Source organism: Schistocerca cancellata, chromosome 3 (assembly GCF_023864275.1).
Source record: "Schistocerca cancellata isolate TAMUIC-IGC-003103 chromosome 3, iqSchCanc2.1, whole genome shotgun sequence".
Taxonomy (NCBI): domain Eukaryota; kingdom Metazoa; phylum Arthropoda; class Insecta; order Orthoptera; family Acrididae; genus Schistocerca; species Schistocerca cancellata.
Genome location: NC_064628.1, coordinates 831,416,618 through 831,488,706, shown reverse-complemented (window position 1 = coordinate 831,488,706; position 72,089 = coordinate 831,416,618). Strand labels below are relative to the sequence as shown.

The 72,089-nt window shown below is 39.4% G+C and overlaps 1 protein-coding gene across 1 annotated transcript; it reads right to left on the bottom strand.

Annotated features, from left to right (window-relative positions):
- Nucleotides 1-25,035: 25,035 nt before the first annotated feature.
- LOC126175882 (protein lifeguard 4-like) lies at nucleotides 25,036-63,215 on the bottom strand. The gene is made up of 7 exons (XM_049922922.1): nucleotides 63,024-63,215; nucleotides 62,701-62,830; nucleotides 43,604-43,712; nucleotides 43,075-43,180; nucleotides 35,424-35,575; nucleotides 25,984-26,116; nucleotides 25,036-25,880 (listed from the first exon to the last, which is right to left on the bottom strand). Exons 2-7 carry the CDS (start codon nucleotides 62,819-62,821, stop codon nucleotides 25,761-25,763), a joined length of 741 nt encoding a protein of 246 aa, XP_049778879.1. The 5' UTR covers nucleotides 62,822-62,830; nucleotides 63,024-63,215; the 3' UTR covers nucleotides 25,036-25,760.
- Between the last annotated feature and the right edge of the window lie 8,874 nt (nucleotides 63,216-72,089).

Here is a 72,089-nt window from a genome sequence, read left to right as displayed (position 1 = left end):
AACAAAATCAGACATAAATAAATAATGTAGTATGACACAGCATAGTTACATCTAATAACACAGAAAAAAGCTGACACAGTAAATTAGAAGGGTCTCAGCAATAGAGACATATGCATGGGGACAGAGCGAAGGATAGCTTGGTACTTTAATGAGAAGTAAGAAATGAAATGGAAGGTTCGGAGTGTGGGAGTTGAAGAAGGATAGATGACAGACCCCAACATAAATTATTATATAAACATGAAAATATGGAAATAAGTTAGCCAAATGCATCGAATTACAGCATATCTCATACCAATAAATAAACAAAGTCAACCACCTCATTGGGCAGATCATACAAGTGTTACAATGTTCACATTATGTGAAATAAAATAAGCGTCAAACGAAAAAACTACGAAGAACGAAACTTGTCTAGCTTGAAGGGGGAAACTAGATGGCACTATGGTTGGCCCACTAGATTTATTTATTTATATATTTATTTAAATGGCGCTGCCATAGGTCAAACAGATATCAACGGAATTTTTTAAAATAAGAACCCCCATTTTTTTATTACATATTCGTGTAGTATGTAAAGAAATATGAATGTTTTAGTTGGACCACTTTTTTTGCTTTGTGGTAGATGATGCTGTAATAGTCACAAACATATGGCTCACAATTTTAGACAAACAGTTGGTAACAGGTACGTTTTTTAAATTAAAATACAGAACATAGGTACGTTTGAACTTTTTATTTCGGTTTTTCCAATGTGATACATATACCTTTGTGAACTTATCATTTCTGAGAATGCATGCTGTTACAGCATGATTACCTGTAAATACCACATTAATGCAATAAATGCTCAAAATGATGTCACTCAACCTCAGTGCATTTGGCAATACGTGTAACGACATTTGTCTCAACAGCGAGTAGTTCGCCTTCCGTAATGTTTGCACCTGCATTGAAAATGTGCTGACGCATGTTGTCAGGCATTGTCGGTGGATCACGATAGCAAATATCCTTCAACTTTCCCCACAGAAAGAAATCCAGGGACGTCAAATCCGGTGAACGTGTGCACCATGGTATGGTGCTTCGACGACCAATCCACCTGCCATGAAATATGCTATTCAATACCGCTTCAACCGCATGCAAGCTATGTGTAGGACATCCATCATGCTGGAAGTACATTGCCATTCTGTCATGCAGTGAAACATCTTACAGTAACATCGGTACAACATTACATAGGAAATCAGCATACGTTGCACCATTTAGATTGACATCACTAAAATGGGGGCCAATTATCTTTCCTCCCAGAATGCCTCACCATATGTTAACCCGCCAAGGTCTCTGATGTTCCAATTGTCACAGCAATCGTGGATTTTCCATTGCCCAAAAGTGCATATTATGACAGTTTATGTTACCGCTGTTGGTGAAAGATGCTTCATTGCTAAATAGAACACGTGCAAAAAATGTGTCATTGTCCCGTAATTTCTCTTGTGCCCAGTGGCAGAACTGTACACGACGTTCAAAGTCATTGCCATGCAATTCTTGGTGCCTAAAAATATGGTATGGGTGCAATCGATGTTGATGTAGCATTCTCAACACCAACGTTTTTGAGATTCCTGATTCTCGCACAATTTGTCTGCTACTGATGCACGAATTAGCCACGACAGCAGCTAAATCAGCTACTTGGGCATCATCATTTGTTGCAGGTCATGGTTGACGTTTCACTTGTGGCTGTACACTACCTGTTTCCTTAAATAATGTAACTATCCGGCAAATGGTCTGGACACTACTGTGATCACTCACCTCTCCCTTACTATCTATTTCCCAGTTCGTTGCATTAATACTTGTATTGTTATCAGTAACACCTACGCTATTTTCCATTTTTCCATTAACCTGCCGATTATCGTCAACTTCCCTATTGTTGTTAACCTCCCTATTATCCTCCATAATGACAATGCAGACGAAAAACAATTTCCAAAAGTAGAGATTCAAATAAGTTTTGTACTTACAGTTGGTTCTCCAAGTTGCATTTGCACATAAGTGTCATTAAGTTCTTTGTAGTGTTACTTACTTTCTTCATTTTTCAGTTTTTGAAAAAATGGAATAATATTTCAACAGTCGAATTAACTCTGCAGCAAAATAAACGATTAGTTTACAGAATTACACTGCATCCCAGCTCCACACACCACTTAAAACATTACTATGCGTTAATTTACTCATCGTAGCTGGCAATCTGTCACAGCAAAAGTCCTGGAAAACAGTTACTGTGAAAAAAAAAAAAACTATAAAGTTATTTAAATATTTAATTTAATATAATGTTTCCGGTGAACATTTATTACAATCTCAAAGTAAATAAAAGCATCTTGACGAATCTGAAATAAGTTGTAACATACTTACAATAATGAAATAAATCATGGTCAACAAGCTACATGCTTTCTGTCCAAATACACTCAAAGTACTGACCCCTTTTGCCAACATGGCTGTAACTATTTATACTTTCTTAACAATCCCGAACAATCCTCGGCATTGTTTAGAATCATTTTGTGATAAATTAACAATTAAAATTGACATAAAAAACTGAAAATACACATATAAATGTATGTTTACTCCAGAACAGCTAGTACACTGTGATATTAGTACATGTCTGTTATTTTATTCGAGAATAACTTCTAGAATATGTATTTACAATAATACATTTACATTTTTTATTAATTACTAGAGACTCACTTCATGGGAATTGTTCCCCTCATTTACAGAGCTTCTACACATTAGTGTAATTAAGATTCCATAATTATTTTCTTCATAACTTTTCCACAAGTACATCTTTCCATACACCTCTATATCAGAAATTACTGTTTATGGTTAAAAAGTATGTGTTTAAATAGGTTTCAATTAGACTGTTACGTTTCAAAGTTGAGAAAGGAACTTTGAAACATTGAACAAGATATTGTACCTGTTTTGCTGTACACTGGCGTCAGTTGAGAAATACAGATTAATGAATGGTACTGCATTATGTACTGTAGTACACAGAGTGGTGGATGTGGATGCCGACAGGTGTGTACCTTTTCTGTGTCTGCCCGCAACCTCTAGGCAGTCAATGTGTTAAGACATGACTGAAGTTTCCTGAAAAATATTATTACTAATAAAGCAATAGTCACACACTGCCAACACAAAAATTTGTGAAATGTGTCTTAAGTCATAACCTGGCAGGTCGCTGCCACAAAAACTCTGAGCATGTAGAATCCAAGATTGATGCTAAGTCAATAGTTGAATACCTTATAGAGAATGAAAGCTAGAACCACAAGTAAATGAGCTTAAATCAGTACCAGTGAACAAACTAGAGTAGCTGTGAACAAAACTATATACAACCTGAATTCCAGGTCCAGACAGTGAGGCAGCAGTTATACACTACTGGCCATTAAAATTGCTACACCATGAAGATGACATGCTACAGACACGAAATTTAACCAACAGGAAGAAGATGCTATGATATGCAAAATTTTAGCTTTTCAGATCATTCACACAAGGTCTGCGCCGGTGGTGACACTTACAACGTGCTGACATGAGGAAAATTTCCAACTGATTTCTCGTACACAAACAGCAGCTGACTGGTGTTGCCTCGTGAAACGTTGTTGTGATGCCTCGTGTAAGGAGGAGAAATGGATACCAACACGTTTCCGACTTTGATAAGGTTGGATTGTAGCCTATCGCGATTGCAGTTTATTGTATCGCAACATTGCTGCTCACGTTGGTCGAGATCCAATGGCTGTTAGCAGAATATGGAATCAGTGGGCTCAGGAGGGTAATATAGAATGCCGTGCTGGATCCCAACGGCCTCATATCACTAGCACTCAAGATGATAGGCATCTTATCCGCATGGCTGTAATGGATCGTGCAGCCACGTCTTGATCCCTGAGATGGGGATGTTTGCAAGACAACAACCATCTGCACGAACAGTTCGATGACATTTGCAGCAGCATGGACTATCAGCTTGGAGACCATGGCTGCGGTTACCCTTGACACTGTATCATAGACAGGAGCACCTGTGATGGTGTACTCAAAGACGAACCCGGGTGCACGAATGGCAAAACATCATTTTTGTGGATGAATCCAGGTTCTGTTTACAGCAGCATGATGGTCGCATTCATGTTTGGCAACATCACGGTGAATGCACATTGGAAGCGTGTATTCATCATCGCCATACTGGCGTATGACCAGGCATGATGGTATGGGGTGCCATTAGTTACACGTCTTGATCACCTCTTGTTCGCATTGACGGCACTATGAACAGTGGACGTTACATTTCAGATGTGTTACAACCCGTGGCTCTACTCTTCATTCGATCCCTGCAAAACCCTACATTTCAGCAGGATAATGCATGACCGCATGTTGCAGGTCCTGTACGGGCCTTTCTGGATACAGAAAATGTTCGACTGCTGCCCTGGCCAGCACATTCTCCAGATCTCTCACCAATTGAAAACGTCTGGTCAATGGTGACCGAGCAACTGGCTCGTCACAATACACCAGACACTACTCTTGATGAACTGTGGTATCGTTTGAAGCTGCATGGGCAGCTGTACCTGTACATGCCATCCAAGCTCTGTTTGACTCAATGCCCAGGCATATCAAGGCTATTATTACAGCCAGAAGTGATCATTCTGGGTACCGATTTCATAGGATCTATGCACCCAAATTTGTGAAAATGTAATCACATGCCACTTCTAGTACAATATATTTGTCCAGTGAATACCCCTTTATCATCTGCATTTCTTCTTGGTGTAGCAATTGTAATGGCCAGTAGTGTATTTGCAAACTGGCATACAGAGGCTTCAAAAACTAGATATGAACTGACACAGCTACCAGGTTGTGTATTCCTTTTCTGTAGTGGAGTAATAGTGACCCCATGCGATGTGTTTCTCATGATCTGTGGAGTCACCAAACTATCTGCAGTACAGGTGCTACTGGCTCTACTCTCTGAGCCGGTTTCCATATTGTTGGAGTGGAGGGACATTTGAGCATGCATTTCTGTGCAACAGAACAAATGTTTGGTGTGCAATTCATGGAGATTGCATCATTCATTCATGCTTTATTTAAAGGTCACTGGCTACTTTTAAGACATTTCTCTCAGAGATATGAAAATAATACATAACAATCACATGTTTTGGAATGCAGTCTTAACACGATGACGGTCCTACATATTGCACAATATCACTAAGCTAGGCATTGAGCGAAATGTATTTGCTGTTTTGGTTAGGGTACAGTGGTTGGGTTAGGTGGTCTTTACTCTCTTCAGAGCTGATATGCAAGGATTTTTCCTATAGGGAATCTTTGAAAATCTTAATGTACTGCACACCAGAGACAATATCAGATGATTAAAAGAAAATCTGTGAGGCTTAGAGGATATTCAGTAAAAAATGCTTTGATATCTTCTTTGGTCTGTGTGTATTCATTTACCTATATGATTTGCTGTCTGTGGAAAATGCAAAAGACATAACAGTGTACAATGCATAATCAAGATATTATTCACTGTTATTTTATCGATGCTGGATTTTGTGAAATTCATGGCCATTAATGATTGTTGGGGAATAATGCAACCAGCCACAAACAATTTGTGGCTGATTGCATTATTCACCAACAGTTATTATTCACATTTGTTCCCTTATTAAGCATACAATGTACAATAAAGGACAATTTGGTATTTCTTTAAGGCTTTCTTTGTATCCATTTTATTTCTATTGTATCAGATTTTCCAACCCTCAGATTAAGTGGGTCTAGTCTCCTTGTGTTTTCTTACCTAGCGAACTACCATTTGTCAGTGTTATGCTTAATTTTTTTTTCTATCTTATATTTCCTATTATATTTTCCTTACTTCTCCCTCATCTTCTTTTAGTGCTTTGAGTGTAACACCCAAGTTCTGTTGCTGGACTAAGCCAAAATGAAGTGATACCCTCCAGATGATCTGTAACCATGATGCTATTCATCATAACTTTTACCTTAATTAGGCCTGTATCTTTTTTATAGTCATCTTTCAAAGTTTCTTGCAGTAGTGGATCTGTTGTGCAGTCTGGTATTATGCACCATGGAATTTGAATCCCTGCCAGACGTCATGGACGTCTAAGACCCCTAGAGGTCTCTGCACCATCACACCGTAACCTGTGGTGGCGTGCACCTCCTGGCCCCCATTCAGCGTGAGGGTGCCACAGTGGAATACGTGGTTGCAGCGGCCAATAGCAGCATCCCTGATAGAGTATTTAAGTGCCTGCCTCTCTCTCAGGCAGCCAGTCTAACATTGCGTACGTCTCTGGACATATTGCCTCGCCTTAGACAGCGTATTTACTTTCGTGTTTTGTTTACGAGTGGACGTGGTTGTCTAGTTAGGTTTTCTGGACTCTGTTGTCTTATTCTTGTTGTTGTCATAAGGTCCTTCATTGGTCATGTCCGTCCTCACCATTATGTTGTTGTTTGCGGGCCGCTCTGCAGGTCCCGCCGTGTTTTCCGTCACTTCAACCCTGCAACTGTTCTGGTCGCCATTACAACATGCAGTGCCACAAAATCTTGCTGTGTGATATCTGTAAAAGGGCCTCAAACTGTGCAAGCTGCTAAATGACATAAACATCTTTCAGTAACTCTTCTGTATTTTGTGTCCACTGTATCAGAATATTTACATCTGTGGGTGGACATATCCTTTTTTTAATCCATAATCTGCATAAATTGCTACACTTAACCATTTTTGATCAGAATAACAGAACAGAATGTCGGTTTTGTTTCTTTAAATGCTTCTGGACAGTGTCCTTATCACCAGCACCTCCCTCTCTGTGCCTTCCAAGATACCATGAATGATGCCAATGTACAAGCGACTCCACCACCACAAGTGAAGACACTCGATCATCGTCACACCTTGATAATGTTCTGCACTCATGCTTTTGTCACCACATCTGCACATACATCAAACCACAGCACACATTGTGCGAAGTTCTCTGCTTAAATACCACTAAACAATGTTTTCGCACACACATTTTTCATTGACTTGAGAGGAAGAAGTGTAACATATTATTCTGAATGAACAACACGTCACACCACACACTATGATGCATTTTATTGTCTTAATGGATCAGTATGATATTAATAATTCATTTGGCTTTAAAAAATGTTAAGTATACTTTTTATGTTTGTTTAAATACTAATTTAATATTTTATTGTGTTATATCATCATATTACTGTTGTGCACTAGGCTCTTGCTAATCCAGCTTGAAAATATGGTAGCCAGTTTAGCAGAAATGCCGGATTATAGAGAGTGTCTTAAATTTAGTGTGAACACATATGGATTATACTTTATTAAATCCAATGATACACTCATTTTCATAGAAAACTTTGCCCCTGAGCATGTACGTATAGAGCAGTATCACTCACTATGAAATGTGTCCCAGATTTTTAGTTGTCATAATGATAACATTATGATGATGGCAAAAAAGCATATCTGAAGAAGAAAAATCTGTTGACATATTGTACAGATTTAAGTGTCAGGAAGTCATTTCTGAAAGTATTTGTATGAAGTTTAGCCATGTATGGATGTGAAACATGGTCAATAAACAATTTAGACAAAAAGAGAATAAAATCTAGTGAGATTGAGTGCTACAGAAGAATGCTGAAGATTAGATGTAATCTTACCCTCCCACACATAAAATTCTCTTACTCTCTTCATTACTTTAAAAGCTTTGGGAGGCATAAGATATACAAAAGAAAAACTTTTGACTTATCTTCATTTTATCTTTTTGTTGTCGTTGGCTTCAAGTCTTGCGTCTAGGGGTACAGGTAGCTGAAATTTTGATTTAATGTTCTGGGTTCCTGATGACTAATAACTGATGAAGTACTATCTGTTGCTGTGATTTTCTTTTATATTATCCCATTCTTCTATATCACACTGACTCCATTTTCATAAAGCCATCAATTACATTGTTGTAGACAAAATTAAAAAGTACATCTATTTCCATTAGAGGCACACATGAAATAGTGGGATCTGGTGAAATACAGAAGTCAAGTCCAGACTACTCATGTATTTTACATAATCAAATTTGTGTAACAGCTCATCCATGTTCTCAGAATAGTCATTCTCTCTGATAAGAGATTTATTAACATGTCTAGAGTCCAAAGTAATTCTCACTCCACTGTTTCTCTTACTTACCACAACTTACGGATTATTGTAAGCACTCCTACTTCTCTCAATTACACCTCATGTTTCCATTTTCTGAATTTCTTTCTCTACATTTTTCCTTTTTTGAAAATGGTGTATTATATGGCTTGAGGAAGAAAGGTTGATTATTTTTAAGGTAAAGCATGCACTGACAGCCTATCACTCTCCCTGGTTTTCACTAAACACATTTCTAAATTCCAATAACAAATTCCTAAGTTGTTCCTTTTGTATGTCATTAAGAGTCATCCTTACTTTAGAATTTACTACACTTTCAAAATCCTGATCCTCTGTCTCATCAGAATCTATATCATCATCAAACACCAGGTACTCACCATGGTTCACAATGTTTTGCAAATAGTTACAACTTTTCCCACAGTTTAAAATACAGGAAATAGTGTTCACATAAGTATTACTTTTAGGTTCCAAAATAAACAATTCTTTAGCATTCCATCCAAAACAGGCCTCAACTTTCACTATCCAATCCATATCATGAATTACATTTTCTTCCAGACTAGGGATCGCTAAGCACCTGTGTTCAAAGGTTTTTCCTTCTATACTAAACATTAAAAGTACCTGAGATTTTACCAATTTGCTTTGCTTACCTGTAGCTCCTCTTACCTTTACACCTACAATGGACATTCCCACAAAATTCTTACTATATTTAATCTTGTCTCTAATTGATCAGATGTACCACAAATCGGGCTATCTGTATCAGTCAAACAGTTCCCTTCCCAAAGATCAATCTTAATCTTAATGTAAGGACATCCAAAGTCTGAGCCATCATCTCTGTTATTAGACACTTTCAATTTCATCAAATTCTGCATCCACAATGTTTTTGCAGGTTTTTATCAGCTTTACTGGTATCATAGCATTACTTTGGTTACACATATTGTCAGGTAAAAATTGAACACACTGAATGGGTTCCATAGCACAACTAACATCACTTATTGCAGAAGGAACACAAAATATATTACTGTCAAAATTACATTTTCTACTTACATCTTCTTTTACTTCATACCACCGATTTGGATACAAATTTTGACTAACCACAGCTAACTTACTCCAGGATACACATTTATCTATGTTGTCATCAATCTGGTCCAAAATAAATTTCAAAAAGTTTTCACCTTTATTCTTTAGGCTTACAGATAACTCACCTTTACTGTTTGGATCATTACTCTTCATGACATTAATGAACAACTGTTTTGACTCTCACTTGCATCATCACATACATTACTTACCTTGTCTGTATTCACAAGTAACTCTGAAACTTTATTATTCTTAAACTCCACATATACCTAATAATCACCACCACCACCATCATCATCATCACCATCACCACCACCATCACCATCTTCTTCTTCTTCTTCTTCTTCTTCCGTAATTACTTCATCAACAACTTCATTAACAACACAAGCCTCATCACCATCAAAGTCACACACCTCACATACATTCATTTGCAATAAACTACCAGTCTCAGACATACCAACCTCAGTCATATCACAGCTCTCATTCACATTTACATGAAAAATACTATGTAATTCAGATCCAATACAGTCATCACCTATATTACATATATCAATAACACTATTGTCTGACCAAGAGAAGAAATCATTAGTACACACTACATCAATATTCTCATTACTCTCACATTCTGGTTTGTGATTAGTATCTACATCACTATAATTAATCATAGTCTTCCAAAACTTTTTATCAAAACATAAATGAGAAATGAGATATTCCTTCAGTTCAACTTCAGATACCTGTACTACATTATTAATACTGTTTTTATTGTCTAATTGTTGGTGTAAACTGGGGGTCCTGTACTTGTAATTCCTTGCCCCAAAACTGTGAACCTTCATTGAGGTTGACTACTGCTTCCCAAATGGCCACCTCTATAGTTGTTTCTTCTATTAAACTGCCCGTGGTTATCCCCATTGTTCCTATTCTGCTGATGTTCAAAATTTCTGTCTCTATTACCATTTTGACCCTGATAGAAGTTACCACTATCTCTGTTTCTGTAGTTGATACCATTGTGATCTTTATCATTTCAATTGTTATGGTACATGCTTCTTTCTAATGCCCTATCCAGTCTGTCAACATATCGTAAAAATTGTTCAAAGCAATTGTCAGGTCCGTGTACTAAATCCGACTACAACATCTCTGGTTATCTCGTATTTAGTGCATCAATCAATGTGATTTCATCAAATGGCCTGTCAAGGTGTGCTAATTTTTTAAGTTGATTCTTACAAAACTCTTTCAGTGGACAATCACTATTCCTATAATTTGGACCATTCAGAAATTCACTTGTAATACTCCCTTGTTCAGCTTCTGACCAAAATTTATTTACAAAAACTTTTTTTGAAACTTTGATATATTTTCCACTGACTTAGATTTACCCTGACAGAGCTTCACCTTCAAGACATCTTTTAACAAATTTAATCTTTTAGTCATCACTCAAGCCCGACACAAAACTATCTCTACAGTGGTGTAGCAAACTCCACTGGAGGTAAATTGTCTGATGGAAAACTTCTGATTGGAATATTGAACCATGCAGTAACACTGTTTGAATACAGATTGTTGTGAATGTAATTTTCCTGAACTACTGAAATATTTTGATCTAAAACATTTACATTAGTTAGTATACTGTTTTCAAAATGATTAATGGAAAATCTCATATAAAATTGTGAAACAAATACTAACAAAGAGATAGAGGGGCTGGCCAGTACTTACCTCAGCTCAGTACAGCCGACAGATACAAAAAAAAAGAACCGAAAATTTATGTTCCTAGCTTTTGGAACAAATGTTCCTTGATCAGGGAGGAACATTTGTTCCGAAAGCTAGGAACATAAATTTTCGGTTCTTTTTTTTGTGTATCTATCGGCTGTACTGAGCTGAGGTAAGTATACTGTTTTCAACATTTAAAAATTTTTGATTTAAAGTTTTGTTCCATTTTTTCCTCTACAGCCTTCTGTTGAACTCTGACATGCTTAACATTCTCATTCTGGTTTGCGGATTGTGCAATTAACTCATTTTCCAAAACAATAATTTATTTTCTAAAACATCGACTTTTTCATTCACACTTTTTAATCCACCTGACAACCCATTTTTTAGTTCAGAAACAGTGAGCTCTACAAGATGAAAGCCACCAACAAACAGTGTGGGAAGTTCTCAGACTTTTGGGCAGATGTCAACTGTAGGAGAAATCCAGCACTATTAAGACCGTCATCAACCTAACAGAGAGAGCACTGGATGAGTCAACAATCTCTGTGCTGTCGAAAGGTCTGAACTTTGCTCAGATTCCAAGAATGTTACTAAAACATGACATCATCAGCAATGTTGAGCAAGCCATATGTGGACTCCAACCGAGAGCAGCTGATGAAGTGAGGAGGGAGACCAGCAGGGTACTCAAGAAAGCAAGAATGCCAGAGAACAACATTACGACTGAAGAGCGCAAGGCACTGTTGAACCTTTGCGATGACAAGGATATAGTGGTCTTAGCAGCAGACAAAGGGATTGTGACAGTCCTACTGAAGTCAGTGGCAGAAGATTGACACCTTACTACAAGATCCAGCATACAAAGAAGTGGGGAAAGACGCCACTGCTTCTGTTACCTGCAAGATCATCAATCTTTTCAAGAGCTCAGGGCCTGACAGAAACACCATCAGGAAGCTTTACCCTTGGGCAACAGCTCCACTGCGACTGTATGGCCTCCCAAAGATTCATAAAGAAAATGTCCCACTAGGTCCTGTACTGAACACCATAAATTCTCCGACGTATGGTATAGTCAAGCACCTAGCACAGCTGTTAAAACCCCTCTTGGGTCACTGCCCTCACCATGTCAAAAACTCTACCGAATTTGTTAAGGTACTTCAAGGGTTATGCCTGGATGAGAATGATCTACTAGTCAGCTTTGATGTCACTTCTCTTTTCACCCAGGTGCCGCTGGATGATTCCTTAGCTCTACTCAAAGATCACTTCAATGAGGACACACTCAGACTCTTTTGTCTCGTGTTAACCACAACATACTTCAAATGTGGTGGGAAATTCTATGAGCAAACAGATGGTGTTGCCATGGGTCCCCCCCCCCCTCCCCCCTCCTTCTGGCCCCAGGTAATGCCAACTTGTACATGGAGCACTTTGAAGATGTGGCACTGAACACCACCTGCTATAAACCAAAGGTGTTCTACAGATATGTAGACAACACTTTTGTAGGGTGGCCCCATGGCAAGGAACAACTACAGGAGTTGCTACGCCATCTCAGTGGCATACACAATAGCATCAAATTCACTGTGGAGGTAGAGGAAAATGGCTGCGTTGCCTTCTTGGATATTTTAATCAAGAAAAATCTGGACAGTATGTTGGGACACTCGGGCTGCAAGAAGAAGACGCACACGGATTTATATCTCAATGCTCGGAGCTGCCACCATCCAGCACCATGTAACTCAGTACTAAACACCTTAATACAAAGAGCCAGGTCAATCGGTGACAGTGAGAGTTTGCCACAGGAGTTAGCACATCTGCGGGAAACCTTCTGAAAGAAAGGCTACACTGAGGCACAAATAACACGTGTCTTGCATGCAGACAATAGGCGGGAGGAGAAATCAGAAAAAGACAAAGCAAAACATGTGGCATTTCTGCCGTTTGCTGGACAGCCATCAGCCAAGATCGCAAGAATATTAAAGAAGCACAAAATAACAACCATCTTTCATGCACTGCAAAAAGTTAAAGATATACTTGGCTCAACCAATGACCAGCTGGGGTTGCAGATGCCGGGCATTTACAGTATTGAGTGCGAATGTGGGATGGAATATATATGGCAGACACAATGATGTGTCTCCCAGTGCTGTACTGAACACATCAGGAATGTACGACTAGGACAGACAAACAAGTCCGTGGTAGCAGAACATAGCATTATCGAGGGACAGACCTTTGAATTCGAAAAAACGAAGAAGCTGTGCAGCGCCAACGGTTTCTGGGACTCAATCTTCAAAGAGGCAGTGGAGATAAATCTGCACAACAATTTAGTAAACAGGGATAGCAGTTTTCAGCTCAGTGCAGCATGGAATCCTGCAATTGACAAAAAAAAAAAAAAAAGGGACGCTCTGATCTGAAGGCAGCGGCATCCACAGACAGATTAGATAGCCACTGGGTCTTGACGCTGGGCCATGCCGCGGCCCCCTACCACCACCGATGCGGTACCCCCTTCTGGAGGAATGTGATTGGCTGGCCTACAGAAGCAGATGACGGCCAAGCAGCTATATAGATATGCAGAACACAGCATCCTGACACTTTGCCAGAAGATGATTGGTACGAAACTCATCGAAACGTTGCGACAAGACAATGTCACCACTTGGCTGATAACCCAAGAAGAATTCATCAATTCCGAAACTGATTACAAAGTGGTCTATTTGGTATTGTACCCTGTCCATTTTATCATTGTTTTCAGTTCATATTTCCATTAACTGATCAGTAATTGCACTCAATTTTGCCAAAACCAACTGCATAATGTCAATTTTAATTGTTTTCTTACTAACTACACTTTCACTTGGTTCAGACATATCTAGGCTGCATCCTACAGCTTTCATTTCATCACCACTACTCTTGTCTCTACCTATTTCCCTAGCAATCACACGAGTCCACCAAAAATATTAATTTCACAAAATGTCTATACTTATCTTTTTTTCTCATTGATGTCCCTCGTCTTGGTTGTTAAGTCCTCTTTCAATTCATCCGGTTTGTCATTCTTAATATTATCTTGTCACTGTTGAGCTGACTTTACTGGGCAGCTCTCGGGTCTTCTTTCGCCAAGTGACTGAAGTTCATTTACATAAAAAAAATACAAATACACAAAATCCATTCTTCTTCTGTAACAGACAAAACTTCGTTATCGGTCAACAGATCCTGGCTGACGCCCACACCAGTAATCTTATCCTCCTACACACACCATTAAAATTCTCTTAGTTCTTCATTATTTTCAAAAGCTTTGAGATGCATAAGGTTTACAAAAGAATAACTTTTTCCTTATCTTCATTTTTGCCAATGGCCTTGCCACAGTGGTAAAAGCAGTTCCCATCAGATCACCGAAGTTAAGCACTGTCGGGCTGGACTAGCACTTGGACGGGCGACCATCTGGTCTGCTGAGCACTGTTGGCAAGCAGGGTGCACTCAGCCCTTGTGAGGCAAACTGAGGAATCACTGATGCCTGTGGGCCGAGGATGACACGGTGGCCGGTCTGTAGAAAAATGTACATTTCAATCAGAGGCATGCCCCCTGCTACCCACATTCAGTGGTACTCGTAATATTCCAAAGAGTTTACAAAGCAAAAGAGTTTACAAAAAATGTTCTTGACAAAAGAAGAATTTACACCAAGTTATATCATTATTTTATAAATGAGTCCAGAAATAAATTTAATAATTAGTGTTAGATTATGCAATAATTAATAATACAAATTTCAAGTATACCAAAAATTTCGTAATTTCAAATATTTCCAAGAGAAGAATACTTCTGGCTGTACATACAGAGTGTAACAAATTAATTTCCTTTTATACATTTCAGTCTGAAATATAACACATTGTATACAAAATGATATGAAATTCTTTTAGTGAAACAGCGAAGAATGTTCACCTATGCCAGATTCGGGATTAATCCTGGTATTGGCTACTTCTATATATATAAAAAAAAAAGGTTATGTTAGAAAAGGGTGTCCCATTACAATGGGTAGATCATGTAACTAATGAGGAGGTACTGAATAAAATTTTGGAGAAAAGAAATTTGTCATACAACCTTACTAAAGGGAGGGCTCGGTTGGTAGGACACATTCTGAGGCATCAAGACTTCACCAATTTATTACTGGAGGAAAGCATGGGGGTTGAAAACTGGAAGGGACACCAAGAGATGAATACAGTAAGCAGATTCAGAAGAATGTAGGTTGCAGTAGTTACTTACAGATCAAGAGGCTTGCACAGGATAGAGTAGTATAGAGAGTTGCATCAAATCAGTCTTTGGACTGAAGACCACAACAACAACAACAACAACAACAACAACGATGATGATGATGATGATACATAATAGCAGTATGCTATATATCACAATGGCTTTATGAGTACTGCATATTTTTCATTGTTGTATAATCAAACAAAGGAAAATCCAGGATGAAAGGTAACAATATTTGAAAAGGAAAGTTGCTACTCACCATACTACGGAGATGCTGAGTCACAGAGAAGCACAACAAAAAGACTCACATTTGGCCAGTAAGGCCTTGGGTAGCAGACAGTGAAGTGCTGCAGGTTAATCATTGTCCTCACTCATGTAGCCCCTTCCCAGTTCCCATTCCAGCATTAAACAGCCCTCATTCCACCATTGCACCCGGTCTGTTTACTTCTCTCCTTTTCTGCTATGCCCCCCCCCCCCCTTCCCACTGCCTAACATGGAGCATTTCACTGTCTGCCACCCCTACTCTCCCCATCCTCACCACAGCCTAAGTGCTGGATTAGTGAGAGTTTAGTGTATTTTATTTGTAAATTTGCTTTTAAATAAACATATTATTATAAATTACTATACTGAAATACAACTCATTTTTTCAAATCATTTACATCTTTGAATTCACTGTTAGTCCCTTGCAGCTGAAGCACATCGTTAAGTTACATTTTGTGACTGGAACAGAAATGTTATAACAGGAACACCTACATGAGCAATGAATCAGCTTTGATATAACCAAAGGAGGGGAGTGGTCTCAGTGAAATTAGACATTCACATTCTCACTGTATTTTATAAAATTTTGTTACTTTTTCATGCATTTATTGAAAATATCAAGTGTCACTCTTTACTTAAATCTGTGCAAGAGAGTAGGCCAACTTCAAGCAGTACTGAATTTACTATGGAAGCATCCTCACAAACTAAAAAATTTCCGTTCTTATTGATCCATGGAACCCACTCTTTGTGTGACATGTTTTTATTGTTTTCTGTGTACTAAGCACCAGTTCTCTATTCACAATAGCCCTCTGAAAATTGTTGTTAACAATTGCTGAAATAAAGCGTGTACTTGCTCTTCATTAGTAAGTTTAAAATCTTCTTCCTAGCGACAAATGTTTAAGACAGTTCTCTGCTTATGGCCTTATTTAGAGTCTGACTTTTGTAAAACATTTTCCTGTGAACTTTTTTACAAGAATTTTCAAATATAATTGAAGAAGTCGCATAATTAGATTTAGAAAATTAATATTTAATTGAATATTTCAGTAATAAAAAAGGTATCAGTTCTGACTGTACAATAAAACACTTGCCATTGTACAAACCACTACTTGTTGAGAATCTTGATGCATTTACAAAAGATGTTGACACGCACCCATCTCATACATTCAGAGTTCACACAAAAATCATAGTCATCCAACAGGCAGTCACTGATGTAGTGCTAAAAAAAGTACATTAACAGATATGACTCAATCCTCACAACAAGAGAGATCATAATTAGATGATGAGTATCTTAAATGCAGTGTGTGAGCACACTCAGGTCGTGCCCTGCTATCAAGATGAACAAGGTCTCCCTATTAAATACATCTGGAGTGGCATTTATCATCACAGTCCAGGGAGAAAAATACTTCCTGCTAAGCTACCTTAGGCAGATGAATTTCTTAAAACTATATGCACCGTCCAGAGACAATCTGCTAAAATCCTCTCAAATGTGAAACATTTTAAGATAGAATTTGCATAGGAATAGGCTATAGAATATGTAACATCAGTTGTAATGCACAGAAAAGTTGAAAATACAACATCACACACAGCAGGGACAGGAAATACTGCTGTGTTCTTTACAACTATTCTTGAATGAAATAAATCAATGAGACTTCAAATTCTATCTTACTGAAGAAAAATCTTGTATGACTTGCACATTTGTTGCCTCAATATTTTCATAAAGCTTTGAGGTGACTTATTGGTTCAGATCGGACTGTGATTACTCACAATGAATTTTAACAACTGTTAACATTGAAAATAAAGGTACAAAGTGTTTTGCCACATCTGTGCAATGTGGCGTTTTATTCTTTGTTATGAAAGTGCAGTTAAATCTGTGGACTGGAAAAACTGAAAGTGACATTGCTGTATGTTGCGGTCTGATGAACCATGTTCAGTAAATCTTTTGTAGATTGTTTGAAATATACATTCTTAGCAGGTTATGGGCCCAGCCTGCATGTGAAAAGCCATGAAATATTTTGTTTTCACTCATAAATAAATTTTTGTGAAATAATGTGAATTTGCCTGTGTTTGTAGTATTCAATGTAAATGGCAGCTGGTGTTGGTGACTACAGAATTCAAGTGGAAAAACTCAAAGCATATGAAAACTGGGTAAAGTGGAAATGACACATGTTGGTGCTGTTGCAAGCATATGCACTTGAAGACATCGTTAACTGTATGTACAAGGGTGCTGAATAGGCAGAAAATGCAACTGTGGAAAAAAAGGTGGCACATCACCAGTGGTTGAAAGATGCTGTGAAAGCAGTTAGTTTATTAGCAAGTGTGCTAGGAAAACCTGTAGTTGAGGTTGTCTTGACATGCACCCACATATGTGAAATTTGGGACAATTTGACAAGAGCGGTTCAAACATAGCAGTATGCAATGATTAAACATGGTGAGCAAAGCATTTTTTCATGTTCAGTATGACAACAAAGAGGAAATTAGCACTCACACCATGAAGCTGCAGAAACTTTCGATAGATTTGAGTGATGAACTGCAGAAGCATGAGGAATTTTAAGTGGTCAAATTTTATCCACACTAAGCAAAGGATATTACAGTTTTAAAGATATGGGACATGATTCCACCAAAAATTAAAGAATGAATCTTTTGATTGAAAAATTGTACAGAATTGAATTTCATGATCAAAGTATAGTCGAGTCAGCCAAGTCTGTTGCATGCAGCAGTCCCAAGAAGGAAATTCAGAAAAATACAAGTGACAACAGTGAAAAATCAAAAAAGACTGTGGAATGTGCAAAATGAAAATTTCCATGTCATAAAAGTGGGCAGATAGGCTATTAGGCAGCACTTTGTCTCGTGAAAAAGACAGAGAACTATTCACATAAATCAGTCCAGAAAAAATGCTGCATTTTTGCCATATGTTTTCAGTGCCTCATTCAATAACTGTGTTGAAATCAATAGTTGGTACTGAAACAGTGTTGCCACAAACCACATCACTATGAATAAACAGTATTTTCTATCTTATAAAAAACTTTGCTGTTCCTGAAAATATTTAAATTGGCAAAAGAGGTGTAAGCAAGTAGGCTCATGGACAGGGAACTAAAAATCCAAATGCAGTTGAATAATGCTGGAATTATGCTGAACTGAAAGATGTGCTTTATGTTGCTGAAGCAAGTGCTCGCTTGTTCTCTACAAAAGCAGCTGCATGAAAAAGTGTTTGCAAGAGATTTGATAACAAAAGTGTGAAAATCGAAAATGGAGTGACTGAGAAAACGATGATGACTGGTCACATCAGCCATGATCTCTAGCACAACCAGTTCAACTGAACTCAATGATGTCATTGGATATGCTGCAAGTTTATAATGAGAGAGTTGGCTATCAACACGAATAACATGTGAAATGTGTCTTGAAGCAGGTGAATGTCAGTGGAAAAGGGTACAAAGAAGAATTCTGCTACTGGTGTGCACTGCAAGAAATGCATCAATCACCATTCAGGAAGTGAATGAATTGACGGATGGTTATTGATGACCAAATCCATGCCGAGATAAATTGACCTATGTCTGTAGAGTCTCTCAGAAAACGTACGTTTTAGAGATAATTGAAGTAAATTTTGCAAAGTTTTCTTCTTGAAGCAGAAGACCGAAGGCAGCACTGTTCTCGAACAGTTCTTGAATGAAGCTAAGACAAGCAATCATATTATCAGACAGTTCAGGTGAGACAGAGGAAAATAATTCAGTAACAAGGAAGTCCCAGATTTGCTAGTAAACAGACGCATAGAGCACTGCATCATTTCACCCTTTACACCACAGCAAAATGGTGTTGCAAAAAGAGAAAACTGCACTATTGTGAAGTGTGCAAATTGCAAAAGAACTGAGGGCAAACATTTTGAACTGCCCACGGAAGTCCTCTGTTGAAACAAATCTCCCTATGAACTGTGGTATGGATGACCAGCAGGCAATCTGAACCATCTGAGAATCTTTGGAATGGAGTGTTATGAGCATGTCAACAAGAATTTACATTCAAAGTTTGATGACAAGGCTGTACATAGACATCTGGAGGGGAATGTGAAACAAAATGAAATGATCATATGGCGATGATGGCCATGTCCTCACCTGTGGAACTTCAGTCACCAGTTTTCAAGTCTATTCAGGTGACCACAGTGGGTGACTTGCTTGTTGACGATGATGAAATGATGATGGGGACAAACAACACCCAGTCCCCAAATGGAGAAATCTCTGACATGGCTGGAAATTGAATCCAGGCCTGCTGCATGGTAGTTGGATGCACTGGCTACTCAGCTAAGGCCGCAAATGGTTGGGTATGTGAATGACAGAGATGGCTTTAGGGTCTGGATTCCATTTCAGAGGAAGGTTGTGCTAAGTCATAAGGTATACTGAAGTGCCAAATAAATTGGTACACCCGCATAATATCGTGTACGGCCCCTGCGAGCACGCAGAAGTGCCGCAACATTACATGGCATGGACTCAACTAATGTATGAAGTAATGCTGCAGGGAAGTCACACCATGAAACCTCCAGGGCTGTCCATAAATCTGCAAGAGTACGAGATCTATTCTGAACAGTATGTTGCAAGGTGTCCCAGATATGCTCAATAACGTTCATGTCTGGGGAGTCTGGTGGCCAGCGGAAGTGTTCCTGAAGCCACCCTGTACCAATTCTGGACATGTGGGATGTCGCATTGTCCTGCTGGAATTGCCCAAGTCCATCGGAATGTACAATGGACATGAATGGATGCAGGTCATCAGACAAGATGCTTACATACGTGTCACCTGTCAGAATCATACTAGGGATCCCATGTCACTCCAACTGCTCTTGCCTCACACCATTACAGAGCCTCCAACAGCTTGAACAGTTCCCTGCTGACAAGCAGAGTCCAAGGATTCATGAGATTGTCTCCATACCCGTACATGTCCATCCAATAGATACAATTTGAAACGAGACTCGTCTGACTAAGCAACATGTTTCCAGTCACCAACAGTACAACGTCAGTGTTGACAGGCCCAGGTGAGGCATAAAGCTTTCTGTTGTGCATTCATTAAGGGTACAAGGGCTCCGGAAGCCCCTATCAAAGATGTTGCATTGAATGGTTCATGCGCTGGCGCTTACTGATGGCCCAGTATTGAAAGCTGCAGCAATTTGCAGAAGGGTTCCACTTCTGTCATGTTGAATCATTCTCTTTAGTCATTGGTGGTCCCGTTCTTGCAAGACCTTTTTCCAGTCTGTGATGAAGCAAGCTGGGATAATTTTTCTTCCCATCTTGTTTTGCCATCTGCAACCTTAAAATTCATTTTTTTCCAGTTTTTAACTAATTACCATTAACATACATGAACAGAATCTGCAATTTTGTAAAAGAGAAAGATTGGCCCATAGTTTTAAAGAATGTAACACCAGATCTAATTCTGTGCTTACTTTTATGTATGTATTGATTTTCTTATTTCTTTTAACTATTCCTAGTTAGTATCTTTTGTTATATGGTGAAACTGGTAATTGTTTCATAGTATAAATTCTATTGTTGATGTATAAACAAATACAAATTCTGTAATAATTGTAAATATTTGGAAGACGAAATATTTAAAGTACCTATTTGGCTCTCTTCAAAAACATGTTAGCAAAGCCAGCCCTTAATTAATTCCAAAGTAATTAACAGTTTTGTCAAAAGTATTATTTGTGTAACTATATTTGTTAATTTCATGATTTAAACAAATAATTCGGCCTAACTCTTGCAACAGAAGAAACTATTAAAAACACACAATTTTTCGTTGTATTCAGTTAATTTATGGAGTTAAGTTTAATTGTAATTTCTGTAAATTTAATTTCAAACAATGTGTAGTTTCAGAGCCTATTATCATGAAGATATACAAGGGTCACTCCGAAAGAAATGCACATTATTTTAAAAAAAAATCCATCTTTTATTCTACATATTTGAAAGTTTTACAGGGTGTAGATACATCCTTTAGGAACAATATTTTCATTTATCTTCATAATTTCCATCCCTCTCAACTATCTTACGTCATCTTGGAACCAGTGCCTGTATACCTGCACGGTAAAATTCTGGACCAACCTGTTGGAGACACTGTTTGGCAGCGTGCACAAGGGAGCCATCATCTTCAAACCTTGTTCCACAAAGAGAGTCTTTCAGTTTCCCAAAGAGATGATAGTCACATGGATCCAGGTCTGGACTGTAAGGTGGGTGTTTCAGTATTGTCCATCCGAGTTTTGTGATCGCTTCCATGGTTTTTTGACTGATGTGTGGCCGTGCATTGTCATGCAACAGCAAAATATCCTGATATTGCCGATGTGATTGAACACGACTCAGACGAGCTTTCTTCAGTGTCGTCACATATGCAACAGAATTTATGTTGGTTCCACTTGGCATGATGTCCACAAGCAAGAGTCCTTCGGAATCAAAAAACACCATAGCCATAACTTTTCTAGCAGAAGATGTGGTTTTGAATTTTTTTTTTCTTGGTTGAATTTGCATGATGCCATTCCATTGATTGCCTCTTCGTCTCTGATGAAAAATGATGGAGCCATGTTTCATCACCTGTCACAGTTCGTCCAAGGAATTCATCTCCACCATTCTCGTACTGTTTCAAAAGTTTGCTGCATACTGTTTTTCTTGATTCTTTGTGAGCCACTGTCAACATCCTGGGAACCCACCTGGCATAAACCTTTTTTAACGCCAACACTTTCATTATTCTGCAAACAGTTCCTCCCCGTATCCCAACATAGCGTGACACTTCGTTCACTGTGATGCATCTGTCAGAAGTCACCAATTCGTTAACTCTCAGCACATTGTCTGGAGTGTGTGCAGTACGAGGCCTGCTGCTGCGAGAACAATCCTCAATACTGCCGTGCGCGCTTTCTTCACATAACCTGCTTGCCCACTGACTAACTGTACTGCGATTGACAGCAGCATCTCCATACACCTTTTTTAACCTCTTGTGGATGTTTCCCACTGTCTCCTTTTCACAGCACAGGAATTCTATGACAGCACATTGCTTCTGACGAACATCAAGTGTAGCAGCCATCTTTAAGACACGCTGTGACGGCGCCACTCACGGGAACAGGTTGAACTAAGTTTGAAAACAAGCGGGAAGGATGTATCTGCACACTGTAAAACTTTCGCACATGCAGAATGAAAACTATTTTTACAAAAATAGTGTGCATTTCTTTTGGAGCGACCCTCGTATAAGGGCCTGATTTTTGGCCACGAGGCAGTCAGTCCACGGCCAAGTTTCAGACGAGGAATCTGTGTTGCTTAGAACAACAACAACAATGCATCAACCTAACAGTGAAATAAGTGTTACACAATTCAGCCATGTGTTAAAACAGTGACAGTGTCTGTTCCATACATACCTTTCTGTTCTTCAAGAACTGTGAATGTTGTGGATAGGTTTGTACTGCTTGTAGATGTTCAATAGTAAACTATTGTAACAGTATGCGGAGGTTTGGCTTAATGAGGCTTATCGAAAGTTAAACAACAGTACACCGGCCCTATAACTGTGTATTATTGGGGGATTGTGAACAGCGAAATTAAAGTACTGTGAAATGCAACTGTGCACCTGTTGGCTACATTATTTACAGTAGTCAGTGTCGGAATTACAAACCTCATTTTTCAGCCAGCGTAGCAACGGAGTATGTCAACACCGAGGACAAAAAACGAAGAAATAAAAGCAGGCGAACTGCTACAAGCCACAGCGATGTCGGAGATTTGATGTTTTACCAGATTCCTGATATTCATGGTACACTCATGAAGTGGTCATATAGGAAAAACCCCACTTCATCACAACCTCGAAGATATTATGTCCCATCACTCGTGTGCTGACTATAACACCACGTTCAAACTGACTTAAATCTTGATAACCTGCCCCTGTAGCAGCAGTAACTGATCTAATAACTGTGATCGTCACTTGCTGTCTTATATAGGCAATTCCAACTGCAGTGTCATAATGTGCCTGTTTGCATATCTCTGTATTTGAATAGGCATGCCTATACCAGTTTACCTGGCACTTCAGTGTAAAATTCAGGAAGTTAAGGAATTCTGGTTAATAGGCAGCAATATAACCCATTATGGATGGAGCAAGGACAACATGAAAAATAGACTAGCAATGGCAAAAAGGGCATTCTTGGCTAGGAAAAGTCTACTAGTATCAAACATAGGCCTCAATCTGAGGAAGAAATTCTGAGAAATTTATAGCACAGCATTGTATGGTAATGAAACATGGATTGTGGGAAAACCAGAAAAGAAGAGAATCGAAGCATTTGAGTGTGGTGTTACAGGAGTGTTGAAAATTAGGTGAACTGATAAAGTAAGATATGAGAGGTTCTCAGGAGGATCGACGAGGAAAGGAATACATGGAAACACTGACAAGAGGAAGGCACACGATGGTATAACATCTGGAGACATCAGGGAATAACTTCCAGAGTACTATAGGGAGCTGCAGAGAGTAAACACTGTAGAAGTAGACAGAGATTGGAATACATCTAGCAAATAATTGAGGTTGTAGGGTGCAAGTGCTACCCTGAGACGAAATGGTGGGGACAGGAGAGGAATTCATGGCAGGCCGAGTCAAATCAGTCAGCAGACTGATGATGTGGAAAAAAAGTGCACAGATCATTGGGTTTTAATGATGTGTGAACTACTCCATGAATACCTGATGCAAAGGATTTTATATGTAAGAGAGAGAGAGAGAGAGAGAGAGAGAGAGAGAGAGAGAGAGAGAGAGAGAGAGAGAGAGAGAGCTATATCCTCACAGTACCTTCCCCCTTCCTCAATAAATAATAAATGACCATGTAATAGGTGCGCACACATCCACTGGAATACACAAAGATCTATACTAAATGGTGACACTTCTCAAGCAATGCCAATGGCTCCTACACAAATTCATTCCTATGTAGGAGTATTGCACTAGATAAGAGATATTTTCAGTACTTCGTTTCCCAGATCATGTTTTTTTGCTTTCTGTGTTACTTCCCCAACACAACAACATTCAGTTCATTTTTGGTATCAGTATTAATAATAACTCAACTAAAATTTTTGTAGGAAAGGGAAAAACAAATATCTATTATTTCCATTACTTGTTTCTGGCAGCTTGGTGTACATTCAAATATAGGCTGCCTGAAACCAGTGATGGCAATAAAATGTATGCTTTTCAACAACATCTATAACAAGTTAGTCTCCAATAATGTACAGGTGGAGAAGGGGCACATAGTTCACCAAGATGCATCACAAACAAAAACAACAATAATTAATTCTTTCACTTCATTTTTAATATTTACAATATGTCTCATATTTCAACTTTTCTTCCTCCAGTGTGCTTTTAGATCTATAAGCAGTACCATGAAACTTAATTGCATTTCTTATTTATTTAATGCTATAATATCAATTAATACTATTAAATTTTACAAAGATATTTGCAACTTTATGTTCCATATTGGTACACTATGTTATCAAGATAAATATTCTGTTCCTGCACTGTGAATTGTAGAAATAATTCCACATAATCTGAAAAGTGTTAATAATCTAGTATCTTTTATCAAATTCCTTTGAATTAAAAATTGTTTGTTATTTTTCTGTGAGTGTATGGAAGATCTCAGCTATGCACAACAAAACTTTACTAGTTCTATGTTGAGAATGACATAGAATAAATGACAAAAGTTAAACATTTAAAAATAAATTTATTTCACACTTTGTACATTAATACTGCTATTAACAGACAATAAAATATCTAATTCACACTGTGCACCAAGATATTTTCTGTTATCACAAACGATGTATTTAAAACCTATTTTAGAATCGTAGTTTATCAGGCACAAAGGCACTGTTTTAATGTATGAACAACCACCCTTCATATCTATCTCAGATACCATTCAAAGTGCTTGAAGTATATTTCATCAAATATATTCTAACAATACATGTGTTGGAAATAATTAAATATGTGAAGAAGAGAGTAACATGACAAATATTTTTATTATGAAATTAGAGCAATCCTTGCAGAAAATTCCCTAGAAGTGTCAACAACAAAAGATCACACTAGTCACAATTCCCTTTTTAATTTTCCTTTTTTTGTGTGATTATGTAGATAAAAGATTATTTAGCTTATGTTTGGATAGCATTCAAGATTTCTTTATAACAGTGGAATGCTTACCTACTTCATATTCTCAAACGCTTAAATTTCTCTCAACTTCCCATCACACTTCCAAATTCCATATACGCATGTGCTTGAAACATGAGATTTATTTGTTAAAATTTTTGTGTAAGTGAAGGTACGAGAACAAAAAAATTATTTTCCACCACAAAAATTTCATTTGCTGAATGGCATGGCTCAGCAAATACTGTTTCTTGTCAAAATCATAGTAAAAGAGCAACTGTTAACAAGTAACTCAATGTCTCCTTGCTGCCTCCAGGAGTCTTAAAATATACAAAAACAGATTAATAATATCAAGATAAAGATTTATTGTGGCCAATATATACTCTTCAGCAGACAGTTTCTCCATCAGCATCTGCAACATAAAATGCATCATATAGCAGATACATTACCTTCCCAAAATGCCAAGTTCAAATCAAACCACACAATTACTATATAGGAACGCAAATTTTATTTACCTGTGTATCATAAATAATGAAAAGTGAGAAGAGGAAGGCTCCACCAGCAGACAAAAGAAGCTCAAGAGCTGTGCTACCAATAAATATTTGTAGGAGACCTCCAACCATTAAAACACACAGTCCAGCAAATAACCTGTAAATTGAGAATGTTATATCTTACTCATTTAGCAAGGATGGTATGTTTCTCCCAATTTCAAGTCATACGAACTTATTTGTGACATCATTTAAATGTTTATGTTCATATTGCTATGTAGTTTTTTTTATCTGTGTTGAATGAAGTAAAGGCAGTATTAAAAAAATAAACAAATAAAAATGCTTAGTGTAGTGATTACGATATTCTCAACACACACAGATGGAGACAGTTGTTGATTGCCACATAAACAAGACGTAAATCAGCTACCTTTTGGAGGAATCCTCTCATGAGCTATAGAAACACACACACACACACACACACACACACACACACACACACACACACACACACACACACACACATATTCCACCAGGTCTTTACATTACTACATTTATACTATTATACAGAGCATTGTGTGTCTGAGGTACAGTCATGATTATGATGCAGAACCATTTCTTCTTCTTCTTCTTCTTCTTCTTCTTCTTCTTCCTCCTCCTCCTCCTCAGTCTTTGTCCTGCGATGCAGAGGTTCATCCATTTAGCTCTCTGTCTCCCCTTGGTGCAACTTGTACTTGGGCAGGGTGGAGCCTCCTCTCTTAAGATCTAGGAGAGTATCTGCCCAACAGTGCCTTGGTCTCCCAGTAGGTTGTTTGCCATTGTTTTCAAATGACAACCTGTCTTTTGCTATTGTTTCTTGATCTGCTCAAAGTACTTGTCCATACCACTTTCCCTCATCTTCTCAGTTTTAGGTGCCACTTGGTACTGCCTGCAGATTTCATCATGGGTCACATAATCACAAAGTGTCATGCCAGATGACCAGTAAAGCATTATGTTTTCCATGAAAGCAAATCTCTGTCTGCTTCTTTTGTGCAAGACAACATTCTACATCATGCAAGAAAAGTGGACAGATTGCACACCTATCGTTTTCTACCATTTACACCATGCATTGATAACGCAGTTTGTGATTTTTGAAACAAGTGAGCCTTTGGCAGCGATTTTAAGATATTTGTGTTTGGCAGATCTATGCAGTTGATCTTGATTGTGTCTATATTTTTGCATCTGTTAACAGGTATTCAATCTTCTTTATAGTGGTGCATGGACCAGATTGCTCAAGGCAGTTCTCCCAGGCTTGGACATGTCATTGAAGGTCTTTATTGCGTTCTGCAGCAAGTACAAAATCTGCAGTATTTGGTAGCGTCAAAGCTCCTACTTTCTGAATTTCTGATTTCAGTTAGTTTCTCAGGTACTTCATGACCATGTATGGCAAACCATATCAGATCAAGGGGTATTATGCCAAAAGCCTTGACCACATCCAAGAAAGCAAAGTGAAGATACATACTGTCCTCTCAATGCTTCTCCTTCTCTCAATCCATCTTTACTTTTGACTCAGTCCTATTGCATCTAGACTGGAGCTGGCACAGTGCTTACCAATACACTATATTTACCGTGTACTCTCTTTGATGCCTCTCCCTTTGTCTCCCACAGTCCTCACAACAGGGAGGTCCTTCTCATCACGGAGTATGAATGACCTGCCTCTCCTGCCCAGCCTATCCATCTTTCCATCCAGAGGAAATATCTGACAACACTGAAAGCTAGGAATAGCTTTTTCCTCTAATTTAAGAGTGTCTACGGGAGTACTGGAATTTCAGCTATTGAAGGTAAGTGTTAGCCAGCTTTTTTGCTTTTATTAACAAAACCTGAATAATTGCCTGATTATCAGCCAAATGTTGAAAGGCACAGGAACAAACCAAATATTCATAAAATGCACAAAACATTAATTTCAGATTATTTTGTGGCTATTACCAAAAATGTTTAGCAGGATGGTAACTAACAAACTTTACGAATATCCCTTGAATAGGGCCTGTGTAATTGCCTGGTGCACTATATCCCAATCTGCCTTATGACAACCACACATTTTTTTGAGAAGGAATGCAATAGCTGTGACCTCAAATCAGTATTGTGTTATACTACAACATGCCATTTTTAATCATCAGTCTTCTGACTGGTTTGATGTGGCCTGTGATGGACCTTCTCTTGTGGTAACCTCATCCTCTCACAGTAGTGCTTGCACCTTATGTCTTCAGCTTTTGTTTGATGTATTCTAATCTCTGTCTTCCCATACAGTTTTTAGACTCCACAGATTCCTCTAGTGCCTTGGAAGTTATCCCATTGTGTCCTACCACATGTCCTATCCTCCTATCCCATTTTCTAACCTGTGTTTTCCATACATTCCTTCCTTTGTAGATTTTCACTTTCAGTTTTCCAAGAATTCATGATTCACTACCACGTAATGCTGTGATCTAAACATACATCAGAAGTTTCTTTCTCAGATTATGTTCGGTTCTATCAGACTTCTCTTGGCCAGGAATGTCCTCTTATCCAGCGCTAATCTGCTTTTTATGTACTACTTGCTTCATCTGCCATGTGTTACAGTTTTTATAAGGTAGCAGAATTTGTTAATTTCATCTACTTTACAGTCACCAAATTCGATGCTAAGTTTATCATTAATATCATTACTTTTTCTTTTTTTTCTCTCTAAAAAAAAAAAAAACAGTCTGAAGATGGGACGCTGTGATATCACACAGAATAAGACAAGCTTTTGTGAATGCAGGGGTTGCTCAACCAGTGCTTGTGGATTTTCATTACACGACAAACGTTTATTCTGAGAGTTTACATAGCCACATAGGTGGAATCATTCCTCATCACAGAACCATGTGTACTGCAATATTCCTGGCCTCTGAGCAATGAATTTCTGAAACCAATGGCAAAATGTAATGCGTTTTGTCTTTATGTGTTTAGTCTTTATCACTGAGATTCAGTACCTGAACAACAGTAAACCAGTTTAGATACAGGCTGGCTTTCTTTGCAACTGGGGGACAAGTGTTCTGTGACATTACACATTCATGAAATAAGTGTCACACAGACTTTGCAGGTGAGGCCAACAACTGTTGTTTCACATCAGTCACGTTTTTTTCCAATAATGGTGGCCGTCCCTTGCCATGAAGATCCAATACCATTCCACTGCTCTCCATCTTGTTCACTAACTCTTGTATGCAGCATTTTGATGGTATATGCTGGTCACCAAACCGTTCAACGAACATTCACATGGAACCAGTAATGCAATCTTATTCCTCAACATACATGTCCTCTTTGACAGAATAGTGATACATTGTCACTAAACACTGAACAGTGAGCTCCAGCTACAGTAATGTGTGGAAACACACTGTTGTGTCAAACAATGCTGAACTGTAACCATATAGAATGTCACAAATTACACAGTGCAATTTCAACAGAACTGCTGCACAGGTTCGTAGGGCCTATTCCGAGTGCGACATCCTGTGTATGCTGAATCAGTCCTTCCAACAACAATTTCTGCCTCAATTTTGCCCCCAATTTCCTGTAGCCATTCCGCCTGGGCTTCTCTGCACTTGCTATTTACTTCATTCCTCTGTGACATATTTCTGTATTCCTGAACTTCTCTGAGTATTTTTATACCTCCTCCTTTTGTCAATCAATTGAAATATTTTCTCTGTTGCCCAAAGTTTCCTCACAGTTACCTTCCTTGTGCCTATGTTTGTCCAACTTCGGTGACGCTTTCTCAGACACATCCATTATTCATCAACTGACTGTCTACTGTTGCATTCGTGATCACTATGTGTACAGCCTGAAGAGCTTCAAACGCATCTAATCATTCCTGAGTACTTCCCTATCCCAATTCTTTGCACACTGTTTCTTCCACGCAAGTCTCTTATAGGTCAGTCTACATTTTATCAACGCTAAATTGTGATCTAGGTTACATTGGCCCCTGTATTCACCTTACAATCAAGCAGGAATCTACCTGTAGCCCCCCAAGCCTTTTCCAAGTACACCTCCTTCTCTCACAATTTTTGAATGGTCTATTCGCAATTACTACCTGAAAATTATTGCAGAACTAAGTTAGTCTTTCTCCTCTCTCATTCTTACATTTTTTTGAGTCATCAGTAATCTGACTGGTTTGATGTGGCCTGTCAAGATTCCTCTCCTGTGCCAACTAATTCACCTCCGAGTAGCACTTGCAACATACGTTCTCAATTATTTGTTGGACGTTACCCTCTACAGCACACTCTAGCACTATGGTAGTTATTTCCTGAAGTCTTAACAGATGCCCTGTAATCCTGTACCTTCTTCTTGTCAATGTTTCCCATAAACTCCTTTCCTTGGAAATTTGGTGCAGAACTTCCTCATTTCTTACCTTATTGGGCAACCTAATTTTCAACATTCTTCCATAGCACCACACCTCAAATGCTTTGATTCTCTTCTTTTCTGGTTTTCCCACAGTTCCTGTTTCACTACCATACAATACATACTTCAAATGTACATTCTCAGACATTTCTCCTTCAAATTAAAGTCTATGTTTGATATTAGTAGATTTCCCTTGGCCAGGAATGCCCTTTTTGTACTGCTACCTGGGTAGCAGAATTCCTTAACTTCACCTACTTTGTGATCACCAATCCTGATCGTAAGTTTCTTGCAGTTCTCATTTCTCCTACTTCTCATTATATTCGTAAATTCCTTGACTTACTCCTAATTCATGTTGTGCACTCATTACACCGTTCATTTCATTCAGCACATCCTGTAATTCTTCTTCACTTTCACTAAAAATAGCGATGTCTTTCACTAAGGATAGCGATGTCATCAGCATATTGTATCACTGATACCCTTCCACATTTAATTTTATTCCACTCTTGAATCTTTCTTTTATTTTTGTAATTTCTTCTTCAATGTATAGATTGAACAGTAAGGGCGGAAGACTACATTCCTGTCTTATACCATTTTTAACTTGAGCACTTCGTTCTTAGTCTTCCACTCTTGAACACTATTTCTAGGTAGACAAATGCTATGAATGTGTCCCGATTTTTCTTTAGTCTTGCTTCCACTATCAATCGCAATGCCAGATCTGCCTCTCTAATGCCCTTGCCTTTCCTAAAGCCAAACTGATTGTCATTCAATGCATCCTCAATTTTCTTTTCCATTTTTCTGTACATTATTCTTGTCAGCAACTTGGATGCATGAGCTGTTAATCTGATTGTGTGATGATTCTCACACTTCTCAGCCCTTGCAATTGTCAGAATTGCGTGGATTATGTTTTCTGAAAGTTTGACAGTATATCGCCAGTCTCACACATTCTACACACAAACTTTTTTACCACTTCCACCAAAGATTTTAGAAATTCAGACGGAATGTTACATAACCCTTCCACCTTATTCAATCTTAATTCTTCCAAAGCTCTTTTAAATTCCAATTCTAATACTGGATCCTCTATCTCTTCTATATCGACTCCTGTTTCTTTTTTTATCATGTTTTAAGATAGGACTTCCACGCACTCTTTCCACCTACCCACTCTCTCCTCTGCATTTAACAGTGGAATATCCCCATTACACTCTTAATGTCGCCACACTTGTTTTCAATTTCACCGAAGGCTGTACTGGCTTTCATATATGGCGAGTCACTCCTTCCAACAAATTTCTTTTTCTCTCTCTTCACATTTTTCATGCAGCCATTTTGCCTTAGCTTGCCTGAACGCCCGATTTATTTCATTCCTATCTGACTTGTATTTATGTATTTCTTAATTTCCCTGAACATTTTTGTACTTCCTTCTTTCATCCATCAACTGAAGCATTTCTTCTGTTATCCATGGTTTCTTCTCAGTTACCTTCCTTGTTCCTATGATTTCCTTTCCAAATTCTGTGGTTACCATTTTTAGAGATGTCCATTCCTCTTCAATTGAACTGCCTCCTGAGCTATTCCTTATCACAGTATCTATAGCCTTAGAGAACTCTTTATTCCTTAGTGCTTCTGTATCCCACTTCTTTGCACACTGATTCTTCCTGACTAGCCTCTTAAACTTCAGCCTACTGTTCATCACTACTAAATTGTTATCTGAGTCTATATCTATTCGTGGGTATGCTTTACAATCCAGTATTTGATTTTGGAATCTCTGCCTGACTATGATGTAATCTAACTGAAGTCTTTCCATATCTTCTGGCCCTTTCCTAGTATACCTCCATCTCTTGTGATTCTTGATCAGACTATTCACTATTACTAGCCGAAATTTATTGCGGAACTCAATTAGTCTTTCTCCTCTATTATTCCTAGTACCAATCCCATATCGGCCTGTAACCCTTTCTTCTACTCCTTCCCTTACAAACACATTCCAGTTCGCCATGACTATTAAGAGTTTCATCTCCCTCTGTGCAGTGAATCGCCGATTCAGTATCCTCATATTTTCTCTCTCTCTCTCTTCATCTTCAACGTGTGACATCGGGGTGTATACCTAAACTACCATTGTCGGTGTTGGTTTGCTGTTGATAACAACCCTACCACTGAACTATTCACAGTAACTCACTCTCTGCCTTACCTTCCCATTCATAATGAAACCTACCCCCCACTAAACCATATTCTGCTAGATTGAGCTTTAACATTTCTCTTCTCACATTTTCTAGGTTCCCTACCACGTTCAAACTTCTGCCATTCCATGCCCTGACTTGTCGAACGTTATTCCTTTGTTGGTTATTCAAACACTGTTCCTTTGTTGGTAATTCAATCTTTTTCTCATGTTCTCCTTTGGCAGTACCCTCCCGGAGATCTGAATGTGGAACTAGTTTCATACTATCAAGCCGATATTCTCCCATAACTCTTTTTCCTATTCTCTTCCCTGTTACCACATTCCAATTGCCACTGATTATTAGATAATCGGCTCCTTTTAAAAACTGAATTATCCCGTCAGCATCCTCGTATTTGAGGGACAGTTAAATGAAAGTGAGACAGACTGAAAAAAAGTAAGCATACTGTTTACTATTTCAAAAGTAATTGGCATAATTGCTAATACATTTATCCCACTGTGAAACAAGATGGTCAATGCCTTCATGGAAAAAAAGCTTGTGGATGCCTACGGAACCACGATAGTATCCTTGGCCATAAACGTCTTTCTTCAGGGTACCAAAAATATGGAAATCAGATGCGGAGGGATCGAGACTGTATAGATGATGTGCAAGGGCTTCTCAGCGAAACTTCTGCAGTGTACTCTGAAAAACCTCGGTAATATGGGCACTGACCACCTTGTCTCATAGTAGGATAAATGCATTAACAGTTACAGTGATTACCTTTGAAATAACAAACAATTTACTTGTTGTTTCCCATTTGTCTCATTTTCATTTAATTTTCCCTTGTATTTCCTTTACATCATTTTCTGCATATTGTTGTTGACATTTGTTTGCTGTCAGTTCTGCGGTAACCAACACTAGACTAAACTGTTCAGAGTAACTCACTCTTTGCCGTGTTTTTCTATTTGTAACAAATCCTACTCCCACTGTACCATTTTCTGTTTCTGTTGAAGTTATCCTATATTTGTCTGAACAGAAATCCGTATCTTCCTTCCATTTCACTTCAGTAACTCTCATTAAACATAAACTCAGCCTTTGCATTTTCTGTTTCAAATTTTCTGGCTTTCTTATTCTGACATACAGCACCCTGACTCTTGGTATGTTACCCTTTAATTAGTTATTCAATTTTTCTTCTTCTTAAGTTTAGGTTCGCCTTGGCAGTCTCCTTCAGAAGATTCATATGGGAAACTAATTTGGAATCGTCTACCAATAGAGAGATAATCACGACGCTTTTTCAATTACAGGCCGCATGTCCTAGGGATAGATATTCCGTGTCTTTATGCAGTGGTTTCCACTGCCTTCTGCATCCTCACACTGTTGAGCATTGTTGATTCTTCTGAGTTTTAGGGGCATTTTCCCATCACAAGGGCAATAGGTTTTACAGAGACTTTGTCTGCCCCTCCATCCTCTTCTTTTGGACAAGGCCTTTGGCAGATCAAGTGTGGCATCTTATACCGCTATGGTTTTGAGTGAATAATTCTCTGGTCATTTGATTTTTTTGTGTGGTACCACTGGTTGGCTCTCACGGTCCTTTGTTCAACCCAGCATAATTTCTTCTTCTCTTGGTATACCTAAGCACTGTGGTCCACACATGTTCCACTGGAACTACCGAATTACTTTGACAAGCAATATTAAAAATTTTGTGCTATTTGGCCTGCAATGAACACATACAAAAATGTGAGAATAACAGTCAACACTCAGTCAATCTTATCTTATATCGTAATTGAAGAAAATGACATTACATTGATCTTCCTGTGTTACTTGTCTTTAGTCATTTATCATCTTCACAGTGTGGGTGATCTTTATAAACCAAGAATTAATTCTGCCATACCTCCATTTATTCTGTAAGTGCAGTCTGTTGTCTATTTTATTTACAGATGATGCAGAGAGAACATTTTAGCCCCTTGCAAGTAGCAAGTACTAATGTAAAAGGTTATGTTTCTCTTGTATGTACAACTGTAAGATCTTCATAATATTTAGTGATGACAACTGAGTAAACCAAGCAAGTTTGTAACTGATTTTCTACATTTTTATTGATCTCAATGTATGCAGTAAGTCAGTCATGGCCCATTTATATTATTTTAGTATGAAAATGTATGTCAAGGTATTGTAATATGAACCGCTACTATTGTCCACTGTCATATAATACATAAATATAACACATAAAATTCTTTTCTCTGTGGTTTTGAAGGTAGTTATTCCGATTTATAAGGAAAGACCATAGTGCAGGTGATTCTGTACCAACATATCATTGCTTGTTTCTTTTACTGTCAATTCACTTTTATAACTCTTACTTAAAAGTGCCATCTTGCAGCACAGAGGGACAAATGCTGTTATGCTAATAGAATGTTGAACTTGGAAATTAGTAATAATCTATTAATGTAATAATGCTTGAAACATCCCCACTCCTGACAGCCTCAAAGAGCTGTATCTGTGAAACGACTGAGTGAAGAAGAATGTGTGTGTGTGTGTGTGTGTGTGTGTGTGTGTGTCTATTAAACAAAAAAAAAAAAATTATGGAAAAGAGCGTTTGGCGTCACTGGCCGGGAGGCCCCTTGCGGGACAGGTCCGGCCACCTTGGTGCAGGTCTTATTACATTCAACGGCACATTGGGTGACCTGCGTGCTGGATGGGGATGAAATAATGATGAAGACAACACAACACCCAGTCCCTGAGCAGAGAAAATCACCGACCCAGCCGGGAATCGAACCCGGGCCCATAGGATGGCAATCCGTTATGCTGACCAGTCAGCTATCAGGGCGGACAAGAATGTGTGTACTTATGATATTTCCCCTTCGGAGTGGACCACACAATCACCTCTTGACATATGTTCATTTCTTTCTTAAACATATGGTATATTTGGATACGGTGTTGCTAAGCACTTACCCAAGGCCCAAGAATGAGAAATCCTTCTTTGTTTGGAATGTGAAAGCTGTAAGGCCTGCCACAACAGCTAAGGTGATCACAAAAGCCTGCAGGACGACTGCCTGCTCGAAGTACGTCAGCACTACACCAATTGTGTAGGCTTGTACAACTGTCTGGAAAAAAAAGAAAGGATGCAATAACAAACTCTTCTGGGTAAAAACGATTGATAAAATGATTTACTGAAGTCTGCAAAGGAAATATGATGATAGTTGTTCTGTAAGATTTTTAGCACCAAATACAGGTACTACCTGATAAGTACATAACAGTTATAATGGAGGTACAATACTGGTACACAAACTAATTAAAGAGTGCTTCAAGTGAATGAAATGGAAATATACAAATGAACAAGAGAAATTAACTTGCAAAAAAAGTTAATTAAACATATAGCAGGCTTGACAGAGAAGAAAATGTATGTTTGTAACAGGAACACACATTATCGTAAGTGTATGCATTAATATTTTATGTATGTGAAAACAATTCAGCACTGACCACATTTACTTGATGCTAAACTCAGAATTTCAACCAACTTGATGAAATATTCTTATTCCTATCTAACGCATTCTTTTACTGCTAATCTTTCAAGTCTGCTAAGTGCTATCCCCATCATTTGTCTGCAGACAAGTTGATGCCAGTCCCCAATGTTTGTTTACTGGTATTAAAAGGATAAGATTGTAAAATTTTATGTACTGATGTTGATAACATAAAATGAAGGTTTCAGATTAATATGAAAGGATGAATTTCAAAATTTAAATATTTATATCTGTATCATTATGTATTAAATGAAAAACTAGTCATTCAACACTTGAAAACTCCACAAAGTAGTAGAGGAAATGATAAAAGACAAACAAATGAAAGGAACGATTAGAGGGGGTATAATAAAAGGGATGTATAAGATATGTAACAACAGAAACACATACAAATGGTTCAAAATATGAACCCAGGAAAATGAGACTGATGGAGTGACAAGAGTGAGAACATGGAAACATGCTGCAGTTAGCAAAGGGGAAGCAGGAAACCAAGTAGAGAAATTGCACAACCAGGTACAGGGGGAGGGGCAGGGTATAAGTAAAACTCAATACTGAGCAGCATATTTAGTTACAGGATTTTCAAATTTGGTCTAGGTCAAACATGAAAATTTAATAAAACTGATACTGCATTTTTTAAAAGAATAGCATTCTCCTTTTTTTGACTTTTTTATGCAAATAGTTTCCATTATAGATGTATTTGTATTTGCCACTGACACTTTTCTTGACCTTTCTTTCCTATATGTAGATTTATTCCTGCATACACTCACCTCAGGAGCCTTCTGAACCACTAACCCCCTACCTTTTTGATGGCTTACATCTAGTCACTTCATGGAACATTCTAACATGTCCATCTGTCGACCCTCCTGTCATTGCAGCATTTACTGTCAGATAAGCAGATAGCTTCATTCTACTTCATTGTGACTGCTCACATCTTAGCAGCTCACCTTCAAACTGAATAACAGCCTATCTTCATTTTTCCACTCTGAATTTCTAAAAACTTGTTTCAATGTAGATCCTCAACACAAGGTAAATAAAGTTTCTGCAACTCTATAATTTTATTTCCAGTGATCTGTGTTAAATGCTTTTTGAGAAATAGTTCTGATCCTTATTAAGAGACGGAGCATTAATTTTTCATATTCTTATCTCGCATAGTTTTATGAAACAGAGAACTTAAAACCTACAAAACAAGTGAGCTTTTGCCGACACACTGAAGATGAAGATAAATCAAACAATTTTCTGAACCATCCACTATACTGCAATAATTTAGAGTGTGTTATTTGGGTACACAGATACTTTTAAGTCTTCAAGTTCTGCATTTACATCTACAACTTGCACATCACTATGCCGCGAGACTGACAGTACTTTCTACAAAAAAATATTAAGGTTTCCATATCGCGCGCGCGTGCGTGTGTGTGTGCACAAATCCTTATGGGGCTGGTATGTAAGGGAGTAAAGAATAGTTTACATACTCCACTCTTTTTTTTTTTTTAAAAAATTTAGAATTTTCTATACATGTTTTCATTAGATACAGACATTACTTTTCAAGTGTGGCCAATAAGCTAGAATAACATTCATGACATTTCTAAGCTTAAAAACACAGTCTCATATTACAGATGTATTTCAAAATTGTTCATGACACAATGACAAATGTAAAACCTACAAACAAAGAGCAACTTTTCGCAGCTGCGAAACATTTCTAACAAAACCTATGAATAATTTGCTAATGTGCATCATATCAAAAACACTTCATACCCACCACCCCAATTGCTCATTTAAATCTCACTTTTACTTGTAAATATCCCTCCCATTGTAAGGTGTAATAATTAGAACAGCATGCCACCCTCCACCTTAAAAAACTATCCAATCTCCTGGTTTCCCACCTCCGGAAAGGCAACTCACTCACCCTTCACAACCTTTCCAGCAAACCTCAACCTCTTATTGCACACAAACCCAGTCTCTCCCATCTACTCAATCTCCCACTTCCAGCTCCACTCCCTCCAAAACCTCAAAATTCCAATCAACACAATCTGGAACCACAACACCCCAATTCAGTAGTTAACCTTTCCTCCAAACCTCTCTCCCAATCCGAAACCTCTGTCTATCCAAAGGCCTCACCTTCAGCCCCACTCCCAGATTTAACCAAACAGCCCTCGTCAAAGATTTACTGTCCTACACCCGTACTCTTGTCTATCCAAAGGCCTCACCTTCAGCCCCACTCCCAGATTTAACCAAACAGCCCTCGTCAAAGATTTACTGTCCTACACCCGTACTCTCTGCTGGAAATATCACTTTGCCACGAAGAAAAATGATCCTAATCCTACTCCTAATGATCCAACTCCCCAAGACACTATCCAAATTGAACCATGCCTGGAACAGTTCCGTCCTCCGTCACAGCGGGACCCACCTCCTCTTCCTCAAAATCACCCTCTCATAACCTTCCAGGAATTTCTGACTTCCAGCCTTGCCTCTCAATCCTTCTTAAAAAACCTTAATCCTACTCCGAACATCACCACTGCTGAAGCCCAGGCTATCCGTGATCTTAAGGCTGACCAATCCATCGTCATTCTTCCGACGGACAAGGGTTCCACAACTGTGGTACTTGATCGTCGGGAGTATGTGGCTGAGGGACTGCGTCAGCTTTCAGGCAACACTACTTACAAAGTTTGCCAAGGTAATCCCATTCCTGATGTCCAGGCGGAGCTTCAAGGAATCCTCAGAACCTTAGGCCCCCTACAAAACCTTTCACCTGACTCCATCAACCTCCTGACCCCACCAACACCCCGCACCCCTACCTTCTACCTTCTTCCTAAAATTCACAAACCCAATCATCCCGGCCGTCCCATTGTAGCTGGTTACCAAGCCCCCACAGAACGCATCTCTGCCTACGTAGATCAACACCTTCAACCCATTACATGCAGTCTCCCATCCTTCATCAAAGACACCAACCACTTTCTTGAACGATTGGAATCCCTACCCAGTCTGTTACCCCCGGAAACCATCCTTGTAACCATTGATGCCACTTCCTTATACACAAATATTCCGCATGTCCAGGGCCTCGCTGCGATGGAGCACTTCCTTTCACGCCGATCACCTGCTGCCCTACCTAAAACCTCTTTCCTCATTACCTTAGCCAGCTTCATCCTGACCCACAACTTCTTCACTTTTGAAGGCCAGACATACCAACAATTAAAGGGAACAGCCATGGGCACCAGGATGGCCCCCTCCCAGACGGGCCCTTAGCACTAGGATTTCACCCGGAACAAGTCCCGCCCATTCACCCCCCTCCACGCCTCTCCATAGTGTAAGGCCCTCCCCTAAACAGCCGCCAGCTCCCAGTTCCGCAAACTGGAAGCTACAACAAAGTTGTTATCGTCACAGTCCAACACACGTTACACTGTGATGAAATTCAGTAATGATAAGAAATTTAAGTTGTTCTGGATGGTAATATAACATGAATTTGCATTATTAAAGAAATAACAATATTTATAGAGAATTGATAGCATCGCCAGCAATAGAAAACAAAAAAAATAACGTGATGTTATTTAAGGGCAATAAGGACAAATTTTCATTAACTAATTCACTTATTAATAATACGTTTATTTGAGGGTAACAGCAGAGCAAACATACAATGCGAAAACAATGGTGTTGAATCTGTTATGTAGATAGTAAAGCCACGGATGCAGTCGACTAACTCTGTTGTCTAAAATCAACGTTATATAGAAATAAGTAAAAGTCGTTTTGTTTATGTAGGCCCTCATAGTAACTCACGAAAATTAAAGAATATAAGAATGCCATAAAGTAGAAATGCCTAATGAAGCCAGTATGATATTTCCCTATATGACATATTTCGTTAGTATCTGCATGGGTAATGGGTGAATTTTAACTTGTAAATTCTTCCAATGCCATATCTACGCATTATAAACGAGGTTATAAAGAATTGTGGCTGTTTCTGTGTGATTAATGTACTATATGCTGTTGCAAACGTCTCAGGGAAATAATCTGTCGTTATTCTTTGTCTTGTCTATTTTTAACCAAAAGATTCATTAATTTTGTAAATTTCATTCAAACCATTTTTAAAAAATAATAATGATGATGTGTATGTTTGTCACAGAACAGTTATGGAGGAAATAAATGCTGCAGTGTTTCACGGCTGTAAAACGTCCTTCATGCTGTGCTAGCTCTTCTTCCACCCCTAAAACGTTTCAGCAAAACTATTCATTGAATAACACGCGAAAATAGCGTGCAGGAACAAAGTAACTTTGATGCCCTCTGGAATTATAGTGAACACTGATGCCTGTTTCGCGTATACTGTCTGAGTTCTGAAACTGGAGTGTCAAGTACACCGTGGTTCATATTTCTCCGAGCAAATTATTATTTGAGGGTAGGTTTATCCTGTTTTAGCTTTGGGTGCTTTATCTCACACAAAACTGTGTTTCTTCATAGGCTATTCATATAAATACTGAGTTCTCGTATTTAAAGAATTCAGTGCTAAATTGTTTTCTCTTATGTTTGCTGTGGAAGTACCTGGCACAGCTGAGGCCAACTGTGCACGCGAGCGAGTGCAGCCGAACGCAGTAAACCACGCGGGTCAACTGAAACGATCCCAGGCGCCGAACAAAGACCGGGAAGACCGGCGGTGAGTGGGCGGGACTTGTTCCGGGTGAAATCCTGGCGCTAACGATTCCTCCTCGTACGCCAACCTATTCATGGGTCGCTTAGAGGAAGCCTTCTTGGTTACCCAGGCCTGCCAACCCAAAGTGTGGTACAGATTTATTGATGACATTTTCATGATCTGGACTCACAGGGAAGAAGAACTCCAGAATTTTCTCTCCAACCTCAACTCCTTTGGTTCCATCAGATTCACCTGGTCCTACTCTAAATCCCATGCCACTTTCCTTGACGTTGACCTCCACCTGTCCAATGGCCAGCTTCACACGTCCGTCCACATCAAACCCACCAACAAGCAACAGTACCTCCATTATGACAGCTGCCACCCATTCCACATCAAACGGTCCCTTCCTTACAGCCTAGGTCTTCGTGGCAAACGAATCTGCTCCAGTCCGGAATCCTTGAACCATTACACCAACAACCTGAAAACAGCTTTTGCATCCCGTAACTACCCTCCCGACCTGGTACAGAAGCAAATAACCAGAGCCACTTCCTCATCTCCTCAAACTCAGAACCTTCCACAGAAGAACCCCAAAAGTGCCCCACTTGTGACAGGATACTTTCCGGGACTGGATCAGATTCTGAATGTGTCTCTCCAGCAGGGATACGACTTCCTCAAATCCTGCCCTGAAATGAGATCCGTCCTTCATGAAATCCTCCCCACTCCACCAAGAGTGTCTTTCCGCCGTCCACCTAACCTTCGTAACCTCTTAGTTCATCCCTATGAAATCCCCAAACCACCTTCCCTACCCTCTGGCTCCTACCCCTGTAACCGCCCCCGTGCAAAACCTGTCCCATGCACCCTCCCACCACCACCTATTCCAGTCCTGTAACCCGGAAGGTGTACATGATCAAAGGCAGAGCCACGTGTGAAAGCACCCACATGATTTACCAACTGACCTGCCTACACTGTGAAGCGTTCTATGTGGGAATGACCAGCAACAAACTGTCCATTCGCATGAATGGACACAGGCAGACAGTGTTTGTTGGTAATGAGGATCACCCTGTGGCTAAACATGCCTTGGTGCACGGTCAGCACATCTTGGCACAGTGTTACACCGTCCGGGTTATCTGGATACTTCCCACTAACACCAACCTGTCAGAACTCCGGAGATGGGAACTTTCCCTTCAGCATATCCTCTCTTCTCGCTATGCGCCAGGCCTCAATCTCCGCTAATTTGTAATTTCAATTTGCCGCTGCTCATACCTCACCTGTCTTTCAACATCATCTTTGCCTCTGTACTTCCGCCCCGACTGATATCTCTGCCCAAACTCTTTGCCTTTACAAATGTCTGCTTGTGTCTGTGTATATGCGGATGGATATGTGTGTGTGTGTGTGTGCGCGAGTGTATACCTGTCCTTTTTTCCCCCTAAGGTAAGTCCTTCCGCTCCCGGGATTGGAATGACTCCTTACTCTCTCCCTTAAAACCCAAATCCTTTTGTCTTTTCCTCTCCTTCCCTCTTTCCTGACGAGGCAACCATTGGTTGCGAAAGCTAGAATTTTGTGTGTATGTTTGTGTTTGTTTGTGTGTCTATCGACCTGCCAGCGCTTTTGTTTGGTAAGTCTCATCATCTTTCTTTTTAGATATATTTTATTATATATGGATTCTTCCATTACTTCTTGGTAGAACAATTTCATATACAACATTGAAAAACAAGTACTATGATTTTTGTGTATTTCGAACTAGTTTTTGGTTTATTAGGCCTTCATCAGGAAACAACTGTTTGCTGCATGGCATAAGTTAATAGTGATCAGTTAGATAGTTCTCAACCAATGTCATGACCTCACAAACTATGGCATTGTAACAATGTAACCTGTGATATTGTAAGACTATGTATTTTAATTAGTCTGTATAATAATGTCCATTGCTAAATTTTAGTTTACAATGTTAAAAAATATGTTTGTTGCACAACATAAATGAAGAGTGATCAGTTTAACAGTTTCTCAGCCAATGTCAAGACCTCACAAAATTTAGCATTACAGCCATTTAACCCATAATATTGGGCAGTTTAATTATTTATTGTACTTAAAATTGTCCACTGTGTAAAGTATAATTTAGTGTTAAGAAACAAGTCTGATGCACAATACAATGCAAGTGACTGTATCTTTGCTTATAATGTTTGGTTACCTAAGAACTACAGTCCTTTACGACACCAGACAGTTGTTTCCCGATGATGGTCTAATAAGCCAAAAACTAGTTTGAAATAAACAAAAAGTAATAGAACAAAAATAGTGTCCTTCTTATTCAACTTTAAAACTTATTTTATTTACAATATTATATTACCAAAAAATGCAATGACAATTTCCAACAATGCAACAAATGTTAAATATTGTATATAAATTCCACATACCTTATAGAAACTGAGCTACATTAACATAAATGGAAGCACATTAGAATTTGGAAGATTTTACTTACAAAGCAGCCCAGTAATATGAAGTTTGTTGGCGTTTCTCTCTTCTTGATATGTAAAGCCACAAGGATTACAAGGCTTAGAATAAAGGCAATTGATAACAGCCAGTCACTGTGAAAGAAGGAACCATATATATAAGTAAATTCTTAAATTTTGTTTGAATATATGTTTGCCTATGAAATAATAACCTAAATAGTTTTATCAGATGTTTAATGTGTGTTAAAAATGAAAAACACTTTACCATTTGGCCTTGAAGCCAATGTTTTAAACACTATGGTCCATTAACAAAAGAGCAGTATGGTAACATTAGGCAGTTTGTGAAGGTGAATTTCTGAACAGTTGTGTTGCTTAATGACAAAATGACAACTACATCCAGTGTTATAAGGTAGATGATATTTTTTTATCTTTGATTATATACCATAGATTTTCATTTATCATATGTTATTCTGTTCACTTGGTTAAATGTTTTCTTATTTCACTACAGAACATTAATACAGTTACAAACTGAGTAAAAGAGATTATTCAGTTACTCACTTATTGTGAACAGCTGCACGAACTGGTGGACTTGTCATACAAACAGTTGCAACAACAACAGTGATCAACAACTGGCCAGTGAGTAACCCATAGACTTTGCGCAGGAAGCCTGTAAAGAAATTACGGTTCAGTACAATGTGATAAGTGACTGGCTGTTTCAGTGATGGACTAAACACTGAGAAACTGTTTTAGAATCATGACTGCCCAAGTCTTTACACTGCAGACATTTAAATTACCCCTTAATATCTTCCACCGCACAAATTACAGGTAGTAACAAGAAATCAACATTGTTTTTGAACATAAGACTATGAATACGAATTCAGGCTCCCAGTACGGCAAGTCATATCCTGTTTACATTATCTATTAGTCTAATGGTAATAAATGGATTTTTTTCCTTGCCACGTGAGTGTGTAGGTAAAAATATGGCTCATGAGGGACAATTTTTTTATCTAGTCTGAAAACATTAAGGAAGAAGAGAGTATGGCATTTATTAGAATAATGGCTAGGTTTACATTTGAAAGTTCATTCTCTCCTTACAAGAAGAATGAAACTTTCCTAGATTCAAAGCATGAATCACTGTATGCACCCTAAAAAGCACCTCCAATTGAAAATTCCTGCATAATGGAAGGCACAAAGAATTTCAAATTCTATGTCTACCTACGAGGGTAAGTCAATTATTATCCGCAAAGTAGTTATAAAATTTTATTGTAATCAAACAGGGAACTTACAAGAACATCATTTTTCAACATAGTCTCCTTGTGTTTCAACACACTTGGTCGACTGTCGTACGAGCTTCCTGATGCCCTCATAAAAGAAGGTTCTCAGTTGAGTTGCGTGCCAGGAATGCACCGCTTCTTTCACTGCTTCGTCTGAGGCAAATCGACAGCCCCTTAATGACTGTTTGAGTGGACCAAACAAGTGATAGTCAGAATCGGCAAGATCGGGATTATATAGAGGATGATACAGTACTTCAAATTTGAGTTTCTGGAGCGTTTCAACACTGTGGGCAGAAGTATGCGGACAGGCATTGTCATGCAACAATGCAACACCTTTTGACAGCAATCCTTGGCATGTGCTTTGAATTGCAGGCTTTATCCTGGCAGTAAGCATCTCACTGTGATGTACACTGTTTATTGTTGTGCCCCTTTCCCCATACTGTTCCAGTACTGGACCTTGTGCATCCCAAAAAACCATAAGCATCAGTTTTCCTGCGGACCGGTTGGGTCTTAAACTTTTTCTTGCATGGCGAATTTGGATGTTGATACTCTGCCATTTACTCTCTGGCTCGTAATGATGGATCCATGTTCTGTCACCAGTAATAATCCTGTCTAAGAAGTTACCTCCTTCATTACCATAGCAATCCAAATGTTTTTTGCAGATGTCCAAGTGTGTTTGTTTATGCAACTGTGTGAGTTGTTTTGGGACCCATCTTGCACAAATTTTATCAACCCCAAGTCTGTCTGGATGATTTTGTAGGCAGAACCACGACTAATTTGCAGACGATGTGCCACCTTGTTAATAGTTAATCGTCTGTCAAAGAGAATCATTTCACGTGGACACTCAATGGTTTTTTCATTTGTGGTGGTAAATGGTCGTCCGGGTCCATCGTGCGTAACACTTGTGCGACCATTTTGGAATTTTTCAATCCATTTGTAGACACTCTGTTGTGGCAAAACATTGTTACCATACTGTATCGAAAGTCTTCGATGAATTTTGGCCCCTGATATGCCTTCTGACCACAAAAAACGGATTACTGAACATTGCTCTTCTTTGGTGCAAATTGACAGTGGAGCAGCCGTGAATAACAGCACGGCAGCGATAATGAAACCAACCTAGCAACTTGAAGATTGCAAAGATATAACAACAAATAAAAGCATGTGTCACCAACCTAAGATGACAGCACTACCATAATAAACAAAAATATAACCAAACTGTGGATGATAACTGACTTACCCTCATACATTACAAAATGCAAAATACAAACTTTTCTCAATGTTGTTTTTTTTTTTGTTTTTTTGGTTTTAGGGCGCAAAACTTCTATGGTCATTAGCGCCTAGCCCGTGATTTAAGACAGTAAAAAACCGAAATTGAAAACCAGCAGCAATGGGAACAAAGTCATAAAATTGGAGAAACTAAAAATAGAAGAAATGCTTAAAAATCCACTACAGAAAGGGGGTGGTTGTCCCCAAAAAAAAGCTTCAAATGACTGACGTCATTTCACTGTCACTAATAAACTGGAGAACGCGGTCGGCTGAGCGCGTGTCATCTGCTAAAATCGACGATAGATCAGGCGATAGCTGTAGACGGGAGCGTAACGGATTAAAATAGGGGCATTCAATTAAAAGGTGTCTTACCGTCCACAGCTGAAAGCAGTGGGGACAGAGTGGGGGAGGATCGCCACTTAAAAGATGTCGATGGCTAAAAAGACAGTGCCCTATCCGGAGTCTAGCTAAAATTACCTCCTCCCGACGACGCGTTCGGGAGGAAGAGGTCCAAGCGCAAGGAAGGGCTTTCACTTCCCGCAATTTATTACGGTACGGGAAAGTGTTGACCAATGCGCATGCCATAAATGAGCAACTTTGCGACATAAACCGCTCCGTAGATCGGTGAAGGGAAGCGACTGAATAGCTGGCCGAGGAAGAGAGACTGCAGCCTTGGCCGCTATATCGGCCGCCTCATTCCCACAGATACCAGCGTGTCCCGGGAGCCAGAGGAACGCCACCGAGACGCCCCCCAGGTGGAGCAAGCGCAGACAGTCCTGAATCCGGTGGACCAGAGGGTGCACAGGGTAAAGAGCTTGGAGACTGAGGAGAGAGTTGGGGGGTTGTTTTGGGGAAGGAGACCAGACAGCGAGGTCATCGGTCTCATCGGATTAGGGAAGGAAGTCGGCTGTGCCCTTTCAAAGGAACCATCCCGGCATTTGCCTGGAGCGATTTAGGGAAATCACGGAAAACCTAAATCAGGATGGCCGGACGCGGGATTGAACCGTCGTCCTCCCGATTGCGAGTCCAGTGTGCTAACCACTGCGCCACCTCGCTCGGTGAGGAGAGAGCTGAGAGAATCTGAGCAGATAACGTACTGGCGGATGTAGTGGACAGCCTGGAGAACAGCATAAAGCTCCGCAGTATAAACCGAACACTGGTCGGGAAGCCGAAAGCAATTTGGGGTGTCGCCAACAATATAGGCACTCCCTACACCTAACAATGTTTTCGAGCCGTCGGTGTAAATAAATGTGGCGTCCGTCATTTCTGCACATAGAGCAGCAAATGCCCGACGATAAACAAGTGTAGGGGTACCATCCTTGGGAAATTGACAAAGGTCACGGAGCAGGCAGATCCGGGGATGGAGCCAAGGCGGTGCTGTACCCCAAGTTGTCAAGAAGGTTTTAGGAAAGCGGAAGGAAAGAGAATGGAGCAGTTGACGGAAGCGGACTCCCGGGGGTAGTAGGGAGGAGGAGCGGCCTGCATACCCTACATCAAAGGAGGCGTCGAAAAAAAGGTCATCGGCTGGATTAGCAGGCATGGAAGACAGATGGCTAGCATAACGACTCAGGAGGACTGCTCGCCGATTGGACAGCGGAGGTTCAGCAGTCTCAGCATAAAGGCTTTCCACAGGGCTAGTGTAAAAAGCTCCAGACACTAAACGTAATCCACGGTGGTGGATAGAGTCGAGACGCCGAAGAATAGATGGCTGAGCAGAGGAGTAGACTATGCTTCCATAATCCAATTTCGAGCGCACTAACGCGCGACAGAGGCGGAGAAGGACCACTCGGTCCGCTCCCTAGGAGGTACCATTCAGGACACGAAGGGTGTTAAGCGATCGCAGACAGCGAGCCGAAAGATAGGAAACGTGGGAGGACCAGCACAGTTTTCTGTCAAACATAAGACCCAAGAATTTAGCGACGTCTGAAAACGGAAGGTTGACAGGACCTAGATGTAAGGAGGGCGGAAGAAACTCCTTACGTCGCCAAAAATTGACACAAACGGTCTTACTGGGTGAGAAACGGAAGCCAGTTTTGATGCTCCACGAGTGGAGGCGATCGAGACATCCTTGAAGACGTCGTTCAAGAAGGCTGGTCCGTTGAGAGCTGTAGTAGATCGCAAAATCGTCCACAAAGAGGGAGCCCGAGACATCAGGAAGAAGACAATCCATAATTGGATTTATGGCGATGGCAAACAGTACAACACTCAGCACGGATCCCTGGGGTACCCCGTTTTCTTGGGAGAAAGTACGGGAGAGAGTAGTGTTCACCCGCACCCTAAAAGTGCGCTCTGCCATAAATTCGCGAAGAAAAAGGGGCAGCCGGCCTCGAAAGCCCCAAGAGAACAGTGTGCGGAGGATGCCTGTCCTCCAACAGGTATCGTATGCTCTCTCCAGATCGAAAAATATTGCTACCGTTTGGCGTTTCCGGAGAAAATTGTTCACGATATAAGTGGAGAGAGCAACAAGATGGTCAACTGCAGAACGATGCTTCCGAAATCCGCATTGGGCAGGTGTTAAAAGACTGCGGGATTCCAGCCACCAAGCTAAACGGTAATTCACCATACGCTCCAAAACCTTACAGACACTACTCGTGAGAGAAATGGGGCGATAGCTAGAGGGGAGATGTTTGTCCTTTCCAGGTTTCGGAACGGGAACGACAACAGCTTCCCGCCATCGTCTGGGAAAAGTACTGTCGGTCCAAATTCGATTATAAAGGCGAAGGAGGTAACGCAGACTATGGGTTGATAAATGCAGCAACATTTGGACATGGATACCATTCGGTCCTGGGGCGGAGGAGCGAGAAGAAGAGAGGGCATGTTGGAGTTCCCGCATGGAGAAAACAGTGTTGTAGCTTTCGTGATTTTGAGAGGAGAAAGCAAGATGTCGCACTTCCGCTGCACGTTTCTTCGGGAGAAACGCTGGCGGGTAATTTGAAGAGCTCGAAATCTCAGCAAAGTGCTGACCCAACGAGTTAGAAATTGCGACGGGGTCCACTAAGGTATCATGCGCGACAGTGAGCCCAGAGACCGGGGAGAAACTAGGCGTGCCTGAGAACCGTCGAAGCCGACTCCAAACTTCCGAGGAGGGAGTGAAGGTGTTAAATGAGCTAATAAAGAATTTCCAGCTTGCCTTCTTGCTATCGCGGATGACGCGACGGCATCGCGCACGGAGCTGCTTATAGCGGATACAGTTGGCCAAAGTAGGATGGTGACGGAAAATGCGAAGAGCACGTCGCCGCTCACGTATTGCGTCACGGCATGCCTCGTTCCACCAAGGAACTGGGGGGCGCCGGGGCAATTCGGAGGTGCGTGGTATTGAACGTTCCGCAGCTGTAAGAATAACGTCGGTAATATGTGTGACCTCATCGTCGACGCTGGGAAAGCAACGGTCATCGAATGTCGCTAGAGACGAAAAAAGTGTCCAATCGGCTTGGGCAAATTTCCAGCGTCGCGAGCGCATATATGGCAGTGGAGGCTGCAGTCTAAGGACACATGGAAAGTGGTCACTCGAGTGTGTATCATCAAGGGCGAACCATTCGAAGCGTCGAGCTAGTGGAACAGTACCGACCGCAAGGTCCAAATGAGATAAATTTGTCGTGGAGGCAGACAAAAATGTGGGGACCCCAGTGTTGAGGCAAACTAGATCCGCTTAGTGGAAGACGTCTAGCAATAGAGAGCCACGTGGACAAGGATGTGGAGATCCCCAAAGCGGGTGGTGGGCATTGAAGTCCCCAACCAGCAAATAGGGGGTTGGAAGCTGACCAAGAAGATGAAGGAGATCAGCTCGTGCCATTGGTGTGGATGATGGAATGTATACAGTACAAAGAGAGAACATGTATCCGGAAAGGGAAAGGCGGACGGCAACAGCTTGGAAGGAACTGTTTAAGGGGATTGGGTGATAATGGAGAGTATCATGGAGAAGAATCATGAGTCCTCCATGGGCTGGAGTGCCTTCAACAGAGGGGAGGTCATATCGGACGGACTGAAAATGAGGGAGAACAAAGCGGTCATGGGGACGCAGCTTTGTTTCCTGAAGACAGAAGATGACCGGCGAGTAGGATCGTAAGAGGACCGACAATTCATCCCAATTGGCTCAAATGCTGCGGATATTCCAGTGGATAATGGACATAGGGTGAACAGAAAATGGAGGAATGTGACCAAGGGTGCTGTCAACTCAACGACTGCTCAGAGCTTGCAACCGACAGCATGGAATGGCATTCAGCCGAAGGCAGAAGATCCTGATCCATAGGTTGGTCAGGAGCAGCCCCTGCCACCAGCGATCGGCCGGTTGACCGGCCACCAGCAGTGCGCCTCGGCGACACAGAAGACAGCCGTTGGCGATTTCCGCCAGGTGGTGCTGTAGATGGGACATGCCTTGGCGGAGAAGGAGAGGAACTGGGTTTCTTTGTAGCCTTCTTGGAAGTATGAGGTTTAGATGAAGGAGGAACCGATGGTTGTGAAGTTGCGGTACGTAAAAACTCATCACGAGTATGCTCTTTTTTCGAAGACTTGGCGTCTGACTTTTGGGCTCGAGATTTAGCAGAACCCGACGAAGGGTGAGCCATAGAGTGGGCAGGCGAAAGTGGTGAGGTTGAACGAGCGATCTTTGCCCTGGCCGATCTGACGACCGTGGTACTAAAGGTGAGGTCGCAAGTCTGCGTGGCCGCCTCCTTTGTTGGCCGAGGAGAAGCAAGGACAGTGCTGTATTTTCCTGTCTGGGGCACGGTGGCCTGTCGACTGGCGAATAATTTTCGAGCAGCAAAGGTCGACACCTTTTCCTTCACTCTTATTTCCTGGATGAGCTTTTCGTCCTTAAAAACGGGGCAATCTCGAGAGGAAGCAGGGTGGTCACCCATACAGTTGATGCAGCGAGGGGATGGAGGTGGACAAGCACCCTCATGGGCATCCTTGCCACACGTAACACATTTGGCCGGATTGGAACAGGACTGGCTGGTGTGATTGAACCGCTGACATCGATAGCAACGCGTAGGGTTTGGGACGTAAGGGCGAACGGAAATTATCTCATAGCCTGCTTTGATTTTTGATGGGAGTTGAACTTTGTCAAATGTCAAGAAGACAGTGCGGGTTGGAATGATGTTCGTGTCAACCCGTTTCATAACTCTATGAACTGCCGTTACGCCCTGGTCAGACAGATAGTGCTGAATTTCTTCGTCAGACAATCCATCGAGGGAGCATGTATAAACGACTCCACGCGAGGAATTTAAGGTACGGTGCGGTTCCACCCGGACAGGGAAGGTGTGGAGCAGAGAAGTACGCAGCAATTTTTGTGCCTGGAGGGCACTGTGTGTTTCTAACAACAGGGTGCCATTCCGTAATCTGGAACAAGACTTTAAAGGACCTGCAACTGCGTCGACACCTTTCTGAATAATGAAAGGGTTGACCGTGGAGAAGTCGTGACCTTCATCAGACCGAGAAACAACAAGGAACTGTGGCAACGATGGAAGAATCGTCTGTGGCTGAGACTCAGTATACTTACGTTTGTGAACAGACATAGTGGAAGGTGAGGAAACCATTGCGGAAGAATCCCCCATGATTACCGGCGTCTCCGATGGCGCGCTCCTCCCTTGTGGGGGCCCTCTCTGAGGGCACTCCCGCCTTAGGTGATTGTTCACACCTCAGGTCCCACCTCCCGACAAACGGACGGAGGGACCAATCGGCACTTTCGGAAGGTATCAGCTCGGGTAATCACCCCTCCCTGGGCCTTGCCGTTACCGGGGGTACGTACGTGTCCTACCTGTCTACCAGGAGCGGGGAATTCCGCGTTACCCCGTCACCGGCTACACACAAAAGGCGTGGGTCGGCCTTCAGACAGGGAGGAAGAAAGAGAAAGGGAAAGGAAAGAAGAGAGGTCTCAAACGCCGCAGCGGAGAAAAGGGAAAGAGAAGAGGTAAGGAAAAGAGAAGGACAAAGGAAGGAAGAAGACATAAAAGCAAGGAAGGCGAAGAATGCAGTACATTTACGAGCGTCCGTCTCCGGACGTAGGCACAAACCATACTCCCAGATGGGGAGAAAGGGAAGGAAAGAGCCAGAGGTGAGGGGAGGAGGGGTGAAGATAGGGATGGGGAAGGATGCAGAAAGGGAAGGTATGCAGCCCGGAAAGGAAGGAAGGCCACATTAGCTCGGGGTCCCGTGCTCGCTACGCACGTATCCACAAAAGAGTTGTGGACCCCCTGGTGGGTTTTCTCAATGTGAAACAAATATTGCCAACTGAATAACACACCACACAAGATGCTGCAGTGATTGATGCACTAGGCTCTCATTTGGGAGGAATGGGGTTCAACATCGTCATTTATCCACAGTTAAGTTTCCTCTGTTTCCATTAATAATATAAGGCAAATGCACAGATAATTGCTCTGAAAAGTCTATGTCTGACTCTTTCCCACCTCTGCCCAATCTGAGTTTGTGGACCTTTTAATTAACAGAACATTAAACCTAACCCTTTTCTTTTCCCTTTACTTCTCAGTAATACTTTCACGTGAAATTATCGAAAAATAATTATTTATGAAGCAAGTAGACTTTGCTTTTACTTAGTACAGCTTTCATCAACCTGAAAGTTGTTTTAACAACACACTGCTTTACCAAGCATGCTCCGAATGTCCTTGCCTTACAATTCAAAGTGGATTCTGAGGCATACTGCTCCTTCATATTAACAAACCATCACCAGAAGCTAAAGAAGTGATAGTGATAACTGGAAAAAAAAAAAAAAAAAAAAAAAAAAAAAAAAAAAAAAAAAAAAAAAAAGTACGATAAATGGAAGATTGTACCTCAATGCGACATATCCACATCCACCACCGAACCTTACTACTTTATTTTTGAAAAAAATTACATGTTGCTAACTGAGAGACAGTGAATTTTAACATCCAGTATATCTACACGTGATGAATATGCTTTCAGAGAATGGATATATGATTTTTTGCATATATTTTTAATGTCAGACTTCCTCGTCAGTGGAGTACTTTGTTACAAGCATTTCAAAGCATGTAAGATGTATTATTTAAATATATGAAATTGCTTTGAAATGTTCATTGGCATTGGCATTGTGAGATTTGTCTGAAAACAACTACATATGAAACTGATTCTGACAAAAGTTGGAGATGTTAAGAAACTATTAATGTATCCACCAATACCTCTCTGTGTCTTTTACCATGTTGTGTTCATATTAGCCTCACCTGTTCAAATAAACTCCACTTGACACTATGGGGGTTCAGTATTTCAAAGAAAGTCACCTTAGTGTCAGCACTAAGAAAACAGCATAGTGGATTTCAACTCTGCAACACAAACTGATTTTGTAACGCAATTGTGCGTTGTAACTGATATTGCCATTAAAGAGAATTGCGTAAAATTCCTGGGTATAACAATATAAGAGACACTTCAAGGGAATGTGCATGCTCACTTTCTAATTGGCAAACTGTTTAGAAATATACTTGCAATAAATACACTTGGCAAATAATGCAATGCTACTAACAACTGCTTATTGTAATATGGTATCATCCAGTACAAACTATGAAATAGAAATATGAGGTGCCACAACAAAACAGACCTTCGCAAGCTATTAAAGGTGCAGAAAAAGGCTATTAGAATAATTTGTCATGAAAAACGTAGAGGCTCATATAACGATTTATTTCAGAAAACTGGAATACTAACTATTAGAGAGGACATGTTGTACATGGTGGCATGCTCTAGCGTGGAATGTTTATTTTATTGAATTATTTGTAAGTGTTGTTAGTGATATTGGAAGTCCTTTGACACTGTTTGTGACAATAATATTAGAGGGGTTTGCTGTAGTTTCTTAGTGAGTTATTTTTATGTTGACAGTTACGGACAATGTAGATTCATTTTCAGGTTTGGAGTTATTGGTGTAGTGTGTTGTTTACGGCTGAAGATTTAATTTTACGTTTCATTTTTTGTTAGTTATGTATGTGAAGACAACAATCAAGAGAAGGTCGCAGCATGTCGCTATGGAGGAAGGCATGTTGAGAACTATTAAATTCCTAAAGTTATTCAATTTAATTGCCAAGCACGTGAAGTGTTACAATCATGGAGAATGTGTGAGACTGACCCAAGTTGCTGCATCTCAGACCAGGGACCAGTGTATGTGATGATGTCAGTGGGACATGTATGGCATTCTGACAGGAAGGTTCCCGATTTGAAAGTGTAGGCTTACTCTTTGAAACAGTGTGGTGATGACATACTAATTTCACTATTTATAGATTGTGTGTTAGCTGACTTTGCTCGGTAAGCATGTTTTTATGTTTATTTTATTATTTTTTAATTGTTGTATGTGTGTTTACGTACATAATGGGTGGTTCACAGTTACTGAAATTTGTGTTACTGCCATTTTTACGTATGTTATGGTTGTGTTGTTAATTGACGGTAATTACATTGGATTGTGAGAGATAGGTATAATGGCATTTGTTTTACCTAAGATGGTGAGGTTATTTTTTTATATTTATCATATAAGCGAGTTTTTTTTTGGTACCATGTGACTGTAAACAGACTGACTGATATTAATACCGCATTTATTTAGTTATCATATTTTTCACTCTGTGTATCGGTCTTGCTTCTTGACAGTTTTTAGTACGATGTGTCTTAGAATTTTTGTAGTGGTATCGAACTTTCAAGTTGAGCTACACAGCTCAACTCTGGTTGTTGATACCACATTTTTGTTAGCTCTCAAGATTTTTTTGTAGTGCAGTTCCTTTCAGAATTGCTGCATCAGTTTTATGTTATATCACATTTCTGTCATTGGGTTTCGTATATTTTACTATTAGAAGTGATTCTGCAGTAGCTGTGCTAGATATTAGTTTGTCCCCACTCAAAATACATACTCTCCTGCAGTACTTCCTTGTCTTCAATATATATTACACTGCTCGCCAATTGCTAAGGAACGGCTGCCACCCGCTATAGAACAATCAGCAATTGCTACTACAGAACATCAGTTTTATGTTATATCACATTTCTGTCATCATTGGGTTTCGTATATTTTACTATTAGAAGTGATTCTGCAGTAGCTGTGTTAGATATTAGTTTGTCCCCACTCAAAATACATACTCTCCTGCAGTACTTCCTTGTCTTCAATATATATTACACTGCTCGCCAATTGCTAAGGAACGGCTGCCACCTGCTATAGAACAATCAGCAATTGCTACTACAGAACATCCGACCAACAATAGTAAAAGGAAATGTAGAGGGCAGGACGTGTCAACTGCAGTGAAGCCTGTGCACGAATGCTCTGTATGCATCTGACATTTCACGCAATACAGTGCTTAATGAACACTGTTGTGAACCAATTAGGGTGACATTCTGTGTGGTTTGGCAACATTTCTGCAATGCATCATTCGAGTGTTTACAACCATGGACGAGCAGTTGGATGGCTCAAACTCGGTCAAAATGTCATTATTGTGGCCACGGTAAAGTGTGTGTTCAAAAGCGTCAGCTCTCAATTAAAAAAGGCCACTGATGGTGGAAATGGTATGTGAAAGCATGCCGGTGGTTGTTGATGGACCAACACACTGCAAGAGGAATGATACTTGGCCCAAGTGGTGGAAAGGAACATACATCTCATTCCTAGGCGGATAGCTACAGATCTTGCTATTGCTACTGGGACACATGTCTGCCAGAACCATTTTGCAGCAATTAACTCAGGCTGGTTTGTACGCCCGGAGGCTGTTAAATGAATCCCACTTCGATCACACCATCATTAAAAAAAAAAAAAAAACAGTTATCGGTGAAAGAGTGATGGTCTTCAATAAATATCGCATCACATAGTGTGGAGGGAGGGGAACATGTTAAACTCCACTGAATGTTTATGAATGTCATCAGTACGGCATTCTGGTGAGAGCAGTCATTATGCAAAACTGGCACACACTGCTGCGTATCTTTATGCAAGGCACAGTACAGCACCACTGCAGGGAGATTATTCTGGATCATGTCCATCTGTTTAGGAGTGTGGTAGGTCCTGATTTTCTGTTTATGGACAACAATGCCCACCCACATAGGACTGCTGAGATGTTGGACACATTGGAAAGTTAAAATATTGAACATATGGAATGGTCGGTGTGATGTCAGTCATACGACCACACCGCCACCTGAGAGATTGATCTGCCGGATGCGATTCTCTCAATAAACGGAACAGAAGAATGGCTGTTTTAGCCAAAGAGTACACAGCCAGTCGCAGTAGTTATGCTCACCGTAAGGGGCCCTAGGCCACTTTATGTGCAGCAGGATAGTAGTGCAGTTGTGCCAGTCTATAGTTTGTAGCCGTGCTCAGTGGTCAGCCAGTGCTGATGTTAGTCATCGTCTGCAGCTCAGTCATTGCTGCCATCAAGTCTTTGTAGCTCCGTTCCAAGATAAGTCTTCAAATTTACCGGATTCGACATTCAAGATTACGAGAGATTAATTCGTCACTGCAAGATTTGTGACTTGTAAATTGTCATTCTACAGATGCTTGGTCTAGTCGCGGCTTCTATAATTGTCAAGCAACTGATCATGGACTACAGCGAAGTTAAGTAATAAATACTTTCTTATTTTGTACTCCTGCTAATTAACTGTGTTTTCCTGTTGTAGCTACCCAGCAGTCTTGGATAGTAGAACCCACGTTTCCACCTCCTTGGCTACCTCATATTTGGCACCTCATGTTGATGGACTCGATTATAGTGAAAGATCGAGAGCCATTAGGTCTGTGTATTCCCCAGATGTAAACTGCAAAGAGCATGCTTCCGACAATCTTCACAGATGTGTTTCTCTATGAATGCCTCCTTCCTGAACCATGCAAGAAGTGAAAACCATGTTGACAGAGGAGTGTGATAGTATCCCCCAATGATTTCATGACAGTTGGGTAGCCAGCATGATTAACAGCTGCAAAATGTGCGTTAGTGCCCGAGGAGGATATCTAACTTTATGCTGGAGTCGGACCTATGTCAAACATGAATGTTATTTATGTCTTCTGCTGCTTCCCCATGAGGTGAAATCTGGACAATTTTTTGTTATAAATGTATCACGTCACCTCTATTACATACATATTGTGTTTTGTGTCATGCATCATTTCCAGTGATTATTCCTGTCCAATGCTGTCTCTGTTCCTTAGTAACTGTAAACAGCTTTCTTAGCTAGGAGTCTGACAATGGAATAGTTCAGTCTCTACGGAAAAATGCCTTGAAGATTGGGCTTATTATATGGGAACAAATCATTAGTACTCTATTGGAAACATCATCAAAACCAGATGCACTTTTTATTTTTGAGAGAATAATTAATTTTCTTAATTTCAGAAGGAGTAGCTGGCGATACATTCAAATGACTGAATTTCATGAAGGTTACTCTTTCAACGCACTATTGTGATTTTTCACTTTACCTGTTAGTCACTACACTTTCTACTCCATTTAGGAAATAATTATTAAGTATAACTGCTATCTGTGGCTCATCATTTTCAAATAATGATATGAATTTATAATGGAACAAATTAAATTTCTTGTGAGCCTTTGGTTTATCATAAATTTCATCACAGGTTCTCTCTTGTAAACTACTCCTGAAAAACATTTGTACTAGAGTCATTAATTAGTCTAACTGATTTCCACATACTGTTATTTATCCTAACTAAGTATGCATCATAATCACAGAGAGAATTTGCTACTGGGTAAACAGTTATTTTCATGTCTTGAGCTTCACCACAGAAAATATTATCAATTATGGTTCTACTGTCTTTATCCACCCTCTTGGAAAGTTAATTATGGAAATCAAATTGTACGACCTAAATAAGGTTTTCACATAATTTTCCCTATCAGAATCCTTGAGAAAATCTGCACTGAAGCCTGCATAGACTTAACTGCTTGCTACTGTCTGACAGACAGCGCAGTAAGCAATGATGATTCCTCATAAAAACTTCAGAATTTGCCCATGGGGATCTATATACAGTTACAAAGTACCATTATGATAACTACTTAGCCAAGTATTGTTCTTATCGCCTTTTGGGAAAGGATTCAAATACATGCCTCCCATATATCTGGAAATTCCTTCATCTCCTAAGTAAAAAAGAAATCTTAGGAGGTCGTCTTTCAGATGTCACGATACACTGTAGAGAAGTGTGCTGCAAACAACGATATTGACTTACAATACAAATTCCAGTTCTCACATTGAGATAGAGCAATTGAACACTTCATTATTAGTAGAATCAAGGACCTAACATACCCTTTGCCAATTTGTTTGCAGCAAGAGAAAGCTCGATCCTAATTGGTGATACTTTTAAATCAGACAAAACGTTCCATTCATTTTACAGGCATGTATCTTAACAAGCTCTGGATATTACTATCCTATACCATAGCAGCAAATATACACCACCCAATTTTTCATTAAATTTACCTGATGGTATTCGACACAAATGTGGACTTGGTGGAACTGTTTAAGAGTAATCATGAACCCTTACCATTATCTCTTTTTGCCCTCTTCAGTTATTTCAATATTTGTTATTTTGGAAACAATGGGTTGCTTTCAGCATTGTCCCAAAGACTGTGAGAAGAGTGTTTGAATATGATGCACTACTTCCCCTTCCTGAATGGTGCTCCAATGTTTGAACACTGGTGTCCACTTAGCCTGTCTAAATAGCTAACTATGCTACATTCTCTCTTCTGCCATTTAGTAATTTACTAAGCAACTGCTTGCAAGTTAGAGGTACATGGAAATGTGTAAGTGCCATGCCACATCCAGTACAAATATGCCCATTCTACACCAATCTCTTTTCCCAATGAGGATGTTCTTTCTGTGGAGGTAATATCTACAGTACCTGACAATTGGAGTCAGAAATTTTGAAACTGTGATACACACAAACAGAAACATCTTTCCTCTACTAAATGTGACTTCCACTTACATCCTGTTAACTTCCTTTCTCCCAACATTTATGTGACTTTTTCCTTCTTATCTCTCCAGCAAGATAGGTAACTTGTACTGGTCTAAGGTGAAGGGCTGAATCATTCTCTCAGGTAGCTTTTGTATTCCAAAGTTTCTATTAAGGTCTTCTAAACACCTACCAGATAAAAATCAACTTTGCAACATTTGATTACTTTATCATCATTTTCTCACTCTAATATCTGCATTTGTTTCACTGTGGCTGTCCAAGCAATTGGAAGCATCTGTGTGTTGATGACTGAATAGCACAAAGTTCCCATAAGCTGCAAGTGAAAAAGGAGTTCACTCAAGTAGACTATTCATGGTACAAAGATGCCATCCATGGGATCAATCCTGAACAATTTAGGTTGAAGCACATATACCTGTTTTGGAAATGACATCACTAAACAAAGTGCAAAGTAAACATACTAAAATATGTGACTTTACCAGACACAGTGTGCTATATGACAATTTTTTTGTTGGACAGGGCATTAGGTTGTACTGTCATCTGTACATGTGTGTATTCAGTGGCGCAACTCCAGCTTACAAGAATTCCTGCAATTAAGGTATCAGAACTTTTTAACAAACATTTTATAACTGTTACTGAAAAGATGGGGTTGTCAGGTTCGGTAGATGCTGCTATGGATTACCTTAGACCAGACATTTCAAGTAACTTCCATAATATGAATTTGACCCTCACTACCCCAACAGAAATAATGTCCATCATAAAATCTTTAAAATCACAAACATCTAGTGGGTATGATGAAATATCAACAGTGTTAATTAAAGAATGTGATTCTGAGCTAAGTAACATATTAAGCTATCTGTGTAACCAGTCGTTTATCAGTGGAATATTTCCTGAATGGCTGAAATATGCTGAAGTTAAGCCACTGTTTAAGAAGGGAGATAAAGAAATAGCATCAAATTTCCATCCAATTTCACTGTTGCCAGCATTCTCAAAAATTTTCGAAAAAGTAATGTACAGTCGTCTTTATAACCATCTTATCTCAAATAACATACTGTCAAAGTCACAGTTTGGATTTCTAAAAGGTTCTGATATTGAGAAGGCTATCTACACTTACAGTGAAAATGTGCTTAATGCATTAGACAAAAAATTGCAGGCAACTGGTATATTTTGTGATCTGTCAAAGGCATTTGACTGTGTAAATCACAATATCCTTTTAAGTAAACTAGAATATAATAGTGTAACAGGAAATGCTGCAAAATGGTTCAAATCTTATATCTCTGGCAGGAAACAAAGGGTGTTATTAGGAAAGAGACATGTATCAAGCTATCAGGCATCATCCAACTGGGAACTAATCACATGTGGGGTCCCACAAGGTTCCATTTTGGGGCCCTTACTTTTTCTTGTGTATATCAATGACCTTTCATCAGTAACATTACCAGATGCCAAGTTTGTTTTGTTTGCTGATGATACAAACATTGCAATAAATAGCAAATCAAGTGTAGTCTTAGAAAGATCAGCCAATAAAATATTTGTGGACATTAATCACTGGTTCCTAGCCAATTCTTTGTCACTAAACTTTGAAAAATACACTACATGCAGTTCAGAACTTGTAAGGGGTGTCCCAAGAGTATATGTCTAACATACGATGACAAGAAGATAGAAGAAGTGGACAGTGTTAAATTCTTGGGATTACAGCTTGATAATAAATTCAACTGGGAGGAGCACACCACAGAACTGCTGAAGCGTCTTAACAAATCTCTGTTTGCAATGCGAATTTTGTCAGACATAGGGGATATAAAAATGAAAAAGCTGGCATACTATGCTTACTTTCATTCCATAATGTCATATGGGATTATTTTTTGGGGTAATTCATCAAGCCAAGCTAAAGTTTTCCGGGCACAAAAAAGTGCAGTAAGAATTATATGTGGTGTGAACTCAAGAACATCCTGCAGAAGCCTGTTTAGGGAACTAGGGATACGAACTACAGCTTCCCAATATATTTATGCCTTAATGAAATTTGTCATTAAAAATATATCACTTTTTCAAACCAACAGCTCAATTCATGGAATCAATACTAGAAATAAGAATAATCTTCACAAGGATTTAAAGTCACTTAGTCTTGTACAAAAAGGTGTGCATTATTCAGGAACACACATTTTCAATAACTTGCCAGCAGCCATAAAAAGCTTAACAACCAATGAAATTCAGTTTAAGAGAAGCCTAAAGGATTTATTGGTGGCCAACTCCTTCTACTCCATTGATGAACTTCTTAGTAAAACCAACTGATTTGTATATAAGTACAACATAACTTCTGCACAATTTCAATTTCAGTGCAGTAATGTGTTCACTGGAAATATGTGTGTGTGTGTGTGTGTGTGTGTGTGTGTGTGTGTGTAAGTATAATCTAACTTCTGCACCATTTCAGTACAGTAATGTGTTCATTGTAAATAAGTATTACTGTAGTTGTATTACATGTTTATTACCTTATAAATAAATAAAAAACTTTTTTATTTTAAATTCAGTGCATTACTATTTGTAAAATGACTCTTAGTGTTAATTAAAAAATGACGATCATTCCACTTGGGACCTGTGGAATGGTACAGTAGCTTATTTGTTTTAGTTATAAATATTTGTCATGTATTGTTTTTCTGACATGTTCCACATCCTGGAGGACCTCCTCACTACGGATAAATTGGAATGAAAGTAAATCTAATCTAATCTAATCTAATCTAAACTAATATCATCAGGGTAGGAGTTAGATCACACACCCCTTGTCACCTCCCCCCCCCCCTGCCCCCAATGATTCATAGCTCATGTGCATAATATGCACCAAACTACTTGGCAAAGGTTTCTCTATTATCTAATACAAAACTACAAAATTTAACCTGCAGCCTTATATATTTATAAAGAAAACTGCATTAAATATGAATTGAGTGTTTACTATGATAGCTTCATAGCAAGATTAGAAATTTCTGAATGAATCCACAAAAACAGGATTCACATGTGGTCGTCCTAATGATATGCGCTTAATGTGGGCTACATTACTGATCAATTTGTTAAAACATCATATAATTATGTTACATCATTTGGATTATTGCATCTACTTTCCTGCAAATTTTTGTGCATTTTTGTGACATGTAACATTCCACTATTTTTGCCCTGTGTTGTTCGTGGAAGGAATGGGAGAACTAACTGGAATAAAAGATTGATAATGCTGCCAGGTCTACAAATCAGCACAGTATATTTGACAAACACACACTGGTGAGTGTCCCCTGAGACTTTTGCAATAGCAACAGCTGAATGAAATCCTCATAACTGAATTTGATTTGACACAACGACATATACAACCACAATATCAAAAATAACTGTTAAAATGTTTCACAATAAACAGGGTTGTGTAAATCAACAGCAACAAAAATGATGCAGGTTGATTACCTCCATCACCCACTTAAGCAACAGTTCTTTGGGGGAGGGGAGGAGGAAAGAATAGAGAATCTTATTTCTGAGACTACCTTCATGCATAAAGCAATGGCAGAGTTTTTGAGTAGCATGAAATAAAAGAGAACACTGATCTCATTATGGGACATTCTGCCGAGTCCAAGTTTGACGCCAATATCTGTTACTGATTTGAAAACAGTCTTCAGTTAGTTGCAAACTGTGGTTCGGTCAAGTACCAGTAAACTGGTACACTGGTGCAAACTATTCCAGTTAAAAAAAAAAGTAACTACAAAAGGCAGTGAGAAGTGCCATTTGTCACAATATACGTACAACAATTGTGGTACTTAATTGTACAATGATGAAAAACGAAGTACAATAGTTCGTAAAATTATTCTTTACAGCCATTTTTCTGCAGCGGGGATAAAAACACCTCAAACAATCAACTCACAGTAGCTTCATAAAAACGGAAATGAACATTCATTCACTAACCGAATAAATAGTCAACACAGACCTCACTGAAGCAATTTCAGCTAAAGGCTAATTGTCAACAATTTATTTTACAAATGTATATATAGTTTAATTGAAGTAGTACAAGTCGAGATATTGCTTCCAAATTCTTACAAGTGCAGTCATAATTTTCGAATTTACCAGACACTATAACAAACAGAAAATCAACTCAAACAAATTTTGAAGACAACAAACAAGATTGATTTCCCTCAAACCAAATGAATCTTGCAGTAGTTAACGTTTATTTAGCAAATTAGGAGGAGGTGGCGAAGATAGCATTGTAACAAATTGCTGAACCTACTTACCCAGTCGAATTTTAAGTCCTGCTTGCTTCACATTATTATTGTAGGCGAAGTCTTCGGTTATAACTGGTTTACCACCAAATTCCACATCGTCTTGAGCGAACATCAAGGGTATACTTGCCATTTTACTGATCTGTAGACGATAAATCGTTTTCTCAAGACAGCTGGCTTATGTCAGCGAAAGTTGCTATATTTCAGTGCGTACTTAGGTAATTGCTATTGGGAATATATCTATACAATTATTTTCAGAGCAATGTAAATTGTATATTTTGATTGCATGTAGAGGACAGCACCACGTAAACACTTCCACCGGCATTATTACTTACTTGTTCCACACAGCTATAAACGTCACTCCCAAAACACAATCACCTGATGTCACTAAACTATGTTATAGCCACGAAGATAGTATTCTCGACTGCCACCTTTCGCGGCCAAAGCAGTTACAGAGTTTTATTGCCGACTGTCGTGAAGATTGTAAATCGGGGGACAGATGAAGCTTACACTAGAATTCCTCAAACGGAATACGTCTAATAGTTAAACTGTAGAGTCCTGATATCCTCAGTAATTATTTGTTAGGCTAAATTCACTGTTTATGCAGACCCGCAATATGACAGCGAGTTTATAAGTTGCAGACATTTGGGCTGTAAAGGGGCTGCACACGTTCAATATTTATTGACAATACTAATTTGTCCGATTTTTAATATTTATTGAAGTGAACACACACTATTGATAACATTGACAAAAACTGCAGTTGACAAAGCGATTTTACAAGGTGAAGATGTCGAACAGCCAAAAGAAAGAGTTTGTTGCAGTTATATTAGCTATAGCTTGCAAGGAACAGAAAACAACGAAGAAGAGGAAATGAGTCCGAGATTGGTTGAAAAAAGAAGCGACTGGTCACATGTTAATTTTCTGACTGATATCAGAATCACGGACCCGAAAGATTTCATAAACTATTTTCCGATGGGTTCTGAATCGTAGACAAGTTATTAACAGCAGGTGAACAAGTAGGGATAACTCTGTCCACATGTTGTTTAACCAGAGAAAGAGTAGGATTCCAGGTAGAATTTAAGCACAAACCTCCATCTGTATTTATAAAATTAAATGAATAAAAGACAGGACGATTTGACCTGTCTAAGAGAGTCACAGAGTAGCTGAAAAACTTGAACTGACAGGATCCTTAAGGCAAACTTATGCTAACCTGCAAAAAACTACTTTAAAAGTTTCAGGGAAGAGTTTTAAATGAGAAATTTAGTCAGATATATACGAAATTCAGAAAATAAGTTTCACATGTCATACTACACTAAGGCTATTGCACAACAAGAGTGGCACATTGCGAGAAGTGAATACATGGCCAGAATGTCCCGAGGACACAATTCTGTTGCAGTACGCATAACAGGTACATCACACTGTGCGAACGAAATAGTGCATCAACTGGAAATGTGCTCCAAAGTGGAAGTACGTGGGACAGTACTATTCCTGTGGACAGAAAATCCGTATTGCACACAGATTCAACGTGAAATTCTGGTGGTACATGGGCTAAATGTAATGTCACATCCAGTCACAGTGAAATGGTGCCAACAATTTACGCAAGGCCCCACAGATACAGGTGATACTGATCGAAAAAACCAGATCCCGCACCATACCATTTCCATCTTTACGGCATGAAGGAACGTTAAGGTGGGAAGAGATTTTCCAATGAAGAGAAAGTTAACGTGCCGGTTCTCCAGTGGATCCATAATCAATAAGCAGATTTCTGTCACTGGTCTATGAACGATTGGCAGAATGTTGTAACTGTTGCTTACAGAGACTTGGTGGTTGTGTTGAAAAATAATGTCATGTATCTGTGTAATATTTGCCTCTGTAGGGACCATGAAGGCAAGATTCGACTAATTATACTGTGGACAGAGGCTTTCAAGTAATCAGTCTTCCATTTGGTCTAAATAAAAATAGAACTAGAAGAAACTATTGTGTGTGGTGCAATGGAAAGTACCTTTTGTAATGCACTTTACAGTAGTTTGCTGTGTGTGGATGTACATGTAGCTCTAGAAGAAAACAGAAGCCTTCTACATTGTTGATGCACATAGATGAAGATTGTGAGTAGATATCAAGATAGAAGATTCATTGGGGTGCAATGGAACCCTAGCTCACTATTTTTCTGTTACATACCACCTGCAGTGCAGTGCTGCCAAAGACAGCACAGGGTACAGTCTACTTTTCTTGACAATATGTGTGGCACCTGGGAACTAATTAAGATGCACTGGTAGAAGCTGATAAACTGTGGGAGGCGAAGAGAGTCGCTAATAAATTGACAGATAGTAAGAAGTTTGGAAACACAGTAATGGCCTCTATCATTTGGAGACTAACATCTTACTCTGGCCAGTAACATGAAACAGACGCAAAATAGTAAAATGGTACAGAGGAACGTAGACTGCACTGTTAAATTAGGATACTCTCAAGGCTGGCTAAAGATTGGGTGGTGCTTGTAGCCATGATGAACGGAGGGACATATTTCAAAATCAAGGCAGAGTTGCCTACATTGTGCAGGTTCCTAATTTGTACCTCTGATGTAAAATTCGTACCTCTTGTTATATTCGACATTTAGTGAGATCATTGAGAACTTTGTGCCTCTTGATAATAATTCACAGTCTAACATAACAATCGCGACTCTCTGCCATGTTTTTGTTGCCCACAGAGATAGCAGCACCACAAGCGGCTAGCAAGTGACACTTCTGAATACAATATCGGGTGAGTGCAAATACTAACGTTTGTATTGATTTGTTACATAGTTTCTACGATACGGAGTGTATGTAGTGCCATAACAATCGACGATAACTAAAAATGACACCAGATTTGTCATTATTTAGTTTGATAAGAACCTTGGGATGTACAAAACGATAAATTGCAGGACAGTTTATTTAAATTTCTCTGGCAACGTACAGACATTTACTGAACAACATCGTTTTCTCTTAATAACAAAAAATTGCTATTAAACACCAGAAGACCAGACCTTTTTGCAGAAAGACGTTGTCCATCTATCCAAGGAAGCAGAGTCCTAATCGCTGCACTTTCAGTCAAATCAGCGAATGTGGAAAGCAGGATACGTATGTGGAATGTAATACCTACACTATTCAACATACTAAATAAGCTATAACAACTATAGCTCAACGAAAGACTACACAGACCTGATAATAAATCGTCAAAAGCAGTAAAACCATTTCGCGACATAGGGGAAATCAGTTCCATAACTATTGCTAAATCTGAACTATAGACAGCAAGAATCTTCAACACGTTCACTTTTGAAGCAAAAGTAATTACATTTATGAAAATTTTAGTGTGTGAGAAAGTCGAGTGGTGTGTAAGAACGGATAGAATTATTATACTCCATAAAATCTTTTTAAATGTCAGGGAAAGTGCCTTTGAAAGAAACAGACGTCATCAGAAATTTGTGCTTCTCATGAATGAAATATGTGTTTACAACTTTTTGCTTTCAACCGAATAAGCTGCAAGTATACACATATTTGGAAGTATTTCTTCATCAACAAATTGTAGTTTATATCATTGTGGACTCTAACCACAATCTATTGGTTATGACCTGTAGATTAAAACTGAAGAAACTGCAAAAAGGTGGGAATTTAAGGAGATGGGACCTGGATAAACTGTAAGAGCCAGAGGTTGTACAGAGTTTCAGGGAGAGCATAAGGGAACAATTGACAGGAATGGGGGAAAGAAATACAGTAGAAGTAGAATGGGTAGCTTTGAGGGATGAAGTAGTGAAGGCAGCAGAGGATCAAGTAGGTAAAAAGACGAGTGCTAGTAGAAATCCTTGGATAACAGAAGAAATATTGAATTTAATTGATGAAAGGAGAAAATATAAAAATGCAGTAAATGAAGCAGGCAAAAAGGAATACAAACGTCTCAAAAATGAGATCGACAGGGAGTGCAAAATGGCTAAGCAGGGATGGCTAGAGGACAAATGTAAGGATGTAGAGGCTTATCTCACTAGGGGTAAGATAGATACTGCCTACAGGAAAATTAAAGAGACCTTTGGAGAAGAGAGAATCACTTGTATGAACATCAAGAGCTCAGATGGAAACCCAGTTCTAAGCAAAGAAGGGGAAGCAGAAAGGTGGAAGGAGTATATAGAGGGTCTATACAAGGGCGATGTACTTGAGGACAATATTATGGAAATGGAAGAGGATGTAGATGAAGATGAAATGGGAGATACGATACTGCGTGAAGAGTTTGACAGAGCACTGAAAGATCTGAGTCGAAACAAGGCCCCAGGAGTAGACAACATTCCATTGGAAATACTGACGGCCTTGGGAGAGCCAGTCCTGTCAAAACTCTACCATCTGGTGAGCAAGATGTATGAAACAGGCGAAATACCCTCAGACTTTGAGAAGAATATAATAACTCCAATCCCAAAGAAAGCAGGCGTTGACAGATGTGAAAATTATCGAACAATCAGTTTAATAAGCCACAGCTGCAAAATACTAACACGAATTCTTTACAGGCGAATGGAAAAACTAGTAGAAGCCGACCTCGGGGAAGATCAGTTTGGATTCCATAGAAATACTGGAACACGTGAGGCAATACTGACCTTACGACTTATCTTAGAAGAAAGATTACGGAAAGGCAAACCTACGTTTCTAGCATTTCTAGACTTAGAGAAAGCTTTTGACAATGTTGACTGGAATACTCTCTTTCAAATTCTAAAGGTGGCAGGGGTAAAATACAGGGAGCGAAAGGCTATTTATAATTTGTACAGAAACCAGATGGCAGTTATAAGAGTCAAGGGACATGAAAGGGAAGCAGTTGTTGGGAAGGGAGTAAGACAGGGTTGTAGCCTCTCCCTGATGTTATTCAATCTGTATATTGAGCAAGCAGTAAAGGAAACAAAAGAAAAATTCGGAGTAGGGATTAAAATCCATGGAGAAGAAATAAAAACTTTGAGGTTCACCGATGACATTGTAATTCTGTCAGAGACAGCAAAGGACTTGGAAGAGCAGTTGAATGGAATGGATAGCGTCTTGAAAGGAGGATATAAGATGAACATCATCAAAAGCAAAACGAGGATAATGGAATGTAGTCGAATTAAGTCGGGTGATGCTGAGGGAATTAGATTAGGAAATGAGACACTTAAAGTAGTAAAGAAGTTTTGCTATTTGGGGAGCAAAATAACTGATGATGGTCGAAGTAGAGAGGATATAAAATGTAGACTGGCAATGGCAAGGAAAGTGTTTCTGAAGAAGAGAAATTTGTTAACATCGAGTATAGGTTTAAGTGTCAGGAAGTCATTTCTGAAAGTATTTGTATGGAGTGTAGCCATGTATGGAAGTGAAACATGGACGATAAATAGTTTAGACAAGAAGAGAATAGAAGCTTTCGAAATGTGGTGCTACAGAAGAATGCTGAAGATTAGATGGTTAGATCACATAACTAATGAGGAAGTGTTGAATAGGATTGGGGAGAAGAGGAATTTGTGGCACAACTTGACCAGAAGAAGGGATCGGTTGGTAGGACATGTTCTGAGGCATCAAGTAAACACCAATTTGGTATTGGAGGGCAGCGTGGAGGGTAAAAATCGTAGAGGGAGACCAAGAGATGAATACACTAAGCAGATTCAGAAGGATGTAGGTTGCAGTAGGTACTGGGAGATGAAGAAGCTTGCACAGGATAGAGTAGCATGGAGAGCTGCATCAAACCAGTCTCAGGACTGAAGACCACAACAACAACAACATCATTGAGTCAGTGTGGTTCGGCTATTTTTCGTGTATTTCGCAGTAATCCAGGTCTCCTGATTATTTACTAACGCTTGGAAAGCAAAAATTAATAACTATTTCGACAATTAAGTAGAAGATAATTAAAAATAAACATTATCCTTACAAAGACCGTGACTGCTTTCTCACCGCTTGGAGTACTAGTGTCGCTCCAGCTGTCAAATAGTAGCAACATTGGCACCAGAGGGTGTCGTGACTGTATGTATTAGACTGGGGCTGTATTGTCAGCTACGAGCTGTGTGTGCTAAGGAACAGATAGTGTGACGAAAATGTTGATTTTGTTGAAGTTTCCATCCTTTTTTTTGTGTATGTGGCGAGGACAATTACTGTTATAAAGTAAATGGCAACATAATGTTTCATTTATGGGTGCATACACAAGAAATAACCTTAGGTTCCAGACAGTCATGAATCTGTATTTGTATGGTTCTTTTGTGAAAAACTGAGGAAGCGAAAGTGGCGACATTGCCTAAAATATACCATGAGAAGTCCTTGATATTGTACTGGTACAATTTGAGAAATTTGCACGTATAGTAAGCTTTGATAGATGCATTTAGCATTATTAGTTCAACACAATGTTTAGAAAAAGATCAGGTGAATTTTCTAATTCATTGTTTACTCTAAGTTATTAATCAGATAAATGAATTGTATTACAATATGGCAATAGATGAATTTTGAATGTTTTTTTTAGTGTAAGTTATTAATTGGATAAATATTTTGTATTACATAGCAACAGTAATGTGTTATGGGAAGTGGAACATAAATGAATTTAATTTAGCTGTAACTGTAGAATCTAATTAGGGATCAAGAATTAAATCAATGTGCACTCATGCAAAATGAGCCTAAAGGTAACAATTAAGAAGTATACTGAAACAAAAAATAAAAATGCACCTCTGGGTATAAAATTCTATTGCCACAGTGAAGCATTTTAGAACGAAGTTGAAAATGAATTGAAAAAGCATTTCTTACATTTGAAGAAATAATGTTCAGTTTAAGCAGGTCGGCCATAAGAAAACTTTCTTTGTCTTTGTAGCAGAAAATGTGTTGAACCATAATTTAAATGCAGAAGAAGCCATTTACGGCATGCAAAAAAAAGGGTGAAGGTGCCCACACAGAAATATCGCTGAATCAAGGAAAACAATGAAAACTCCAATCAAAACTTCAAGATAGGGCCAAGGAGAAGTCCATTCAAAAAAAAGAAAGAAAAAAAAGCCAAATGCAGGAGACGAAATTTATAACTATAGCTCCATTTGGGGAAAGCAAAAATTTTGGAAACTCTGAAAGAATACCAATACAGAAATTCGTTTGTAAAACAAAGGAATGGTGTAGTGAGCTGTGCAAGTAAAATCGAATGGGAGAAATGATCGGATGCATGAAATGCAAGATGTGGACCTATGTAAACTGTGCAGGGGTGTGGAAAAAAGTGAAAAAGTTATACTGCAGAGCCCTCAAACAGTGATGTAAGAACTAAAATATGGAACATTTCCTTAAACTTAGACTTGTAGATATCTTTAAGCTCTAGGACATCGTTTATAAGGGTCATACAATTCATACACTGACTAGCGGAAATTAGGAAGCTAGATTCGTAATTTGTGCCAGTTGCAGATGTTTAGAAAATCAAGTGTAGTATGTTTAGTTTTCTCAGGCAGTCATTAAATCTGATACCAATACTAACATCCTGTAATTGAGTATGGCATTGTTTAACAAATATGTAACCTCCTATTAGGTTAACAGAAATAAAATCTCAAAAATGGTACAGTTTAGGCAACTTTCTACTGTGTGTTCAGATATCTTAAAATGCATTATTTTACTTCTACTTACCATATGAAGGTAACATCAAATAAAATTTTATTTCGCCAATTTAGACACTAATACATGCAACGCCTCTTGATTTGTGAACCATTATCTCAGCTACATAATTACCATTACTGAAGACACTAATACAACCTGTCATAGATGAATCTTTGTAACTCATTTGTCATGGCAAGCAAAAGTCACAGCTTACATAGTCTCTCCATAACAAAAGTGAACTTCTTTTTTCAAACTCAATCTAATTAGGCAGTGTGTACATGAAACTGCCCACATAACCAAGATAGTCCTACTATTGTTTTCACTAAGTGAGAAGAGTAAAGGAACCACTTTTCCAAATTTTAAGTGTTGCCCGAATTACCAGAAAACAGGACTGATGGCTGTCAGCTGTTGCAGCTACTGACATGTGTAGACTGCCAGCTCATATTAAAAATAAGAAACCGTCGAAAATTTTGCGACAAGGTGCACAGGACTATACCACACAATAAAATGTAGCGACACACTGATTGAGGAAGTCTAATCTGTGTTGCATAGGAAGCATGAAGTCAAACAGTGCAACCTGGTAGAGAAATAAACACAGTGACATATCTTAGTGGTTAAACATTAAAGCATACATGAAAACTCCACAGAATAATTGAAACATGGTAGATAAACACAGTCTAAAATTTAGTGACAGGAAAATTAAACAGGATCACAAAAATAGCATGAAATGAGGTAAATTGTTACTGAATTTAATTCAAATGTATAACTATTAGACTTAGAGAGTAGTCTGACTGCCAAAATGTTTCACTCAGCGACCTACGTCGACAAGCGATTTTTAGGCAATCTTTGTAAACAAGGGTGTGAAGAATAATCTCTTTTGACAATATGGTGGTGTAAGCTCGTAATAATTCACGACCATGGTTGAAGAGAGCGAATGAATAAAACTATTGTGCCAATCTGTAGGTAAAAATGTAGTTTTATAAAATATAATTATGCCAAATGCATTCTTCAAAGTTTAAAAAACGCACATCTTTTTATTTTGATGATGTGTAATATTAAGTACCTTAAAAACACCTAAACAATGTTATTTTAAAACTGATAATTCTCAAATTTCACCTGAAAAAATGCGCTATGTTCCAAGACAGCACATAGCCTGCAGCTTGTGCTAAATAAATAGACCTCTTCTGAAACTTCCTGGTAGATTAAAACTGTGTAGCAGACCGAGACTCGAACTTGGGACCTTTGCCTTTCGTGGGAAAGTGCTCTACCAGTCCAATACCCAGTTTTAATCTGCCAGGAAGTTTCATATCAGCGCCCACTCCGCTGCAGAGTGAAAATTTCATTCTGGGAAGCCCCCCCCCCCCAGGGTGTGGCTAAGCCATGTCACAATATCCTTTCTTGCAGGAGTGCTAGCCGCACAAATTTCGCAGGAGAACTGTGAAGTTTGGAAGGTAGAAGACGAGGCATTGACGGAAGTAAAGCTGTGAGAGCATATGTGCTGTCACCGCAAGGCACCACCCTGGCTAGGTTGTAGGCTTTAAATCAGTCACAGTCTGTCAGTACACGTCGGACCCCCCGAGTCACCACTATGCTAGCTTACCGAGTGCCGCCACTCGGCTGGTCTTACGAGACAAGCTAGTGCACTGGCCCAGTTCTGCAGCCGACTTTAATAGGAATGGTTCACTAGTTAGAGCTTCAGAGATCTCATTTGCAGAGACGCTAGTTAACATAGCCTTCAGCTAAGTCAGTAGCTACGTCCTAGCCAGGCGCCACATACAGTTTATGCATTGACAATTGAGCTATATGTGTGAAGGAATAAGA

What these genes read in the sequence shown, in the direction of transcription:
- LOC126175882 (XM_049922922.1), bottom strand. Translation starts at nt 62,821, where the DNA reads ATGGCAAGTATACCCTTGATGTTCGCTCAAGACGATGTGGAATTTGGT. An exon ending in AGGACTTAAAATTCGACTGG is followed by an intron (nt 43,713 to 62,700) that starts GTAAGTAGGTTC and finishes ATTTCTTTACAG; the next exon opens with GCTTCCTGCGCAAAGTCTAT. An exon ending in CGTGCAGCTGTTCACAATAA is followed by an intron (nt 43,181 to 43,603) that starts GTGAGTAACTGA and finishes CTTCTTTCACAG; the next exon opens with TGACTGGCTGTTATCAATTG.